The 72,089-nt window shown below is 47.0% G+C and overlaps 1 long non-coding RNA gene and 2 gene segments (V, D, J or C); 1 reads left to right on the top strand and 2 right to left on the bottom strand.

The window, feature by feature from the left end:
* Positions 1 to 13,110: 13,110 nt before the first annotated feature.
* LOC123581102 lies at positions 13,111 to 13,643 on the bottom strand. The segment is given in 2 exon segments: positions 13,111 to 13,407; positions 13,532 to 13,643. Coding segments are annotated over 2 exon segments (396 nt in total).
* An 8,522-nt stretch (positions 13,644 to 22,165) lies between these two features.
* Positions 22,166 to 23,265, bottom strand: LOC123581417. The segment is given in 2 exon segments: positions 22,166 to 22,560; positions 23,106 to 23,265. Coding segments are annotated over 2 exon segments (540 nt in total).
* A 36,722-nt stretch (positions 23,266 to 59,987) lies between these two features.
* LOC123579728 lies at positions 59,988 to 63,027 on the top strand. Its single transcript, XR_006702921.1, has 3 exons — positions 59,988 to 61,740; positions 62,649 to 62,783; positions 62,946 to 63,027. It is a non-coding gene; the product is annotated as an uncharacterized LOC123579728 (long non-coding RNA).
* The last annotated feature ends 9,062 nt before the right edge of the window (positions 63,028 to 72,089 follow it).

The following is a 72,089-nucleotide window of genomic DNA, read 5'->3' on the forward strand; positions in this document are numbered from 1 at the left end:
GGATTCCTTTAACTATCTCAACACTCGGAGTGAGTTTGGCTTTCTCTACAGTCTGACATCAAAGTAGAACATCCAGATCACAAGTTGCTATGAATCATGCGGAGTAAGATGACTGTGGCATTGCTGAAGTCTGGTCTTCCTGCTCTCACTGCGTTTCCTCCCAGTGCTTTGCATAATCTCTGTCCATCTCAATCATGCATTCATCAATATTCCAAAGTCCCATGATCTGTGGGCTCCTGGTTACTTGATTTCTATATACATTTTCCACACACTATGAAAACTATCAGAATTGACACATCAGACTGAGTTGCACTTGTCATGATATTCATTATCTTAGAATAGGCGATCATCCCCAACACACTTTATTTCTTAAAAAAAAAAAAGAAGGGAGTCCTGCCATTTGTGACAACATGAATTGACCTTGAGGACATTACGCTAAGTGAAATAAATCAGGCAGAGAAAGACAAATAGTGTGTGTTCTCACTTATGAGTGGATTCTAAAACAAAGAAAGAAACAAAAACAAAAATAAACTTAAAAAAAAAAAGAGAGAGAGATCAGATTTGTGGTTGTTAGAGGCAGGGATTAGGGGGTAAGAGAATTAGATGAAGGTGGTCAAGAGATCCAAACTTCCGGTCATAAAGATCTCCGATTCGTATTGGTTGTTTCATGTCATAATCTGTTATCCTAAAATGTAACATATAAAATATAAAATGTAAAATATTTTTAGATTATCTCTTGCTGGGGGAATGGCTAGGAAATGTTCCTGTACTATTTGTAGACAGAAAGTTCGATAGTCCTAAATCTAAAAAAGAACGTCTGTCTCTCGCAGACTAACCATGTGTCCTGTGGCCCGGACAACAAAACCAACCAGCGGCCAACACCAGTCCCTTCACAGCACCTGGAAACGATAAGAACATGTGCAGGTTGAAAGAACAAGGAACATGAAATCCAGCTGAGCATCAGCCTCTGGGAATCTCTAATCCTGACCAACGTCGCTGAACAATGAAAGCAGTGTCTCTGCTTTCAGTGCTGTTGGTTTCAGGTCCCTAAGGCTGGAAGCCGGTGTGGGCTGTGTGACGTGGGGAGACGGTCTCGTTGGTGTCTGAGTCTGATATCCTGCAGTCACCCTTTAGAGGATGGAGTGATACTGTGATACTCATACACATTGTGTGCGCTGTGTCCTCTAGCCTTTGTCACGCCAAGCAGCCAAGCCCACGCTGCTCTGGATGAGATTAGAGACACGGAGACCTGTTCGCTTCCTGGATCCAAGGGAATTTTCCTCTTTCTGCTTAAAGGGGAGAGTTTGGCCTTGAGTGAGGTCAAGCCCCCCCCGCCCCCAGCAGGGGAGCTCCCCCAGCGGCAGATGGTCTGGAGTGGATTGCTGAGCCCCGAGTCACCTGTGACCCAAGCTGATCACTTTGGACAGATAATTGCACATTGTTACCCACCAAAGGTAAAATCCGTGAGAAGGCATGCTGGGTACAGGGAGCTCTGGGAAGGCTCCATGAATGTGTTTATGCTCAGAGTGCTCACGTTCTCTCAAAACACTGGAAGCAACGTATATCTACGTGCCTGATTTTTCTGGATCATCAAGACTTTATTATCCATCTGCCTTATAGGAGTCTATTGTTTTGGGAAAAAAAACGGTAAGAATTCTTTAGAAATACACCACTGATCCATAAGGATAAGGGGAAAAATCGTGTGCTGGAGATGACAGCTTTTGGTCTGTAAGTGTGAAACTCTCTGCTGATCCCAGCTCACCCAGAGACTAACTGAACAGAGTAAGACAATAATCTGCCCACTTGTTTCCCTGAACTATCACCACGGGGCGGGGCAGCTGCCTGACCCAGAGAGGGGAGGTTTGTGGGCAGAGCTATGGGAGGAGTTTGTAGAGTTTGCAGGCTCTAATGAACTCTGGCATCCTCGGCCTCCGCTCTGTAAGGGTGTGAAATCTGTCCCTGACCTGCTTCCAGTGAACCTGTCGGGGACCCAAGAGGCCCGGTTGGAAACCCTATAGATCAGGCACCCTGGAGACTGGCCTGGCTTCTGCAGGAACCAACTTAAACAGGTATATTGGTTACCGTGCAGGAGGCTCTGACTGGCCCTGCAGGAGATTGAGGCCGGCTGTCCAGGGGTGACCGGCAGGGACAGAGGGGTCTGTGTCATCACGACATCCCCACTAGACCCTAAAGTAAGAAGAGAGAAATGCAAGGTTATGTACAAACGTTATGAGTCATTTTTAGAGCTTTTCTTTTGTTACTTATTACAGGCTAAACCATTTTTAAAGTTTTGATTAAAACCCCTAAAATATCCGATCTCAAAAAGAACCCAAGATTTGCAGCATACAAAGAGGCCTCTTCAAAGGAGAGTGTAAGTCACCTTTGCCATCCCTCTCCTTCTGTGTTACAGTCTTCATCAGAACACAGGTCCTTGTTCCTTCTGGAATTTTCCTCAGGCTCATGAATGTAAACATCACATGACCCATCCTAGGGAGCAAGATGTATGCATCTAACATGTCGATAAATCCACCTGATATGCACCTCTGTCCCCAGAATTCACCGTCCCAACCCCTATTCCTTTGTCATCGGCCCTCTGTCCTTGCCAGCAATCCAGAGCATCAGCTGCCCCAGGAACTGAGCAGGGAATGTCCTTTTGAGAAACGGAACTGATGAGTCCTGATAAGTGAAAGCAAAATGAGAGCTGACCTTTTATCTCAGACTTGCAAGGGAAGCGCCTTCCTAGAGAAGAGCGTGCACATCCCCTGTGGGTGCAGCAGTGTGGAGAGAACCAGAAGGGGTTGGGAGGCTCTCCTGTGAGCCAAGTAAGATAAAATGTCTCCGTAGTTCGAGGAAAATCAATAGAGATAAACTCTGTGGTGCCTCAGGGGTAAAGGCACACAGTTCAGTGTCCCCTTCTATTTTCTCAACCAGTTTTCTGGTCTTTCAGAACTTTCTTAGTCATATTTATATTTTAACGGGGTTGAGTTTCCACAAATATTTAGTGATTTTTGCTTTTTTCTTTATGTTTGTTTGAAAGGCTCTGGGTTTGTCCTTTTTCATTTTGATTGAGATGAAACATGTACAGGAAAAAAGGGCAAAAATTTTCAGGGCACAAATGACTAAGGTTTACATGTAGGTCACCAACTGGATGAAAATACTGAAGATTTCAAGTCCTCCAGAAACCTCATTCATGCACTTTCCCAGCCAGTAACTACTCCCAACATGGTAGCTATCATTCTGACTCTCTCACGGTAGTCTGGGTTTTCCTGCCCTTGAATTTTCCTATCAACTGAAGTAAGCATTCTTCTGTTTCTAGCTCATTTCTAGTCTCTTTGCTTTCAAAGAGTTTTTTTTTTTTTTTTTCAGACCTTGGTTCTTTTTTAAAGCTGCTGTACAATAAAGGTTTTTGTAAGAGAAATTATATTCACATTAAATGACAAATGATTCTGAGGTGGCCATTTGCCACACAATGGAGTGGATGATATGTTGTTTTTCTTTTCCAATAAATAACGAGGAGCAATTGGACGCGGAAATACGATTAAATGGACAGTAGAAATAAAAACCTTGTCCCACCTTACATCTGGCAAAACTATGAGCTCCTGGAGCATTATCATCTACACGTGAGAGCTAAAATAATGAAGCTTCTAGAACAAAGCACAGGAGGATATCTTTAGGCTCTAAAGGTAAGGCAAATATTTATTAAATGGAGCACACACACACACATGCAAAATTAAGGGAGAAAAAGACTGATAAATTAGACCTCATCAAGATTGGAAACTTATTTTCAAATATATCATTAAGAGAGTTAACAGACATTCTTAAAAATGGGGGAAGGTTTCCCAGTGCATATTTTTGGTAAAAGATCCATTTTCAGGATATGTAACAAAATATATGTATTTATATATATTTATATATGTATAAATATATTTATATATAAAAAAATATATATATATATAGTGTTTTGAACAGATATTTCCCCAAATATCCAAATAACTAATGAAAAACATATGAAAAGTTACTCAACATCATTAATCATCAAGCAAATGTACGTTTTAACCACAATACCACCTAAAGATCTACCAATATGATTATAGTAAAAAGTATGACTACACCAAGTATTGCAAAGATTACAGCAACTGGGACTTTCATTCACAGCTGCTGGAGCATAGATAGCAACTGGCAGCCGAACTCACGCAATGCCCTGCTTGCAATTCTGAGGAATGTACCCAAGGGAAGTGAGTGCGTGAGTTCACAAAAGACGTTTCAAAAATGTTCCTAAAATCTTTATCAACGACAGTCTCAAATCTAGAAGGACACATACATTTAAAGCAAATCGTGATGCGTTCACATGCTAGAGAACTTTTCCACAGCAAAAGGGGACAGATTATGGCCATACCAACCACAAAAGCGAAGTTCAAAAACATGTTGCCAAAGAAAGCCAGCTGCCAAAAAGCGCACAGTGCGTGATTTCATTTATGTGAAGTTTAAGACCAGAGGAAAGAGAACAGTGGTGGCGGCTGGGGGTCGGGCGGGCGTGGCGGGGATGGAGTCTGGAAATGATGGAAGGAGCACGAGGAGGTCTTTGGGATGCTGGAAACACGGGTCTCTGGACTGGGTAGCAGTTAGAGGAGGATATGCACATGTTTATCTTTATCCGGATGTATACTTTGAATTCACCTGATATACAGTTAGTTCACTTTACTGCACTTAATATTATCTACTTTTTATTTCTTTTAATGTTTTATTTATTTATTTATTTTGAGTGAGACAGAGCAAGCAGGGGAGGGGCAGACAGAGAGGGAGACATAGATCCCAAGCAGGCTCTGTGCTGCCAGCACAGAGCCCGACTCAAGGCTTAAATCCATGAACTGTGAGATCGTGACCTGAGCTGAAGTCAGACGCTTAACTGACGGAGGCAGCCAGATGCCCATAATATTATCTACTTTTTAAGTGAATGAATGAATTACTGAGTAGGACTTACGGAGTCTGAAAATTAGAATTTTTTCCCTTCTTCTTCCCTACAAGCACTGGTATTTCGAGCAACCTGAGCTCCGAGAACCTCTGATTTCTCATCTCTAGAGGATTATTGTGCAACTGATTACTCGAGAAGGGTAAGGCTTTAGTGCATCATTGAACGCATAGCAGATCTTCAAGCATTCAGCAAATGTCAATGGGCAGACTAGTTACTGTCGCTGTTTACTGTCAGTCGTATTCCTGCTTTATTACTGTTGTTATTGTTAAACGTATTAGGAGTATTGTCCTGGTTATGGGCTCCTTTTTCAGCCTAGTTCTCTGTCTCAAAGTAAAACAAAACAAAACCTCCCGGAGAGTTTCTCAGAGAAGAGATTCAAAGACCATGCTGTAGATAAATTCTTTTGCAAGCCTGACCCAGAAGCCTCCTTGATAAAATTCAATGAATTCATTGTTTTATGTTGGTCCAAAGGAAAACTCTGGAAGGACAAAGTCCCTTGCAGGCCATCACCCTTGAGCCCCACAAGCCCTTCCCCAGAGCACGCCCTGCCTCGACCAACAGACCACAGGGCACAGTGCAGCTGCTGGAACCCCGACCACCTGACAACCGTCCCCACAGGAGCAGCCCCAGCCCGGGAGGAGGGTTTATGCTCGGGGCTGCAGCACTGTGGGAGGAAGCGCATAACCCTGCTGGCAGTAATAAATGGCGGCGTCATCAGCCTCGACTGTGCTGATTTTTGAGGATGAATTCTGTGCCAGACTGAATCCCAGAGAAGCGGTCTGAGACTCCAGACTCTAGGTTATCGGCATCATAGATGATAAGCTTGGGAGGCTGGCCTGGTTTCTGCTGATACCAGCTTAAGTGATCACTAACGCTCTCGTTGGCCCTGCAGATGAGGGATACGCTGTCTCTCAGGGACACAGAGAGATGGGTGGGAGACTGGGTCAACTCAGCGGTCCCGCCGGCAGCTGGCAAGGAAACAAAACACAAAGTCACGGTTGTTTACGAGATCCCACTCCCTTTCCCCCCAGAAGGTTCTGGCGTCCTGGTCTCCTAAGCTGAGAACACCTGGGTCTCCGAGGGGAGGGGAGACCCCGGGTCAGAGATCCACGGAGCCCTGGGGAGACCCCCCAGTCAGGAGGAGAGAACGGCCACCATCTCGGGGATGTCCCCTGCGCCGCCCTCCTCACCTGGGAGGCAGGCCAGCAGAAGGCCGAGGAGCTGGGTCAGGACCCCCATGTTCAATCCAGGGCTCTGCCTCAGGTTCTTTTTTTGCCCCGAATCACTGAGCAGCCTATTTATGGGGATCCTGAAGAACAGAAATGTGGATTCTCTGGGGGAAACATGCAAATCAGTGAGGGGTTGGGCGGGTCTGGCTGCGGCCGCGAAACCAGGGCCCCTGTAGGGCCCAGTGCCAACTGGGGTTTCTCATGGGACGCAGGATTCACATCCAGTCCCAGAGGAGCTCCTCCAGCGTGTTTGTAAGAAGAAAGCATCTCCAATTTTTCTGGCCCCTATTTGTCCTCATGGTTCTAAATTTTGTAATTAGAATAGAGGCTACACCTTCTAAAATCAAGAAAATAAAAGAATTGGATGACCCTCTAAGTCTTAAATTTTTGTATGAAAATGTACTTTTTTTCCTATAGAATTCCATGAGTTCTCATTTTTTAGGGATGGGTATGAAATATCAGCTCTATCTTGGTATGCTACTTATAGAACAAATATTGGTGAGATACGGACAAGAGAGTATATGTTCGTAGATCTAATCCATGCAATGGCTCTTAAGGTACTATGCAGTAGAGAAGGCTCATACATTGTTGGATTCTATTTCCATGGTTTTATTCTTTATTTTAGAGGTTAATGTCTTTTGGTTAAAATTTTTCTCTATTTTTTTTTCTATTTTTTCCTATTTTCTCATTCTCATCAGTTTTTGCTCATCAAATTATCATGCCTTAGAGCACCTATGACTTCTCTTTTGCTCTGACGCAGTCCTAATGTGATCTTTAATATTTAATAGCACCCACTTTTTGCTCTTACAAATAAACCAGTTTGTATGAAAAGTTATATGATAGCCTTCTATTCTGATTCTTTTTATTCCTAGTTTACTAAGACATTTCTTAATTAAAAATTGGTAACGAGGGGCGCCTGGGTGGCTCAGTTGGTTAAGCGTCCGACTTTGGCTCAGGTCATGATCTCGCAGTTTGTGGGTTCAAGCCCCACGTCAGGCTCTGTGCTGACAGCTCAGATCCTGGAGCCTGCTTCAGATTCTGTCTCCCTCTCTTCTTTCCCTTCCATTGCTTGCGCTCTTTCTTTGTCTTTCAAAAATAAATAAAACGTTAAAAAAAATTTTTAATAAAAAAACTAAAAATTAGTAATGAATTGTTAAATTTCATCAAACATTTTATAACTATTATCAGTGTGATCAGACATGTGTATTTGTATATTTTTAAACATATATTTAATTTTCCATTTCATTGATCTCATTATTATTTCCTTTCTTCTTTGTATCTGTTATTCGTACGGTAGATTTTTTTTTTCCTAATGTCAGTCAGCTTTTCCGCCCATAGGCATGTATTGTAAATACGTTTTCTGTGTGGTTTGATACTGAAGCTTGATGATCAATTCTTTTGAGTGTATTTGCTCTGTTTACTAAAAGCTTTTTTTGATGTCTTGAGTGTCCATTATTATATTAGAGAACTCTCTTCTGGGATCATGTCATTTCTTTCCTTCCTTCTTTTTTGTGTGTTTTGCTTTGGTTTGATTTTTGGTAATATTTTCCCAATGCCAGACACATAGTGATCCATTGATAAATACTTGAGAATGAACAAATGAATTAATCAATTTTTTAATCTTATTCTGTATGAAAGCAGTGCGTGTGTGTGTGTGTGTGTGTGTGTGTGTGTGGTTATGGGAAATTTGCTTTTGTGAGAATTTAGTCAAATTTAGTACATTTTTCATTTGGAAGGAGTTAAATAGCCATTAAACACATAATTGTATCTGGAAAAAAATAAACATATATTTATAGTTATATCACCATATATATACAAGTATAATAGTCACATAACATAAATACATGTATATTTAAGTATGTGCTGCCTACAATGTAACTAATATATATATATATACACTTATATGTATATAGATACACATATATGCATATTTGCCATAAATAAGGTTTTTAACTTTTATTAAAAACTTAAGTTTTTAACTTTTTTTTTTTTTAATTTTTTTTCAACGTTTATTTATTTTTGGGACAGAGAGAGACAGAGCATGAACGGGGGAGGGGCAGAGAGAAAGGGAGACACAGAATCGGAAACAGGCTCCAGGCTCTGAGCCATCCGCCCAGAGCCCGACGCGGGGCTCGAACTCACTGACCGCAGGATCGTGACCTGGCTGAAGTCGGACGCTCAACCGACTGCGCCACCCAGGCGCCCCTTAAGTTTTTAACTTTTATTCAAATATTATTTTGTTTTAATTTCTTCCTAGTATCATTATGAATGGATTGCTAAACACTCACACTGAAGGTGCCAATTTTAAAAAATGCATCTACGCATAGGGGCACTTGTACCCCAATGTTTATAGCAGCACTCTCAACAATAGCCAAATTATGGAAAGAGCCTAAATGTCCATCAACTGATGAATGGATAAAGAAATTGTGGTTTATATACACAATGGAGTACTACGTGGCAATGAGAAAGAATGAAATATGGCCCTTTGTAGCAACGTGGATGGAACTGGAGAGTGTGATGCTAAGTGAAATAAGCCATACAGAGAAAGACAGATACCATATGTGTTCACTCTTATGTGGATCCTGAGAAACTTAACAGAAACCCATGGGGGAGGGGAAGGAAAAAAAAAAAAGAGGTTAGAGTGGAAGAGAGCCAAAGCATAAGAGACTCTTAAAAACTGAGAACAAACTGAGGGTTTATGGGGGGGTGGGAGGGAGGGGTGGGTGGGTGATGGGTATTGAGGAGGGCACCTTTTGGGATGAGCACTGGGTGTTGTATGGACACCAATTTGACAATAAATTTCATATATTGAAAAAAAATAAAAATAAAAATAAAAAATAAAAAATGCATCTACATAAATGTGCAGGTGTATAAATACTGTATTTGTCAGCTTTTGCACAATAACGATTGTTAACAAACCCCTCACAACCCAATGGCAGACAATACTAAGCATTAATTTTCATATTCACAAATGTTCGTATTAACAATGGTGTGGATGATCCAGGCAGGGCTCAGCTGGGTGGTTCTACTATATGTCACTGAGATGCTTTTCATCCTATGGAGAGCGCTTCATCTGGGACCAGGACAGGAAAGTAGTGACTACTCCGGGTAAAACATTCTAACGGCAAGCTTCAGGAGTGAACAAAATCTCCAAATCAAGCTGCACAAAGGAATTTAAGTCGATTTATCTCCAATACTGGTGCATAAAATTTATATTCTCTTGCCTTTGTAATTCCTCAAGTTTCTAACAACTTTAATCCATTAAGTTTTCAGAGTATTCCTCAAAAAAGTCAAAAGTAGAACCCTACTATCTAATAATTGCACTACCGGGTATTTACCCCCAAAACCCAAAAAACAGTAATTCAAAAGGATGCATGTACCTCTATGTTTACAGCAGCATTATTTACAATAGCCAACTTATGGAAGCAGTCCAAGTGTCTTTTGGCTGATAAATGGTTAAGGAAGATGTGATATATCTATGCACGAAGAAATATTATTAAGCCATAAAGAAGAACGAAGTCTTGGGGCGCCTGGGTGGCGCAGTCGGTTAGGCGTCCGACTTCAGCCAGGTCACGATCTCGCGGTTCGTGAGTTCAAGCCCCGCGTCAGGCTCTGTGCTGATGGCTCAGAGCCTGGAGCCTGCTTCCGATTCTGTGTCTCCCTCTCTCTCTGCCCCTCCCCCATTCATGCTCTGTCTCTCTCTGTCCCAAAAATAAATAAACGTTGAAAAAAAAATTAAAAAAAAAAAAAAAGAACGAAGTCTTGCCATTTGCAATGACATGAATGGAGATAAGAGAGTATAATGCTAAGTGAAATAAGTCAGTCGGAGGAAGACACATAGCATATGATCTCACTCCTATATGGAATTTAACATACAAAATAAATGAGTAGAGAAGAAAAAGAAAGAGAGAGCCAAATCAAGAAACAGACTCTTAACTATAGACAACAAACTCGTGGCCACCAGAGGGAAGGTGGGTAGGGGGATGGGCGAAATAGGTGATGGGGAGTAAGGAGTGCACTTGTGAGGAGCACTGGGTGATGGGTGCAACTGGTGAATCACCTTATGCTAACTATACTGGAAATAAAATTAAGTAAAAGCAAAGTGTTTGATCATGCCATTGATGTGTTTTAGGCTCTACCATCTTAAAAATGTTTTCAAGTCCAGTTTTCTGTTAATTGGAAAATAGAGCTGAGTGTGGTTTCAACATACAGCTGTAAGTAGAAATTGTCTTCAATGGCTTCAGTGGAAAAAAAAAATTCTTTAAGCTGAAGTAAACAGTCTCTAAAACAGCTTCTTACACCTTCTATAGATCACCTGGTAACTTGTTAAAATGCAGGTTTCCATCTCGAGGTCTCAGGTGACCTGCAATTTTGTATTTATAAGAAGTTCTCAGTGATACAGATGATGATGATGATGAAGGCTTCTGGGGAAATATTGAGGAGCAAGTTATTTTCATAATAAGGACAAAGAATGCTTCATTAATGTTTAGTGTTTTGTGTGTGTGTGTCAAAAACGTTTTCCATTTATTTGCCAAACGTTTGCTATATGTGTAATTTATATACATATATGTATATATATAATGAATGTAATTTCCTCATTTTCTGTTTACCATGTAACTCAATAAAGTTTCATGCTATGATCCCAGATGTACTGCTAATACCTGGGAGAACATTCAAGTGTATTCTGGGTCTATCCTCCAGCCGGAAGAGCTCTGACAGCTGGGAATTAGCGACCATCCTGGGCTGCCTGCTGTCAGCCACCCATCACTTCTGGAAACACATCTCCCCCTTTTTTTTTCTCCATCGCTCCATGTAGACGTAGGTGCTCAACGAGGCACCCTCACTGAGATTTGGAGTTCAGAAGAGGAGGATTTGATGCTATCTGTCAGCACCTACAGACAGAGTTGACAAGGTCAGGGCTGGAGAACCACCTGAGGAGGTGCTGCAGAGGCGAGAGCATCAGCACACCTACCCCGGGGCTTCCCAGACAGGCTTGAGGACCACACATATGGTTAAGCAGCCTGTACCTTCAGCCTTCAGTGGTGATGTGTTCTGGTTTCTCGGGGGTAGCACCAGGCACTCCCTCGAATCTCGTATTTGCTCTTCTGCCTACCCTACTCCCAGTCCATTAAAAACAACAACAACTGTAGTTAAACTCTAATTCCCTGTGTTACAACAATTCCTAACAAGAAACCTCAAGAGAAAATTTTGCAAGGGAACTCTCTGATAAAGAACTGTTACCAAAATATACAAAGAGCTCTTTAAATTCAACAATAAGAGGGGCGCCTGGGTGGCTCAGTTGGTTAAACGTCTGACTTCAGCTCAGGTCATGATCTCGCGGTCTATGAATTCGAGCCCCGCGTCGGGCTCTGTGCTGACAGCTCAGAGCCTGGAGCTTGTTTCAGATTCTGTGTCTCCCTCTCTCTCTGACCCTCCCCCATTCATGCTCTGTCTCTCTCTGTCTCAAAAATAAATAAACATTAAAAAAAATAATAAATAAATAAATAAATAAATAAATAAATAAATCAACAATAAGAAAACAAACAATGTGATTAAAACATGGGGCAAAGACCTTCATGGGTACCTCCCCAAACAAGGTATACAGATGACAAATAAGCATATGAGAAGATACTTCATATTTATCATGTCTGCAGAGAAATGCAAATTCAGGCAACGATGAGATGCACACCTCTTGGGATGGCCAAAATCAGGAACACCGACAACATCCAATGCTGACACCGACGTGAGCAGCAGGAAGCCTCATTCATTGGTGACAGGAATGCACAATGGCACAGCTCCTTTGGAAGACAGTCTGGCAGTTTCTCACAAAACGAAACCTCCTCTTACCATATCGTCCAGCAGCTGTGTTTCTCAGTATTCACTCAAAAGCATTGAAAATGATGTCCACACAAGACCTGCACGCAGATGTTTATACTCACCTTCTTCATAATTGCCAAAAACTGGGGGGGGGGGGGGGAGGCGGGTGGTGGGAACAAAACAGATGTCTTTCAGTAAATGAATGAATAAGCAAACCGTGGCACATCCAGACAATAGAATAATATTCAAAGCTAAAAAGAAATGAACTCACAAGCCATGAAAAGAGATGAAGGAATCTTAAATGCATATTACAAAGTGAAAGAAGCCCATCTGAAAAGATTACGTGCTATATGATTCCATCTATATGACATTCTGAAAAAGGTGAAGCTGTGAAGATGGTAGAAAGATCTGTGGTTGCCAGGGGCCAGGGTGGGGATGGCGGGATAATAGGTGGAGCATAGAGGAATCTGGGGGGCAAGGATACTATTTCATACGATGCGAAAATGGCAGCTAATGTTATGAATTTGTCCAAACCCACAGCGTGTACAACCCCAAGAGTAAATGCCAATGTAAACTATGGACTTTGGGTGATAATGATGTGTCCACGTAGGCTCATCGACGATAACAAATGCACTACTCTGGTGGGGGATGTTGACAGCAGGGGAGGCTGTGCATGTGCATGTGTGTGAGCAGGGAACATTCGGGAGATCTCTTTACTTTCTGCTAAATTTTGCTGTGAACACAGAATTTCTTTGCAACTTAAAGTCAATCAAAAAAATTCCTGCTTGGAAATTTGGAGTGGCTTCTCTTTTGCTGTGCGAACCCTGATGGATGCCATTGCCCACATCTCCGTCTGGATTACATCGGAAGAGACATTGTCGTGTCTGTGCCGCTGGACTGAGGAGGGGGAAGGGCAGTCAGGGGCCCGAGGCGCCTCCCTGCCCTTCTCCCAAGCCTCCCAGTGACCCCCCAGAGCGGGACTGCGTCTGACAAACTCTCTGAGCAGTTGCAGACACAGGAGGAGCGGCGGGGGCAGCCCGGCCTCTCACATCTGCGTCCCTGGTGGTTTATGGTCTGGTCTGTAACACTGTGCGAGGCTAATTGTTACTTTGCTGGCAGTAGTAAGTGGCAGCGTCTTCAGGCTCCAGGCTGCTGATGGTGAGGGTGAAATCTGTCCCAGACCCACTGCCGCTGAACCGCGAGGAGACCCCAGTTTGCAACGTGGATGCACGATAGATCAGAAGCTTAGGAACTTTCCCTGGTTTCTGCTGAAACCAGGCTAACCACGTGTTAACGTTCTGACTCGCCCGGCAGGTGATGGTGACTCTGTCTCCTGGAGATGCAGACAGCGAGGATGGAGACTGGGTCATCTGGATTTCACAGCTGCTCCTGAGATGGGGCACAGAGAAACAAAGACCCACATGACGAATCATGTCATAAGAGGACGCGGCTGGAGGGCCAGGCAGTACTGGGCGCGCTGGCTGAGTAATTTCCCGGTGTTCTCCTTCCTTACCTGGGAGCCAGAGCAGCAGGAGGCCCAGGAGCTGAGCGGGGGCCTTCATGTCCATGCTGTGTCCTGACCGGGACTGGGTCCTGCACAGGGTGTGACCGGCCCATTAATCAGCGTTCAGGGAAGTGGGCTGTGCCCTAGGAACATGCAAATGAGCGGGGGATAGAGCATAACTGGGCACAGCCACAGGGCTGGGTTATCTCAAAAATGGTACAGGTGCGGGGCGCCTGGGTGGCGCAGTCGGTTAAGCGTCCGACTTCAGCCAGGTCACAATCTCGCGGTCCGTGAGTTCGAGCCCCGCGTCAGGCTCTGGGCTGATGGCTCAGAGCCTGGAGCCTGTTTCCGATTCTGTGTTTCCCTCTCTCTCTGCCCCTCCCCCGTTCATGCTCTGTCTCTCTCTGTCCCGAAAATAAATAAACGTTGAAAAAAAAAAAAATGGTACAGGTGCAATAAAACCCCCAGTGTCCAGGTTCCACCAGAGCAGCATAAATTTGCCTCCAGAGCAGGTGTTTCTCCCTGGAGGGCCAAAGGGCGGAATCCGTCGGCTGTCCTGTGACTGTAGAGTCCTCTGTGTCTCCTTAAGACTCGTAACACATTTTTCTTACTGTCTCTCTAAGACTGCATCTGTCAGACATTACACAATCCCAGACACTCTAAGAACTTGTACAGGCCCCTTTTATTTGGTGCCTGCGGATGTTATTTAGGCCACAGAGATTCTTCTTTGCTCTAACGTCCTGATATTCTTGGCACAAGAAACTACCGTCCAGCCACGCGATGTGGGAGAAGAGGAATAAAGAAGTGTGGGTGTCATGGTGTGTAAGTGCCCAGCTATTGAGCATCTGCCGTTGCTGACGTGTCATCTCCAGCTAAGCCGTGGGTCCTCATCCATTCTGAGTGCTCTGTCCCACCAGGCAGCAGAAGTGAAAAGCTGCCTAAGTGTGAAAAAAAACTTCTACCAGGTGGGGCAGCCAGAAGTTGTTGCCTACGTAAGTGTATTTATTCTAGAAATTAAGAATTAACAGGATTCTGAGAAATTATCACGAGATAAATATTGTTGTAATCCTCTTTGCTCTGTCAGGGCTGGGCTTAGCTGCAGGACTGGTTTTTTACAATTGCAGCACCCCGGTGCGGTGTCCCCCAGGAGTCCCAGGCCAGACCAGGGCAGCACAAGTTTGTCTGCAGAGAACATGTCCATCCCTGAGGGCCAGGGGACAGAATCACTCTACTAACCTGTGACGAGAGTATTTGCTTTGTTGTCTTCGGGTTCTGTGACCCGCTTTTCCTGTTACCTGTCCATCTAAGACTTGGTCTGTTGAGTGGGACAAAAGCCCAGAAATCCAAAGAAATTCTATAAGGTCTTTACGTTTGGTGCTTACATATTTTTTTTAGGACAGAGAGTCCTCCTCTTTGCTCTGATTCCCTGATTTCCTTGGAGTGATAAATTATCAGCATAGAGAGAGAACCTAGGATGTCTACAGATTGTTCCGCTCAATATTCAAGAGTGTATTGATCAACACGTGCATGTCAAGAACCTGCTGAGGCTGGAGGAAAAACTGCCTGAAAGTGTTAAGGGGCGGTGGGTGGAGCCTGGGTGGCTCGGTAGGTTAAGCGTCTGACTCTTGATTTCAGCTCAGGTCATGGTGTCACAGTTCGTGGCTTCGAGCCCCGCGTCAGGCTCTGTGCTGACAGTGTGGAGACTGCTTGGGATTCTCTCTCCCCTCTCTCTCAACCCTCCACCAATTGTATTTTCTCTCTCACTCTCTCTCTCTCTGTCGACAACAAATAAATAAACATAAAAAGATATTACAGGGAAAATTTGTCAGAGCTCACACAGGGCCAGAAAGAGTTATTGTGCGCATCAGTAAGAGTAGGAAACCTCACGATCACAGGGCATCCGGTTGAGTACTCAGGAAGTACTGTCTTGGTAGTGGGGCAAATTACCCCTGGACAAAATGCTATTCCGGTCCCGCCGAACAAAGCTTAAAAGCGAGACCCAAGTCTGTCAGACAGATGCAAGCCACAAGATTTGATATTTCAGCAAAAAAGATCAGCAACCTTAGCATTAGAAATTGTCTAAGATGTACTATTATGAAAAAAAAATACTTGAAAAAAACATGAACAGAGAGAGCATCGGCGAACTGTGCAACACCTTCAAGCAGTCTGTTACATGAATAATTCGAGTCTTGAGAAGGTGAGGAAGGAAGTATAAGAACCATTTTGAAAAAGTATTGGCAAATCTTTTTTTTCAATTTTAAGAAATCATTATCAGGGCTGGTACAATTAAAAAATCCAGAATTAGCTTGAAACCATGTATTTGGTGTTTGAATACAGAAGTGCAAGGCAAATCCACCGAACTTCCTCCACGGTCCTGGTTGCGGAGAAGTTTCTAGAAGTTGAGTGGTCTGGGGAATGTCAAAAAAATTGCCTCCAAGATGAAAGCACACTTTCAGAGGTGCCTGACTGGCTCAGTTGGAAGAGCATGTGACTTGATCTCGGGGTCGTGAGTTCGAGCCCCGTGTTGGGTGTAGAGATTACTTAAAAAAAAATAAATAGACTTAAAAAATAAAACATATTTTCAGTAACTAAGAAACAGATTCCACGGCACGAAGTCCTCTTTAGATTTGAAGCCAATATATACTCATTTATTTAGGAAACTGTAAGGTTGCCTGTTTTGAGTGAGACCCAGAAGAGAAGGGCACTCTGCAGGTGAGGGCTTCGGGCAGAGGACTTTATGACCCAGCATTGCAGTGACGCTTCAAGTGCCTGTGGCAGACGGGGAGAGAGCCTTTGGAGGCTTCAGAGAGCCCCAACAGGAGAAGCACAGTATGGACCTCGAGGGTATTAGAATAGTGCTCTGATCTCTTCACAGATAACAATTCCCTTTTTGAGATAGGCTCCTGGCTTGCTGTTAAGCCCTGGTAGAGATGACACGTTGTATATAGATCCTGCAGTAGCCATGTGACCTGATGGTCCTTACGAATTGAGTGGTAACCTACCAACAAGCCGTAATGTATGCACGCAGTATCCTGTCATCAGGTAGAAGTGGGATATGCAGGCTAGGTAGGCCTTGAGGCAGTCCAGGGGGCTGGTGAGTTATTCAAGCTCCCATGGGACCTACACTTGCGGAATTGCTCCCCTTCTTTCATTCTAATCCTTACGTGGATTCTCTTTAGACAGGTGACCCTAGAAAATAATAATAATTCAGGCCCAGTATACACTGAATTTTTATGCAGTCCGGCTATACGCAAGATGTGCCTAAATTCAGATCAAACGTAGAGTTTTGTAGCCTTGCAGACTACTTTTTTTTTTTCAACGTTTATTTATTTTTTGGGGGACAGAGAGAGACAGAGCATGAGCGGGGGAGGGGCAGAGAGAGAGGGAGACACAGAATCGGAAACAGGCTCCAGGCTCTGAGCCATCAGCCCGAGCCCGACGCGGGGCTCCAACTCACGGACCGCGAGATCGTGACCTGGCTGAAGTTGGACGCCCAACCGACTGCGCCACCCAGGCGCCTCCCTTGCAGACTACTTTAAGAACAGTTGGGGGAGAGCATGCAGGAAGAGCTTCATCTAGTGGGCAGAACTCAGAGTTGGCTTCTCCAGTCCGCTTTACCTCTCGTAGAGGTGAACTGAAGCAGAGTCTTCGCTCACTCAGAGGCAGTGATTAAAAGTGTGGCCACATGGTCAGAAGATTGGCTAAAACAAGCCTGGGAGGTTGGTGACGAGAAGCTCCAAAGTAGAGTTTTACGAATGGATCTCTGGACCAGGCACTTGCTGTAAGAGTATTTGTGTCCTACGCAAGTGCTCGTGACAACACATGCCCTGCACGGGGAGCTCTCAGTTATCAGGCAGACGAGATGACCAACTCGGTGGGGGTCGGTTAGCCTGTTATGCAGACACCCCAGCGTTTATTCGTTGAGCTCGGACATTAAGTGGCCATGGGGGCAAGGATGGAGGTGATGCACGGGCTCAGCTACGTGGAATTCCCCTTACCAAGAATTAAATGGGTTTTTGGCTCCAGGTAATTGCCCAGCAAGACAAAGGAAGAGATCAGTACTGATTCCTGAACTCCCACAATGGCTTCAGGGCCTGGGGGGCGGGGGGGGGGGGTACTAGCTAGGCACTTGATGGCTCTATCGGCTTCTCTTTCCTTACTTTTTAAAGAAGGTGTATTTGTGGTAAATTCATTCTTCAAATGACTTAAGGTAAAAGTGATTGTGGCTAAACTGGAAAACAAATAAGCATCCCCTTCTGGGGAAGAAGGAGAACACGTCTGGAGTTTGCCTGGGATCGCTGCATCACATTAGGTAGATGCACAATGCCATTGGACTTTAATTGGAAACATAAACATGGGCAGACAAGTGTTTTGGATGTTGGAGTACAAAGAAGTGGGCCAGATTGCTTATATGTCTGCTTAGCATCACTGCTTTGCCCTTCTACATTCTCATGGACACCACTTTCCAGAATCCCTTTCTCCTTGGCCCCAGATTTTGTTTGGTTGGTAAAAGGTGCTTGTATAAGATCTAAAAATTGGAAGAGCGCAGGAAACCCTTACCCTCCTACCGGTGTTGTGGGCCAAAGTGTGTGCAGCCCACAGATGAGCTTCCTGTAATTCTTGAGGTTTATCATGGCTTCTGAGATCTCTCGGGACTCGTCTTCTTTGAGCTGCTGCTGAAATTATTCGTAGCAGATTTTCCGTGATTCCGGAATCGCTTGATTCGAGGAACTCTGGAAACGGCTTCCTTGACCTTTGCTCCTCAGACTCCCCAGTGAGTAACCCTACAACACCCGGGACTAAAACCAACCTACTTGGAAATCCTGTGTGTGCATTTTTTTCCCGGGAAAATCCCAACGCCATCTCTCTTTTGCTGTTCATATCATTAGTACAGATTTTGTATCTTTGAAATAAGTTCTCTTATTTAAAGTCTTATGATGCCCTTTAATTGCTTCCTTCATCCTGTCACTTTCCTCCTAATGATGGCAGGCATTCAAGGCACAAAGTGGTTTTTTCTTATTCTTTTTTTTTAATTTTTTTAATGTTTTTATTTTTGAGACAGAGAGAGGCAGAGCATGAGCAGGGGAGGGGCAGAGAGAGAGGGAGACACAGAATCCAAAGCAGGCTCCAGGCTCTGCGCTGTCAGCACAGAGCCCGACGCGGGGCTTGAACACACCGACTGTGAGATCATGACCTGAGCCGAAGCTGGACGCTTAACCGACTGAGCCACCCAGGCTCCCCTTTCTTATTCTAGTCCTACAGGAAAAAAAGGAGTCCTTGACTCCCATGCTTATCTGCTATTACTTGGAAATCCTTGTGCAAATTTATAACGTATAACATTCCTAATTTAAAAATATAGTCTGGGGGCGCCTGGGTGGCGCAGTCGGTTAAGCGTCCGACTTCAGCCAGGTCACGATCTCACGGTCCGTGGTTCGAGCCCCGCGTCGGGCTCTGGGTTGATGGCTCAGAGCCTGGAGCCTCTTTCCGATTCTGTGTCTCCCTCTCTCTCTGCACCTCCCCCATTCATGCTCTGTCTCTCTCTGTCCCAAAAATAAATAAACGTTGAAAAAAAAAATTAAAAAAAAATATATAGTCTGTATGTTTAATAAACGTAACACATGCTTTTGGTTTAATAGGAATGAACTGGTTCAAAAATTCACATAAAAGTTAACTGATGCATCTAAGGTACAATTTCTAATTACAAACTTAGCAAAATTGTGCATAAAATTGGATACGTAAATTATAAAATATCACAGTTCAAGTTGCTCTGAGAGGCTCTAAACATCCAAAATAATGTCGTCAGAATAGATGTACAAAGGGAAAAAAAACACACAAAAGAGGGAAAGAAATAAGGAAGGAAGGAGCCTACATGTCTACTATCTTACACAGTAATCACTCTTAAGGGTGTATATTATTATTTTATCAAGGAGAGAGTGAATCACCTCTACTATGAGCTCAGCCAACTTTTCTGCTCAGCAGCTCTTGACAAACAAAGCAGTCCCCTTGCCTAAGAGGAAATAGCTAGAACCACAAGGCCTCCCTGGGTGACAAGCTTGAGTGCATTAGGCTTATGTTCACAGATGCAAACTTGTGAAAGCAAGTTATACGTTTGACAAAATCTTCTCCGGTATCACAAAGGCTTCTGAGTTGCTGTTTACCCTCAGAATCCACAAATTTTACAGAAGCAGCCGAGGGTTCCAGAACATTGATCAATCACTTTGTAAACGAAAAACTTAGGAGCCTCTCCTCGTTTTTGTGGTTTGTTAAGCCAAAGTCACTGGTCTGCAGCTGATGGCAAGTTTTTCTTCCTGGAGTCGTGCACGCAGAGGCTGGAAACTTGGTCAGCGTGGTGTTCCCTCCAGCCCCGGAGAGTCAACATGACCCAAGTGTCTCCAGTGTTCCCCAGATTGAAACCACCATGTTCCCAGCGGAGTGAATCTGGCCCCTCCCGCTGCAGTGTGGGTGCTGTGCTGTCTGCTGTGGCCCCTCCAGGATTCTTCCACCCAGTGATTTCCCTTCCTGTGGCCACAGCCCTGTGCAGCTCTATCCCTCAGGAGACAGAGGCTAGATGCTCAGCCTTTGATTCTGGGCTAGCCTGTGACTTGCTCAGGCTTCAAGAGATCTTGCATAAATTCCTCCTCAGTTTCTTGGCCCCTGCAACTTCCCTGTGAACAGATCCTCATTGGGCTGCTAGAAGATTAGAAACCATGTAGAAAAGAGTCCAGCTGCCAAAGATGAAGCTATGCTCGAGCAGCCTACAGCCAGCCAACCCTCAACGGTCCACGAGCTGAAGGGCACCTGGGTGGCTCAGTCGGTTGGGTATCCGACTTCAGCTCAGGTCATGAACTTGCGGTTCATGGGTTCCAGCCCCGCATCGGCTCTGTGCTGACAGCTCGGAGCCTGGAGCCTGCATTGAATTCTGTGTCTCCCTCTCTCTCTGCTCTTCTCCCACTCCTGCTCTGTCTCTCTCTCTCTCTCAAAACTAAACATGTAAAAAAAAAAAACTTTTAAAAAATGAATTATGAGCTGAATGATGACTGAACATCTTCCAAAGCAGATGAAAAATGTCACCCCACAGATCCAAGAAGCTCAACAACCCGCAAATAGGATGAACACAAAGAAAATCGCACTTAGGCACATCCTCGTCGAACTGCTGAAAACTGGTCACAAGGAGAAAACCTTGAAAGAATCCAGGCAGGAAAAACAAAAAAAGTATTGGAGAGCAAGAAAAAGGACCGCACACTTCTTATCAGGAAAAGATGCGTAGCTGACCGTGGGACAGCATCTTCAAGCACTGAAGGAAAAATACGTTAATTTAGAATGCTACTTCTAGTAAATATATCCTTAAAGATAAAAGTAAAATAAAGCCATTTAAAGATGAAAACGAAACAGACAACGTGTCACCATCGGACCTGCATCACAGAAATGCAAAGGAAAGTTCTGGCAAAAGATAAATTTCACCAGATAGAAACACAAAAGAAATGATAGGTAAATATCAAAGACCTGTCTTTTGCTTTGCAGTTTCCTTAAAGACAATTGCCTATTGAAAGCAACACCACGAGGAATATACTGTGAGTTTCAAAACCTACGTAAAAGTAAAATGCATGACAAAATTAGCACGAAGATTGGCCTGGGGGTAGTGACAGTACAGGCTTGTAAGGCTCGCGTATGTCAAGTGGGAGAATATTAACTAAAAGTATGTTAGGATAGCTGTCAATGCAAATAGTAACCCGTGAAACAAGGTTTCTCAACGTGGGCACCGTTAACCTTGCAGACCCTGAACTTCTTTACTGTGGGGGGCTGTCCTGTGCATCCAGTGGCATAAAGAGATGCAGGATGTCCGAGGTGTCACAGTTGCTAGTGGATGGTGATAATAAAAGTAGCATTATTATTACTTTATACATTTCTATAGTCTGTTCAACGCTTTAGAGCCTGCACGGGGGAGCTGGAGGTCCTCTAACCACACCTCCCCTTGTGTGTGACTAAAAGGAGACCTGAGGCTCCCCACCTGACAACAGCACCAGCTGGCAGATACAGGGGAGAGCAGTTTGGGTCTTTCCGCCCAGGTGATCTGCCAGCTGCCTGCCACTGCCTGAGCGAGCCCCGGCAAGCCAGCAGAGAAACCACCCAGCCAACCCACGGAATCACGAGAGATACTGAATTGCCGTTCTTTTAAGCCGTTAAGCTTTGGGGTGCTCTGTTCTGAAATCGATAACAGAACAGTAATAAGCAAATCCATCGAAAGCTTTGTGCCGGATCACTGCTTGGCTCTGTCCCCTTCCACGTTTCCCTCTAAGAAGATCTGGCTTCAGGGGCACCTGGGTGGCTCAGTCGGTTAAGCGTCCGACTTCAACTCAGGTCACGATCTCGTGGTCTGTGAGTTCGAGCCCCGCATCGGGCTCTGGGCTGACGGCTCAGAGCCTGGAGCTGCTTCGGATTCTGTGTCTCCCTCTCTCCCTGACCCTCCCCCGTTCATGCTCTGTCTTTGTCTCAAAAATAAATAAACGTTAAAAAAATTTTTTTTTAAAAAGAAGATTTGGCTTCAGTGGGAGGTAGTAACTCTTCAACCCGCCCCCGCGTCACCAGGTCAGGAGACAGAGACTCTCAGGGTGTGGAATCTCAAATACAGGCACGTCACACCTCTCACGCCGTGGCCTCCTGCAGGAAGCAGGTGTCTTGGTTCGAGAACCGGCATCCATGACCCAGACAGGGGATTTGGGTGCGGGGACGTGTCGCCGTGGGAGGCCAGCTGAAGTGCTGCTGACAGTAATATATCCCGACGTCCTCAGCCTCCACTCCGTGGATGGTGAGGGAGAAGTCCGAGCCAGAGCCACTTCCCCGGAACCTGGAAGGGGTTCCGGCGGCCCGGGCAGACGCCCCAAAGATGAGCAGCCTGGGAGCCTCATTGGGTTTCTGTTGGTACCACGCCATGGAGGTACCTACCTCCGTGCTGCTTCTACAGGTGATGGAGACTAAGCTGTCCCGAGATGCTGCCAGGGTCTCTGGGGCCTGAGTCAGGACGTGCCACCCTCCGCTGCCTGCAACGACACCCCACCCGGGCACCGCAGTGTATTATTTCGCTCAAAGCCTTCGAGGAAACGTGGATGCTCAGAAGAGCCACGTCATGCTTAAACGTGGCACAAACCGGAAATCAAGTGCCCCTGGGCCTTCCCACCTTTGCCTGTGTCCAAGAATTCATGTTGTTGTCCATGCGTCCTGGGGCCCAGGACAAGTTATGAAAGGTGACCAACAGGGCAGAGCCTCACCCTGAGAGACTGATGGATGAGTCTCTCCTTTGTAGCCTAAATGGATCCCTGGTGAGCCTCCAAAGGCTGGTGGACCTGGGGTGGGAACATGGACAGGGTGCTCCCTGGTTTTCCGGGGTCCAAGGACAGCTTCAAAGCTGTTTGTGCCTCTGCCTCATTGTCAGCCTGGGGCTCTGTGCCTGGATTTCCTACTAACAGTTAAATAAAAACAATGCTACATATCCCACTATAATTGCCCCAACCCCCTTTTGAGCATATGGTCTCTGTGTCAAAGGCTAAAGGTCCAGCTCACGATGAGCAGTGGGAAACATGCTTACCCTGAAAGCCCATCACCAGGAGACAGAAGAGCTGGGTCTGGAAGCTCATCTTGGAGTGTCCCCTGAATCTGCTGTTTCTGGACCAAAAGGCAAGAGGGCTGGACAGGTAGATAATGGTCAGGGCTGCTCTGGAACAGGGGCCCATGTCCCAGGGTTAAATAAGCACAGGTCTCCTTGGAGGTGATTTGCATGTCTGATGGCCTAACAGAGCTCTTCTCTAGTGCCTCTCAAGGCGGGCAGGCTCACCCCACCTGCTGCTGGAGGAGGTGATGGAGGTGTCACTGATCCCACAGAAGCTAAGGCTATCTTCTAGTGGGTAGAAGACAGCTAAGGCTATCTTCTAGTGGGACCAGTGAGAATGGCCCATTCACAGAGCTCCTCTCCAGAGGCTGAGATGGAGGTCACCTCATTGGTGATTGGCCTCATTGGAGATGGCCAAATGCCTGCATGGAGCGAGCGATCGCTCGAGGATCTCTTGTTACAGAGATGGGGTCTTCTCTATTTTCTGCTCTAACTAGATGCCAAGTTAACCATTGACTGAGGCCAAGACCAGGCAGATAACACAAAATAGTGATGCCAAAGTGCTTTATCACAGAGAATATATACAACCACTACCAACAAAGGCTGGTAATTAAAATCGAAGTTAAGCTGGGGTGGAAGAAAATAGTGAATATAAGAAGCCAGCTGCCCACAGAGAGAATTTGGATACACATTGCTACACACAACGTAGCACTGTGTCCGGCCCATGTCTCAGGAGAAGGGATGGTGTCTTCTGCCCCCTGGAGACCACAGCTGTGGCCTTGGCCTTCTGTCTTGTGTGTTGGAAGCTGGAGAAGCCCCAGGGTCTCAGGACAGATCTTCTGCACTCTTCTGTAGCCTTCCAAGGCAAGGTCGTAACTCCAAGTTCCCTTGGATAGGACCCAGAGAGGACAATGGGGATGAAGTTTTGGGAGTACCTTCTGGGAGGTCGGGAAGCTCTTTTCAGTGTCCTTCTAGCTACCTCCATGGAGCACGCCTGTGTGGTTCAATCTGGTTCCCTTCTTTTTCTCTGTCTATCTGGTTGTCTGTTTGTCATCAGTGTCTCTAAGGGAGACCCTGTCAACTACTGTAATGGGTCAACAGAACACAGGGAAATGAGGTAGTAGCAGGTCCCCAGGGGCAGGACACAGACCTGTGATAACCCTGCGTGTTTTGCTTTTAGAACCTACCAGTGTTCAGAGAAACTGAGTTCTGGGAAACCAAGAGGGCTGAACAACCCCACTACTGGCATTACGATTCCCCCAGGAATTTAAGGAGGCATTTAGGTGTAGATTATTGTCTTTTCACTGGAAGTAAAGTTTTTTATTGGCTCTACAAAAGAATCTTTCATGACCAAGGAAGAATCCACATGTCAAGAAGGGTTGAAATGCAAACAAGGAGGCTGATGTGGTCAGAGAGAAAGTGAGTCTATGTATGGTCACCGGATGCCTCCCTGATTTCTAGACGGCAGTCCCGTGTAGGTGCCACAGCCACAGAGTGGAGAGAGACAGCATCAAGCTGCAGACAGAGAGATTGTGCAGCTTCCTCTGCTACAGATCTGCTAGTGGGTAGCAGGAAAGCAGCTCCAGACCCAGCGCTGCTGATCTGGGCTGGTGGGACCAGGGTGTGGGTGTTGTATTGTGTGTGACAGAAGCGAGCTCACTGCTCTAAGAGATTCAGTCCTGCCAGCAAGTGGGACAGCCTCTGAAGGAAAAGGGGTGGAGGGTGAGGGCTGGATTTGCACCAAGTGTCCCTGGCCTGATGAAATCTCTTCAATAATCATCCTCTTCTCCATGGGAGATGTCCTGTCCGCTGGAAACTGATTCGTAGCCATCTAAACTTAGAAACTCCTCAACATCCCATAGTTGGGCAAAGTCTAAAATACTAGGCATATAGAAAGGAGCTCAGAGTGACCTTTGCAGAGCACCACAGTTCTTGGGGGAGAAAGGTAGGGCTTCCCTCACCCCTGGCCCTGGGGGCAAGGAGAGAAGTGTCCTGTGCTGCCCTAGGGAATGAAGAAGGAACCATCAGCAGTGAGTGCTGCCTCACCCTCTACCTGGAGAAGGTAGTACTCTCCCCCACCTCGTCCCCCTAAAAATCCCTTTTCCTCTTTGAAATCTCTCCTCTCTGCGCAGTTTTCCCAGCTCCCCTAGCCAGTGCCCCTCTTCCCTCCATACCCTTATTTTATCTTTGTTATAACCACAGCACATCTCAGTTAAGCTGTAATACGTATGTATTCATGAGTATGTAATTATTTATGTATCTAGGGGTCCACTTCCCCTAATAGGCAATGACTTCCTTGAAGGTAGGAACTAAAGATTTCAATATTTGTATGTCTAGGGCTGAGGAACAATAGCCCTGTTCTGTGAAAAGAAGTCCCCACCAGCAGGCACAGCCCAGAAGCTCCTGTCTTTCTCCAATGTTACTCTTCTCCAGTCATGGGGCAGGAGTAAAGGTGAGGGAGATAGTTGGGTAGAAGGGATTCTTCCGACCCCCAGGGACTTGCCCACAGGCTACACTCTCATGGTGATGTGGTCCCAGGGTGTCAGCTGACTTAGAGATGATGTCTTACCAGGTGCCTTGGGTTCTTGGCTGGGCACTTGAGAGGCTGAGTCACACAGAGCCTCCCTGGGCCAGTGTTGGCCTGATTCATCACTGCAATATGACAGCAAGACATTTTCATGAATCCCTATTACCTGTCCTAGAGGGGAGACATGTATGAATTTGGTAGGAATGTGGATCATCCTAACTAATAGTCTTCAGCAGTAGCTGAGGTCAGGTGAGGGGCAGGTAGGCAAGAATGTGATTTTTGTGTCACAAATCAGAGCAACAATAGGGTATTATGTTCCTAATTGAGGGATTTCTCCCATCTCCTGAACCAAGACATGTCCAGAAAAATGATTCTTTAAAAAAAATTTTTTTTTAACGTTTATTTATTTTTGATATAGAGAGAGACAGAGCATGAACGGGGGAGTGTCAGAGAGAGAGAGACACACAGAATCCGAAACAGGCTTCAGGCTCTGAGCCATTAGCACAGAGCCCGACGCGGGGCTCGAACTCACGGACCGTGAGATCATGACCTGAGCCGAAGTAGGACGCTCAACCAACTGAGCCACCCAGGCGCCCCCAGAAAAATGATTCTTAACCCAGACTTTGTAAAACATTTCAAAGTGCCCCATGAACTTAAGAAAAATATCACCAAATTATAGTCATTTCCACACTTCGGGAAAGTTAGGTATGCCACTCAGCCAATAAATGAAAAGGATAAGAAAAGGCAGCAAAAGTAGATCATATCTGAGAGTGGCCACCCACATCCTCCATGAGAGCTGAGGACCATCGCCCCTACGTAGCATCAGAGATCCAAAGAATAAAAGCCCAGGACTTTATACATAGAGACAGCTTCTTCCCCGATGGTTAAGGGCTATCTCTGGCCATGTCTTTTTTCTGCAACATAATAGATGACAAAACCGGTCATTAAACAAATTCTGAGAAAGACCTTCCTTCGTGTACCCCTCCGAGCCTGGACACAGTTGGCATTGGATACACCTAGAGAAATGCATTATGAACCTGAGAGAGAGAAAGAGAGACAGAAGGAAGGAGAGAGAGAGAGAGAGAGAGAGAGAGGTGTGCATATTCATAGAGAGTTGGTACCACAATAGTACAGAAGGCTGTCATGGTCCCTAAAGGTATCAGATCCTAATCCTGCCATCCATAAATGTTCCTGACATGAAAAAGGGTCTTTGTGGTTAAATTAAGGATCTTGAGATGGGGAGATTATCTTGAATTAAAGTAGGGGCAATCACAAGTGTCCTTATGAGAAAGGCAGAGGGGGTTGAACACAGACAGCAGAGAAGGCCAAGTGAAGAAGGAGGTGGGGATTGGAGTACCAGCAGCCAGAAGAACCTGGAAGAGGTAAAGCATGGATTCTCCCCTGTAGCCTCTGTCTTCAGCGTGACCTTGCTACACCCTGATCTTGGCCCAGATTTCTGGCCTCCAGAACTGTGAAAGAATAAATTTCTGGGGGGTGCCTGGGTGGCTCAGTAGATTAAGCGTCCAACTTCAGCGTAGGTCATGATCTCACGGTCCGTAAGTTTCAGCCCTTCGCCGGGCTCTGTGCTGACAACTCAGAGCCTGGAGCCTGCTTCAGATTCTGTCTCTCTCTCTCTCTCTCTCTCTGCTCCTCCCCTGTTCATGTTCTGTCTCCTTCAAAAATAAATAGGCATTAAAAAAATTTTTTTAAAGAATAAATTTGTTATTTTAATTCACCACCAAGTTATTTAGATAACTTGCTACCATAGCCATAAGAAATGAATACAAATGGGGGTCAGCGAAGTTCCACACCATTCTTTGTAGCCTACGTGGCTGACTTTCTAATGCTGTACCTAAATGGATCGGTGAACATTTTTTTGGTGGAGTGTGATGTTAGCAAGATGGTGGACTAGGCAGTCCCACCCTTTGTCCTCCTACCTTGACAATGGTTTAGTGGCTACTCCTGTACAAAAGTAGCTCTGAGAGGGTTCCGTGCTGCAATTAAGAAACTGCAGCAAACTAATGGAGCACAAACACCGAGGATGGCTGCATACAAAGTGTGGGAGGCATCTCACCTATGTCACCCCATCCCCCCAGACCGCCACAGTGCAGCACCAAGAAGAATCCCTCTGAGTTCTACTTCCCCCCCTGGAGGAAAAGGAGAACAGGATGCTAGCAGCCTTCCCCAGGGGTGGGAGCCACCAGCCTTCATAGCTGAGGACCCCACAACCTTCCTCAACATGGATCCCATCTGATGAAGCTGCCCAGTGCCTGCACCACTGTGCACCCCCCACCCCCAACCCAGCCCCGCCCTCAGCCCCAGCCCTCTGGGAGTGAAATGAAACAGAATAAGCAGAAATATGACTCACATGAAAACATAAATCTCACCGGTAAAGGTAAATATATAGGCAAAAACATAACACAACACTGCGATGGTGGTATGTGAAACACTTTTAACCCGCATATAAAAGTTAACCTTGGGGGGCTTGCGTGGCTCCGTCAGTTAAGCGTCCGACTCTGGATCTTGGCTCAGGTCATGATCTCATAGTTCAGCACCAAGCCTGCTTGGGATACTCTCTTCCCTTCTCTCTCTACCCCTCCCCCGCTCAAGCACACACTTGCACACACTCTCTCTCTAAATAAATACATAAATAAACTTTAAAAAGGTTAACCTTAAAAAGAGTTATGTTAAAAACTAAAAAGTTCTATTAGTTTAACCTTAATATTACAAAAAAAGTAAACTCTGAGTAAAAGAACAAAATATGGGGGTAGTAGAAGTGAACATTTTTATATGTGATTGTAGTTATCATCAATGTAAAGGAGATGGTTATAACTGAAAGTGTGTTATACAAGCCTTGATATTATCACAAAGGGAAAAACATATAATACGTACACAAAAGATAAAGAGAAAAGAATCAAAGAGAATCACCATAAAAATTTAAATAACAAAGGAAGACATACAAGGCACAAATCAGGGGCACCTGGGTGGCTCAGTCAGTTAAGCGTCCAACTTCAGCTCAGGTCATGATCTCACAGTTCGTGGGTTCGAGACCCGCCTCAGGTTCCGTGCTGACAGCTCAGAGCCTAGAACCTACTTCAGATTCTGTGTCTCCCTCTCTCTGCCTCTCCCCTGCTCCCTCTCTCTCAAAAATAAACATTAAAAAATTTTTTTAAAAAAGGAACAAATCAACTCCAGAACTGACAGAACAATGAACAAGATGGCAATAACAAGTCCTCACCTATCAGTAATTACTACAAATGTAAATAGATTAAATTCTCTGAATCAAAAAGTATAGAGTAGCTGAATAGAATTAAAAAAGTGGATTCAGAGACATGCTGTCTACAAAGACTCACTTTACCTTTAAAGACACACACAGGGGCGCCTGGGTGGCGCAGTCGGTTGAGCGTCCGACTTCAGCCAGGTCACGATCTCGCGGTCCGTGAGTTCGAGCCCCGCGTCGGGCTCTGGGCTGATGGCTCAGAGCCTGGAGCCTGTTTCCGATTCTGTGTCTCCCTCTCTCTCTGCCCCTCCCCCGTTCATGCTCTGTCTCTCTCTGTCCCAAAAATAAATAAATGTTGAAAATAAATAAATAAATAAATAAATAAATAAATAAAGACACACACAGACTGAGAGTGAAGTGATGGGAAAAGATACTCTATACAATGAGTAACTAAAAGAAAATAGGGATGGCTATCCTTACACCAGACAAAATAGATCTTAAGTAAAAAAAAAACCCAAAACTGTCTCTAGAGGAAAAAGAAGGTAATTGTAATGATGAAAGATCAACTCAACAGTAAGATAACAATTACACATTTACACACACCCAACACCAGAGACATAAACATGAAAAGCAAATATTGACAGATCCGAAGGGAAAAACAGGCAGTGATACAATAACAGTAGAAACATCAACACCCCACTTTCAACAGTAGATAAAAACAGCCACAGAGAAAAATCAATAAACGGTTGATTTGAACAACAGTGTAGACCAAACGGACCTAACAGACATGGACAGAACTTTCTCTGAGATGCTCAGGATTCCTGTGCGGGCAGCACATTACAGAGGTGCAGGCCACGCTGCCAGGGGAGCAGGGGAGTGAGACAGGGAGAAGAAGGAGGATGGTGAACGGCCCATCAGCAGGCCAGCTATGGGTGAGGACGCCTGGATCTCAGCCCCCCATGGAGACAAGGGGATAAGGTCTCCAGGTGATTCCAGCTGAGAGGAGCTAGGGTATTGTATAGACCTCCTGTCAGTCACAACCGAGGGCTGTCCTAGAGGGTGCTCCTTCCAGGCGAGTGATGGGCCACGCGTGCGGGCAGAGCTGGTTCCCCAGCTGCAGAGAGAGCCGAGAGGCACAGAGAAGGCCCTTGGAAGTCAGCAGAGGTGCACTGAAGTGCAAGCCTGATGGTATCCACCGAGGGGGGGGGAAACGTCTTTCCAATCAGGAGTTTCACGTGTCCTACATCTCTCCGGAACATGGTCCTGGCCGCTGGCTGCAGGCAGCTTCCCTAGAAACCCAGGCCCAGCAGGCAGTAGGAGGTTTGTGCACAGGCTGCCCCACCCTGGTTGGGCAGAGTCAGTCGTGCAGGCAGGAATACTCCCCGAAGCCCCCGGGCTCCAGGGTGCTGAGGCTGAAGGCTTAGTCAGCTCCCTTTCTTGCTGCTACGCCAGGCGGGGACGGTGGGGGCCAACGTAGGGACGTGAGGTATAAGGGGTTCGAGTCTTTGTCCAAGTTTTATCCGGATCCAAAATACTTCTCCGTGCACATTGGCACTGGCTTGACAGGAAGTGGTGAACTCTCTCCTGGAGACACAGACAGGGAGGCTGGCTTCTGGGTCAAGACGGTGTCCACACTCGATGCTAAAAAGAGAGAAGTGGCATTTATGGTGCACGGCAGGGGCCACGCACGAAGTAGCAGCCACACTCACTTAGGAGAGAGGATTTCCTAACTGGCCTCCCCCCTGAACTGCCCTCCGGGAAACCAGGCTCCAGAGGAACTGCACCTGAGTCCCTAGAAACGTGCCGGCAGGGAGCATTCAGAGCCCAGGGAGTGGGTGAGGCCTCAGCCTTTACAGGACCCTTGACAATGAACAAAAGAAAAGAGGACCCTGCCTTGAGGGTCCAGCAGGAAGCAGCTCTCCATGATGTGTTTCTAGCGGGCCTGCATAGACCCACTCCGGATGCTGGACTCCTACAGCCGCAGAGGAGAACGTCTGTGGGTAGGTGGGAGGCCCTCAAGTTTACAGGCAGTCAGTAAATTTAGGAGAAACTTCTTTCTCCTAAACTTCAGGTGCTCATGTGCCCTCTGAATGGGGACTATGGTGTCTCCCCTGCGGGCTCCCTCCTACATGAGCCAGGACGAAGCCTGCTTCATCCGGTCAGGTCCATCCCGCCTCCCCTGGGGAACATGACAGCCCTTGCATTTGGGGCCTTGTGGAGGCATCGCTGAAGATGGGTGCCCACCTACGTGACAGGCTGTGATGGCCATGATAAGATACGTCATCCTAATGAGAACCCAACTCGGGTGCCTGTGGCTCTTTGATAAGAGGTCCCCACCTGCGGACTCCGAAGGCTGTGGGCCTACATCTGCTTCCCACGTGCACAGCCTCTCAGGGCACACTCTGGTCTCCTCCATGGGGGGAATTCAGCACCACCGTCGTCCTTCCCATCCCAGGAATCCCGCATTAACTGCCTGGAAGGTTGTCTTAATCAATGCTCAAAAGGCATCTTCTGATGGCAACCGGCTGGATGCCTCAGCGTCTCCCCTTTGAACAGACCCAAGAAAGAAGGGAAATTGGCAAGCATGGGCTGGGGTTGAGGAGACCCACCTAATCCCCTGACTTGGTCATTTGCAAATTTTCTTGACTGTTTCTTGACCACAATTCTATGTTAATGGCCCCTGGAGGAAGGAGGAATTAGGTAGAACGAAAGGCTGTTTCATGCTTAGCATATGAACAGAGACGTGGAGACAGAGAGAGTAGAACTGATAACCTCTTCCAAGTGCTTGGGTCTCTCTAGCCATGGGCACGGCGTGACTAAGATGCCATGGAGGGTATCGCTATTTATGGCTTCCTGTCTTTATGCCTCTGACTCCTTCAAACACATACACACAAATGTATGATGATGTCTGTCTTCTGCTAGATGGCAGGTTGAAGGCCTAGCCAGGCCCTTCCCCTTCCCCATCTTTTCAAGTTAGAGTAATTTTGGGAGAAAATGAAAGAAACTTTTGAGGTAAGTGAAGCAATAACAACAAGTCTGAGGTTGGGAATTATTAGAATTGACGTGTGCTGAACCTAAGCCAAGAGCCCAGAGGCCGGGGTGACAGTGGAGTGACTAGGACCTCCGAGCTGGGCATCTGTGGAGTCTGCTGTTCTCAGAGCTGCTCTTGGGTCCTCAGTGGCACCGGCCCCTCTGGAGCCCAAAGAGGGAGGTCAGCAAATGTCCCCACCCTTGAGTCTTTACTCAGCCCGACTCTGTTCTGGTTAGAAAGAAAGGGAACAGGGGCGCCTGGGTGGCTCAGTCGGTTAAGCATCCGACTTCAGCTCAGGTCATGATCTTGCGGTCCGTGAGTTCGAGCCCCGCGTCGGGCTCTGTGCTGACCGCTCAGAGCCTGGAGCCTGTTTCGGATTCTGTGTCTCCCTCTCTCGCTGACCCTCCCCCATTCATGCTCTGTCTCTCTCTGTCTCAAAAATAAATAAACGTTAAAAAAAAAAAAGAAAGAAAGGGAACATCTGTTAAATAAACAAGCAATTATATCACTTAAATGTTATGCGCAAACACTATGTATAAACTTTACATGTTAAATTAAATATATGTTCTATGTACATTATATTTATATGTAATATTTATCTGTAACGTAAATAAAAATAATGTGTGTATTTATATACAAACAGAAATGACTTTGACTACTGGTATAATGCACGATTTTAAACTTTGATAAATAAATGGTCATAAACATTTAAAACCAACCATGAGTTCTCAGCCCTATGGGTCCCATAGGACAGAGCAGGAGCGTCCTGAACGCAGGACCCCATGTTCCTGACCTGCTGGGCTCAGCAGCGCCTTGCCCATTGCTGAGGACTCTGAATGACCTGAGGGGTGTCTGGGGACCTCGGAAGCCGCAGGTGCTGGGTCAGACTCATGCAGCGTCTCAAGGTCTGGGCCTTGAGAAGACAGACATTTTCTCTCCAGAGTCCAGCCAGTGGCAGTGGCTCCCCCTGGGGCTCCTGTCAGTAGCAACAGCACAGGTGGCCTCAGGGACATGTGTGCTCACAGACAAACCTCTCCATGGCCTGGTCACAGCCTCGTGTCTGACTCCCTGCCAGGCGTGATCTCCCTGCCCAGCTCTCACTGCCACCCACGGCCTCCAGGACGCGGGTCTCAGTGGGCGGGTCTGTCCCCATGTGCAAGATCCTGAGTGTTTATAGTTTACTTTCTGGTTTCCGAGAACCAGCACTTACCAACAGAGGATTCTGAGGTGGAGTCAGAACTGCAGGTTAACAAGGGCCCGGATGTGTGAGGGAACAAGGCTGTCGTCTGTAGGCGTGAATGGCCTGTGCGGGAAGCAAGGGGACCTGGGGTGGGTGAATCCAGAGCAGGAGCTGCACACACACCCTGCACTTCCACTCGGTGACCAAGAGGAGACACACTGGAGGTGCCCGGATGAGGAGCCTGGGAGCCAGGGGCAGGAAGAGGAGGGGGGATGCCATGTCAGAGCTGTCGGCCCTACCCCTGTGGCCGACAAGGTCCCAGACCTTCAGCAGCCCCAGGGCAGGAGTGACAGCCGGGTGAGGTTTGTGCCCCCGAGAGGCGACAGGAGGACAGGACCTGTGTTCCTGCAAGCATCTCGGTCATTGATGATGCGAGTGACTTCTGTCCACACCCGCTGCCCCTGACCAGACAGGCATCGCGTCCAGGGGGCAGAGTGAGTGAGCAGGAGCCCCGGAGCCCTTCCTGGTTTCTGCTGATTTCAGGCTACGGCAGTGTTCATATGCTGGCTGGCCCTGCGGGGAACGGTGACCCTCTCTCCTGGGACACAGGATAGAGTATCCCCACTGGCATCGAGGGGGAAGCCAACACGGACATCGCCAAACATTAATAGCAAGCAGGTAACTCATTCAGTTGGATATATTTCTGATCAGAAAACAAAACAGGCTAACAGCTTCATCTTCAGGGAAATGTCTGACTTTAATGCAAACAACTGAGGATGAAACCTGAGTCCTCCTTCCTCACCAGTCAGAACAGCAGGAGGAAAAGGGGCGAAGTTCCCCATGTCCCTGAAGTGTCCCCTGAGGCCTCTCCAGCCCAGACAGGGTGAGAAGGGGATATTAGTCGGTTCAGGCCGTCATGCTAAAATCCCAGAGGCTGGGAGGCTTCTACAACAGAAATTTATTTCCTCCGAATCCAAGAGGTTAGAAAGCCCAAGATCAAGATCCAGTAAGATTCACTTTCTGGTGACGGCCCTCTCCCTGGTTATCAAAATGCCACCTTCTCAACATGGTCTCACATGGCCTGCCTTGGAGCTTGCGTGTAGGAGGAAAGTCAACTCTACAGTATCTCTTCTTTTTTTTTTTTTTTTTTAATTTTTTTTTTTTTCAACGTTTATTTATTTTTGGGACAGAGAGAGACACAGCATGAACGGGGGAGGGGCAGAGAGAGAGGGAGACACAGAATCGGAAACAGGCTCCAGGCTCTGAGCCATCAGCCCAGAGCCCGACGCGGGGCTCGAACTCACGGACCGCGAGATCGTGACCTGGCTGAAGTCGGACGCTCAACCGACTGCGCCACCCAGGCGCCCCAGTATCTCTTCTTATAAGGACACTGATCCCATCAGCACAGGGACCCACCGTATGACCTCATTTAACCTTAATTATAGGCCTTATCTCTGAAAACAGCCACACTGGGAGCTAACGCTTCAACATATACATTTGGGGGGCTCACGATTCAGTCCACAGGAGATGGGCGGGACCCGGCTTCCAGTGACCCAGCAGAACACTGAGTGGGATTTTCCCCACAAGTCAGCACACAGGCGTCTCTTTCCGGGTGTTCCCTGTCACACCCAGAGAATCCGTTCAAGCCCTAGGTGCTTCCCTGTTGATAATGGGCCACTATCACCTTATCACTGTCCCAGTATTTTTAAGATCTGGGTGCTCTCTCTGGTTTACTGTGGGGTTTGTCTGCCATCTCCTGGCGATTTTGTGATACAGCAACTTACAGGAGTTGGGAGGTCGAGTCCCAGCGAATCTGGACCGTGAGACTTTTCACCCATTTTCATGAAGCTCACATTAGGACATCCATCACTAGGCCTGAGTCTGTAGGGGGCACAGAATGATTCCTCTCCTCTCAATAAACCAGGTACCCAGTAACCAGGTCACCAGCTAACAGGTAACCAGGAGTTGAGAAAAGATATTGGTTATAAGACAGTTAAGGGCTGGGTTCTGTGATCCATACAAGATGCCAAAGATGTGGTTTTGGAGGGCCGCCTGGGTGACCCAGTCGGTTGAGCGTCTGACTTCGGCTCAGGTCATGATCTCACAGTTCGTGAGTTCGAGCCCCACGTCAGGCTCTGTGCTGACAGCTCAGAGCCCGGAGCCTGCTCCCGATTCTGTGTCTCCCTCTCTCTCTGCTCCTCCCCTGCTCACACGCTGTCTCTCTCTCTCAAAAATAAAGATTTAAAAAATTAAACAAAAAAGAAAGACATAGTTTTGGAAAAGAGAGGTGGGCGAAGGGGGACCCTGCAGCCATAATGGCAAGGGGAGGGATGCAGAGGGCTCCTGGTCTGGCTCTGTCACCCCAACCTTGTTCCTCCCATCAGATACCCTGCCTGAGCAGCTCTGAGAACCACAAGACGTGCACCAGCGAGGGAACATCTGGACCAACAGCTGGTGAGGCTTGCGCTCTAGCTGTAACACCATGAGAGACCACGTGTCATCTTATTTAGACCATGACTGGCCAATAGCACTGTCTGTGATGGTGAAACTGTGTATTTGTGCTGTCCAGTAGGGTAGCCATTGGCCACATGTGGCTACTGAGCACTTGAAACGCACCTTGTACCAGTAACTGGGTTTTAATTTTAACGAATTCCAATTTAAGTCTATATAGCCGTATTTAGCTAATGTTTTCCCTACGAACAGTGTCGTTTTCGACCGTAATAACCAGCACTATCATCAGGACAACAGCTGATCATTGTCGATCACGGAGCCTGTCCCGCGGCCGCCGCACCAAGATGCGGGGCGGGGTACGGTTGTGATCAAGGTGGACAAAGCACGTGGTGGGTCTTTGGAATCTTCCTGCTTCCAGGCAGATGACAGAGCCCCTCTTTTTCGTGGAGACACTAAGAGGGAAGTTGTCCGCAGTGTCACCACTAGAATACGGGATGGACACAATACACAAATTGTATCCTGGTATTGATGATGTCCCACCTCATGGTCTTCCCAGCAAAGTCATGCTCGTGATCAAAGGGGGCTGGGAGGGCCTCACTCACTGAGTAGTGAGCTCAATCTCCGTCCCGTAGAATGTGTGCACCTTCACACGCACCCCCCATCCCGTTCCCTTTCTCAGCTTGGGCCAGATCATGGGACCAGAGGGCCAGGGCCTTGTGTCCACAACCTGGGCTGCACCTGCCCGACATGGACCCCGCCCACGGGCTGTGACCAAGCCCGGCTAAGGGCTTGAGTAGCAGAGGGTGCACTTTGGGGAACATGCAAAGCAACGAGGGGTGTAGCTCTGGGCATCCACCTTCTGAACAGAGGACACATCCCATCTTATGGGTGTCACCCGGGCCAAGGGGCTTGGTGAAAAATGTAATAAATTTTACCTTTCCAGTGGGAAAAACCTCAGAAGTCTTCTCATTCTTACAGGACTGGATGGGTTTATACTAGAGACGAAAAAAAAAAAATGTTCTTTTTAAATAAACACTTAATGGTTTGTTAGGAATCTCCTGAGGAGATAATGATTTTAAACACTATCACCCCCCTCTGATAGCTTCAAGATGCTGAGCAGGCAGAAAGGAAGAGAAAGTCATTGTTGATCCTTGGATATGATTCCTGTGCTCCCTAGGGACTAAGAGGACTTACAAGAGAAAGTTTTTGAAATTTTCCCTTTTCCCTGACCCCTTTCTTGCTTCCACTCCCCAAATATCTTCTTTCCCTGATGTATGTCTAAACTTCACGTCAGATTTAAAAGGTTTTGAATACAAAGGCTCATTGACCCCTGCCAAGAAAAAATTTTCAAAATAAAACTGGTGGCTTGGACCCCAAAACCTCCTGTGCCTCTCTAGTTTGGGTAACAGAACCAGCTAAAAACCCCCAAACTCTGCACACTGCGACCCCTGGAATGAGAAGGCTTCTGTCCCTGACCCGGCTTCCAGAAGTTTCCACGGCAGTCATGGAGATGCATTTTGTGAGTCTTCCTGTGTGACATTCCTGTCGAATGCCATAAGTGGGCTGACTGAGACTGTCAAATAAGACATTCTCCTAACATTCTCATAAGAAGTCACTGGGGTTCTCCCTATCTACCTCTGCTTCCTCCTCCTGTATCTTTTACAGGTATTACCTTCTAATGAACCTCTTACGCTCTCAACTCCATACTACCACCTGTCTCCTGGGGGATCCAAATGGATATGGTTGACACCAGGAAGGATCTGAGAAGGCAGGCAGTAAAGATAGGGTTTGGGGACGGGATCACTCAGTACCCAGAAGGATCAGGATCTCCACCCATGGCCCTGGAATCTCAATTGCCAAAATTGCTGAAGGTCACTTGACAGAATGTAAATGTGGAGGAAATACGCTTGTGGATGCAATAGTTCAGGGACCTGGGAAGGAAGAGTAAGGCACTCGAGGGCAGTGACTCCAGCAGCTGGCTGTTCGGTGGCATTGGCCCCAACAGGGCCTGAGGACAGTTAAACAGTTGAAAAAGCAGGTGTGAAGGCCAGAGGACATCCTTAGCAGTGGAGAAGCGGGCCTTTTTTCCCATTGTGGGAAAGCAGGAAAGGCTGAAGACCAAACTGAGGACTTAAAAACCTGAAAAAGATCGAATGCTCAGCTGAGACAAGGCTGTCATGTCATGGTCAGAGCCCCGCTGGGAAAACTGGGGACCTTGGCACATGGATGGGGAAAACAGGTAGAGGATACACAATGTTGTACAGTGGAAACTAATAAAATATTGTACGTCAATTACACTTCAATTGAAAAAAAGAAAGTGGTCTATGCAACTCACTATTCCTTGGAAACACACCATGTTTTTTCAGTTTCCACTTAACGTGCAACCCCTGGATAATGGAATGAGAGCCCAGATGTGTGCTGCCCTTGCACTGAATTCTCTACAGGTCAAACGGTATTAGTTTTAAAAGTTTGTCTGTTTGTTTGTTTGTTTAGAGAACGAGGCGGGGAGGGGCCGAGAGGGGGGTGAAGATAGAGAATCCCAAGCAGGCTCAACGCTATCAGCGCAGAGCCCCACGAGGGGCTCAAACTCACGAACCATGAGATCGTGACCCGAGCTGAGGTCGGACACTTCACCGACTGAGCCACCCAGGCACCCCGAAACAATATTACTTTTATACTGCCCCTTCTAATGACTTTTATTACAGTATTAAAAATCCTCGCATCAGCATGTTACCTCTTAAAGATTTTGAGAAAATGGCACTTTTAGAAATATATCATGGAGAGTTACTGTGCCAATTGGCATCACAACAGTCTCCTGACTGTGCATCTGCCTGAAATCCCAATTGTTTATATTTTCTCTTAAATTCTACAAATTTCTAATGATATCCTAAAAACCGTCTAAGACCCAGCTCAATTGCTACCTCCTTCATTAGTCCTCCTTTGATTCCTCTGGGCATGTCTTCCTCCGAGGTCCCAAGGAACTGTGGTCTGACTACTGCCTTTGAGCCATATTTGCACAGTTGTTGTTTGCATACATGTTTTACCTTCTCTTCAGCACTGTGAACTTCTAGAAAGCAGGGATCAGAGATTCCACAGCTATAGTCCCCACTGTGGACAGGGACTTCGGTTTTGACTGCTGTCCTTATATCTGATCAAAGAAGAAAATGGAGTCATCCCACCCCACCCCCCCTCCCCCCCTCCCCCCCCGGGGGAAATGAATCACTATCCATGAAAGGATCGGTAAACAAAGGGTCAGTGAACAAATCACTGGTGTCTTCAAACTCTGAGGCGATAAACTTTGCATGGAAGGGTCAGAGGAATCCAGGAGCCGATGGGTGAGCCCCCCTTCAAGACTAAGGAGCCACCCTTTGGGGACAGCATGGAAACTTCAGGGCTGTGGTTGGGAGTGGCATACGTGAGGCGAAAAGGAACAAGAAAATGGCCGCAGGTTCCCGAACGGTTAGAATGAGAAGACAGTTTCCTCACAGCAGATGGAAGCAATGAGGGTGGACCTCGGGGAGGACTGTGCATGAGGAGCTGAGGCCTTAGGAACCCAGAGAGGAGCACAGATGGAAAATAGCAATGTGGGAATGAAGTCACCTCTGACCTACCCTCCTTCAGGGATGTCCCCTGGCCACTACTACTAGGACATAAGAGGACATAGCCCAGCAGCCCTCGGACACGAGGAATCGTGATCCACAGCGCCCTCTGCGGCGGGAGAGGGGATGGCAGCGATGTTGATGGTGATTCCCCGCTCGTCAGACCCCCCCCCCCCCCCACTCCCCACTGGCACCGGTCACACCTGCTCTTGGGGCATCTGAGTTGGGACCTCGTATGACCCGACGGCTGGACTTGCTGACAGTTTAAATTATCAGGCAGAGTAATTCCATTTGCATAGTAGTTCCCAGCAGTTAACAGTTATGTGAACTGATATATAACAGTAGAGAAAAACACGATTTTTCTAGGATGATAATTGCCTTTTTAAATGATGATAATTGCCTTTTTAAAACAAGTTAATATTCACATAATATCCCTTCTCTTTCCTGTTGGTTGGTCAAGCCAGACTATTCTAGTCATACTTTTAAATAAAGAATCAAATCTTGGGTTCCATTCTTGGGTTAATAGTACTTCCGGCTTCAATTTCTTTTTTTCCGATTTTTTTTCACTGTTACAATTAGATTTTTTTTGCAAGGGCTGACTGATTTGTTGATTTCCTAACTCTTTTAATTACTTGGTTAGGTGTTCCAAGGAGGACTTTTTTTTAAAGATCTGGATTAATGCTACATATTTTATACTCATCATTGCTTCCCCTGCATCCTGTATGGTCACTGGTTTTATCTCTGGTATATTCATCATCTCCAGATGGTTATTTAATGTCCCATTCTTTTTATTTGTGACTATGGAGTTATTGAGTATGCCTTTTCCTTGTTTGTCTGCAAGTTTCTTGTCCTGGAACTTGATGTTGCACTATATTCACATCCCTAACAAGCAAACCAGCATAACAAGCTGTCCCTGCCCCGCACCCCCCACCATCACCACCTTAGGGAAATCTCAGCGGGGACTCTCAGCAGGAGGCAAGGGGCTGTTCCTTGGCTCACCAGGATGAGATCTTTGAACTGTAATACAAGAAAGTGCTTTTTTATCCATCTTCTGCAGACAAAGCCCTCAGAAAACTCCATCAAAGTTCCTGAATTGTCTGCAGTTGTGAATTAAAAAGACTAGATCTCCTCCGGGGGCCTGTAAAGCACTCAGCCCTCAATACATATTAGAATCATGTTGCAGCCTTCTTCAAAAAGATCAGTGCTTTGATCCCACCAGAGACCCCAAGAATCAGATCTCTGGAGGCCCCCCCCCCACCCCCCGCTCTCAGGTTTGCTGTCACTTGCAACCAACGTGGCTTGGGAGCCACTGAGCCAGGCTATCCGAAGTTGGCTCAGGAGCTCTAACTGCTGGAGAACCGCCCCCCCCCCACCAACCCCCCGACACCTGGAACTGAGGGGGCAGGCAGAGGTGGCACCAGTGGCAGATTAGACTGGGAAAAGACAACCCCAAGAGACCCACTGGATGATGAGGAAGAGCAGTGCAAGGAGGATTTTAGCCAAGCGTCAGCATCCATCCGTCCTGCTGCTGGGTCTCTGCTTTATCGGACTACGTGCTACAGGTGACAAATTGACCAGGACAAATGGTTTTACACATCTGATTCTTTTGAAAAAGTTTTTCCGCCAAAGACAAAATAATTTTGTTGTCCTTTTCCTGTTTCTTTTCTCCAGGAGTTCTCACAACCTGAGGGCTATTTCTCCTTGACAAACTTTCGAGGCTGTCAATATGGTTGTTAAATTGCACTGCCGTCTGAATTATGGAAATGAAGTTATCTGCTTTCTGCTTGGTGTCTTTCCCTAATTCTGTAAGTCTGTTCCCTGTTCCCTTTATTCAGCTGTTAATGACTTCTAGTTTGTGTCTGAGGTTCTAATTGGATCACGTATTCGAGTACTGAGAAACTCTTCTTTAGAGCTTTTAGGTAGGAGAGGTGAGTGTAAATGCCCCTAGCTAGTTCCAGTTTGGGGGACAAAATGCCTCTCTCCCTGTGATCTCTTCCTTCCCCAGGCAAGTGGGTAGGTGGGAGCTGACTGGGGCAGTGAGGATATAGGAAGGAGGGTCCCGTAAGCCTCCTGTTGTGCGCCCCCACCTTTTCCCCCTATAAATCACACTACTTCTGCGTCTGAAGAGCTGTTGTGACACCTCTCTTCCTTTCTTGCTTGCTTGATTTCCCCCACCAATGTTTCATCCTTTCTTTTCCTCCCTCCCTGGTTTTTTTTGTTGTTGTTGTTGTTTGTTTGTTTGTTTCTTGCTCTATTCTACTTAGCTGGAAAACCCAAGCTATGCAATTCAGCTGCTGGTTTGGACCACGTTGAAATCTCTCATGTTAATATTTTTTTCTTTTCTTTTCTTTTTCTTCTTTCTTTCTTTCTTTTTTTAATCTCTGATCACGGTTCTGGATTCACAGATAACAGCAGGAGAAATTTAGGCATTTGCTTCCCAATTTGGCCAGTCCAAGAGCATTTCAGAGGGATTTCCAGGAATAAGGAATTTATCAGGAACGAAGGCTTGAGCACTTACTTCGTGATTGCCCCTACGTTGATGTTCTTGCCTTATCTCAGACCCTGCCCAGCCAGGCCCCAGTGCTCCCACCTCCATCAATCTGATGATTCTAGTTGCTGCAATTGAATGGACCTTGCTTCCTCTTCTCACAAACTCTGTATAATATGCCAGTATTACCCAATCCAACCCCTGGGCTCTCAGTCCGGTTTTAGCATCCACATCAGCAGCATATCCCAATTACTACTTACAATGAGGCATTAATTCTACTTACATAACAAGTGCCTATAAATGACCTGATCACATTGGGGGAGGGCAGTCCTTCCTCTTCTCCTTGTCACTGTGGATGGGTGTATCTTTCCCCAAGGAGTTACTCTATTTGGGCGTGGGGTTCAGATGGGGAAAAACAAAAAAGACAGCCAGTCATTCTCTTCCAGTATACATCCGGTCTGTTACCAAAGAGTAATCAAATCATCTATTATGTTTAATAACAAGTATCATTTACCATCCCTCAACCACATGAGGTTATATCCTCGGGTCTTCTCAAAATCTTCAAGCTCAGCCCATAGTTACCCAAACCTATCAACAGGACAAGGCAGATTCTAAACTCCACATTTTTCTGCCATCGTATGGGACCACTGTAGGGAACATGAGCTGGTTTGGGTCACACAAGCACCTTTTGCCCCCACTTTTGCCATAGCAGCACCTGATGGTTTTCTTCTAGTCAACTGTTCTCTCCTGACTCCCGGCCCTTTTCTTCGCGTGATGGTACTGAGTTCGTCCTCTGCTCCCAGGATGGGACTGTGACCCACACCGGATCCAGGAGGGCCTTTCACTCCCCTGGCCTTTGATTGGTTCTGGCATCCAGCCGCATTTGAAGTCATACCCTTGAACTCTCTGCCACCTGAACCTATAGATTCCCTCTTTGCTTTAGCAGCTCTGGGTGGGTTTGCTGTCACTTGCCACTGAAAAAGCACTGACGATTCATCGGAGCCTGGTGCCTGAGAGAACGTGTCCTACGAGGCCAGCTGCCAGGAGTGCCGGCCTCAGCTCTGGGAGCAGCTGCTCTGACTGGAAGCCTCCAGGGAGAGAAGAGGGATCCAGGAGACTGGGTGGGGTGGGATGTGTGAAGGCAAGTTGGGTCTACAAGTGGCCACCAGAGCGTGCCTCCAAACCCACCAAGGGCCCCCAATCCCCAGGCCTCTGCTCTGACTGCCTTCCAATCCGGCCCTGCTTGTGTTTCTTCTTCCTCCCTTGTAATAAATTCAGTCATGAAGCCCTGTGTGCCATGTTCCAAGTCTAGTCCAGACTCACCCGAGCTCGTTCTCATCAATCCCCAAGGCTCTGCCATCTGTTGTCTTCCCCCCTTTCCTTCTCTATTCATAGCCCATGAGAGTGATGGTCAGCCAATGGCCAAGTCAAAGGTCCTAGGACCCCATAGACCTCCCTCAAGCCCTTACCTTAACACCGAGGGCCCAGGTTCCCCAACACATCCCAGTTTTCAACTCCAGTGATGCATAAAATCACTAAAAAGGATCGGATGAAAAACCATCCCGGACCCATCCACAGCTCCACCAATTGAATTGCTCCTGGGCTGTACCCTGGCGTCAGCGGCTTGTAAAAATCCCCAGACGGCTCAAAGGTGCAGCTATACAACGTGGGTCTGTTTCCATGGGGAGGCTCTGAGCGTGGCCCTTTTTGTACCTGTTTGTTCAATTCAGTGGCAAGATCAGACACAAACACAAAGAATCTCACAAGGCATTGCAGATTATGTCACCCTTTTTCTAAAAACCTTCTAGTGGTCCCAGAGCACATGGAATAGTCTAGAAGGCTTTGTGACATTTGACCCCTGCCTGCCTCTCAACCATCATTTGGGAACACTACTCTCTCACACACTTGCCAGCCAGCCCCAATGGCTTCATCCTGCTCTGTCTGGGAACCTCCCTTCACATGTCTGACTCAGGCTCATCATTCAGTTCTTGGAATAAACGTCCCTTCTTCAGAGGGTCCGTCCCTGGCCTCCCCAGCTGAAGTAGGTCCCCCTCTCCCGTCACTCCATTGCATTGTCTTGTTTCATCGTACGGCACTTAGCGCATCAAAGTTAATTTGTTTTTCTCTGTATTTATTTATTGCCCATCTCCCCCCTAGACACAACACACAACCCAGAATATAAGCCCCAAGAAGACAATAGTTGTTTCTTTTCTTTTGCCTCGCTATCCCCAGCAGTTAGTGCCTGAGAGCACAAGGCAAGCTCAAGGAATACAAACGCAGTGGAAGGAAGCATTTCCCCCAGCGGGAGGCCCAGAGGAAGGAAGAGCAGCAGACATCAATTTCCACCACGCGGTGGCAGCACCTGCCCAGGCACCAGAAGGATCTACTCCCCCGCCCCCCCTCCCCCCCACTGAGACCTCGCAGTCTGGAGAAATTGTCAGCCATCAGGCACTTCTGGCTTTCCATCCTTCCATATCTGTCTAAAGATCCTACGGGCAGTGAAGACCAGCTGTCAAATCATTGGAAAGGAGTTGAGGACTTTAAACTGGCCTCACTTAGCCTCAATTGTTCTATCTGTATAATGGACACATTAATATTCACAAAATATGTGACATCATTTAAAACCTGGCTGCGAAATAATTTAAAAGGAGGGATTCCAAATGTTTCCGATACAAAGTGCTGGGAAGACTTTTAGAGGTGAGGATAGAGACCAGTGTTTGGGGAGGAAGGGAGCTAAGTTTGGAGATTTAGGATTTTCTAGTTTACTCCTATTTATGGAGCAACTCCTATATGCCTAACCGTGTTGCTAAGCATAATGGAGGATATAAAACAATCTTACACGTTCCTTGCCCCAAATAGGTTCCTTGCCACAAATAATTATTATCATTCGCTATTTTAAGTTCCTTTATTTTTTAATAAAATGTTCCCATGTGTTTGAAGAGACAAAATGAATATGTGAAACGTGAAGAGATAAAGTGTAAATTGGTCATTCACACAATTAAAACTGAAGATAGTAGCATGGAAGGAGAAAAGAGGACATAGCTTGGACAAAGATGACCCGAGTTTGAATCCTGCCTGGGTCTGTGCCAGTCACTTAATCTCAGAATATCTGATTTCAGTGCCCGGCACGGGGCCCCACACAGGACTGGTGCTCCATACATGCTTGTCGAACCAATGAGGGTATTTGTAAAGGGGGAGCGATAAAATAATGTTAGTCTCTGGACTAGTCTCAAGGACTAAACGAGATCATGCATTCAAACAGGCTTTGTAGTTCATAAAATGCCATGATATACTGTGAATTATTATTAAGCGCCAGTTGTATGGCCAAACAATAAGAGAGGCTAAGGTAGGGTTGGAGGGTCACTGAACACCATGGGTCCGGGGGAAGGCTTGTCAGGGGTGGGGGGTGGGGGACGGAGTTCCAAAGCATGGAAGTTCTCTTGTCACTGCCAGCAAATCTCCACCCAGGAGGTGCCCACCAGACAGCAGGGGCATATTTCGCCCTTGCTATGAGGGGTGATGTGGTCTTATTTGGGAACAGAGGCCAGAAACCCTTCCCTCGTGGCTAGGGCTTTCCGTACTGCTGACAGTTGTTGTCTACCAAATTGGATCTAATCATATTTCTGGCAGGACCCCTTCCGCCCCCACCTTACACATATTAGCATCCTCAGAAGAAAGGCTCTCCATCCATTCGGAATCTTATTATTGCCTCTATAATTATTATAGTTATGACTATGACAATCATTATAAAGAAAATCATCCAAATGCAGTACAGCAGAGGAAGGAGGGGACCCTATGGCTCTGAGTACAGTCACAAGACCACAAACATAGAGAAGCAGCAAAGGCTGTCCTCCCAGGCTCCCTCCGGGCTCCCCGGGAAGTGGGGTGTGAGCAGCAGGGGGGAGGGTAATTATACTATGGTCAGAGAAAGCCCTTTCTTCCTCCTCCCTGCCCAAGCTTTGTGCATCCTTATTTCCTCTCCGTCTCCTCTATGACTGCCTCCACTCAGGCCCTCACCGCCTCTTGCCTGGATTATCACAACACCCCCATCCCCTGCCTCCCAGACCCCAGGATCACCCAGTCTCTCTAGAACAACCCCAAAAGGGTCTTCCCAGAGAGGGCCACCATGTCACTCCCCTGTTCAAAATCAGCAGGAGCTTCTCGCTGCATGGAGAGTTTATGTGGACATCTTCATCACAACTGGAAAACCTCCAGAGACTGGCCACCACCTTACCCTACACAGCCCACAGACAGAAAGACAGACTCGCTGTGGCTGCGCGCGTGCCCCTAGGTCGTGCCTCATGCCCCCGCTTCTGTCTGCGCTCAGGTTAGTCTCTCAGCCGGTCTGGAATTACCTACCATCTTTCCATCTGACTCAAAGGCCAGCAAGGCCCTGGCTCTAACTCCCTCCTCCAAATATTCCCCAATGTCGGAACTCTTTGTTCTTCCTCCTTTCCAAAGTATTTCATTTGCATTCATGCTCTCCTGCCTCGGGTTTGGGCTACGAAGTTCACACTGTTAGCTCCCTCAACTCTACAATCCTTGAAGATCAGGGTCTGTACCTGAGTCCCTCCCACGTGAGTATTTAGCACCAGGAAACAGTCAGAGCTGCATAAATGCCTAGTGAATTGAAGGCGTATTCGTCACTTCCCTCTGATTTGTCCTCGCCTCTGCCCTGTGAGATGAACGTATCAGTAAGATGACCTTGGTACCGCTTATGGGTACAGGGAGGCCAAACACCTTAGCCTGCACCAGACCCCCAGGTGGTAGATCCACACAGAAGGCCAAGTTCAGTACAAAAGAAGCAAGGGTGGGCCCATCGAGGGTGGCCCACTCTGTGGTGGGGAAATGCCTGCAGTGACTCTGACTCAGAATAACGTTACACGGTGATGAAGAAATCCAGACCCTGTGTCCGAGTCCTGGTTTCATGATTTCTACCTGTACGACCCTGGGGAAGTTTCTTGACCTCTCTGAATCGGTTTCCTCGCTTAATAACCTCACGGAATTGCAGAGGATGAATTCGCACCAAGTATCTCTCGTCGAATCAAGCACATCCTGATACACAGATAGAGCTTTGCTGTTAGGAAATTTGCACTAAGAGCATTGGAAAACAACAGACTCAGATTTCTCTTTTGTGCCTGGGAATAGTAGTGGGGAGTCCAAAGTACCATCCCAGGAATGGGGAGGAGAGGGAGAGGCTGAAAAAACATCCCCTGATCATCTGAGCACATTCCCAAGATACCAGGCCACCCATCAGCACTTGTCCCGAGCAACAGGTCACTGTCACTTCCTCCCCCACGCCCTGGGAAAGTGCACAGGTTGAGTTCATTCCATGAGCCACCGTCTCCTGTTCTCAGGCCCAGTCATGACCCTCACTAGCTATTTGATACGCCAAGCATCACGTATCAGCCATGTTGCACGTGGGTCCAGGGGTGTCTGGAGGTGCCCAGGAGACAAGAACAGTTTGCTAAGAAAGTGTTAGAGTCAGTGCCTGGAGGAGATGCCTCCCCACTCCTCTGCAACCATGAAAGTATTAACTGAAGGTGAATGCAGTCATCCAAACAGAAGGCAGAAGACAGCGAGAATCAAAGAGAACCTTCTGGGGCAACTGGGAGTCCACAGAGACCTGTTTCGAGGCAGAGCTGCAGAGACTTAGGAGTTCAGGGTGGAAAGTTGGCCTGGCATATGTTTGATTTGCTGCCCCCTCACTTCCAGCTGTATGGCTTTGGGAACGCGATCTAAGCCTTCTGCAGTTCCTTTCCGTGTACTTGTAACGTGAAAGTAATGCCAGCGAGCTCCTGTGTGAGAATCGTGGCGACGATTAAATGAGGTGATGCTCAGAAAGTGCTTCCCGTGCTGCATCGCACGTGGCAGGGGCTCACTTGGTTAGGAGGGTCGGTGAGGATGGCAATTTGATCCCGACACAGACTCCGTGAATGTGTTTATTCCCGTTTCACAGTTGAATAAACTCGGGTTCCAGAAGTTAAGTGTCTTGCTCAGGGTCACCTGGTCGGTACTGGGCAGATCCTTGGATTCAAGTTTCACTTCTTTTGTGACGAGGATCCCAGCGAGTGATCCACACGTCCTGAGGAGGAGAAGCTGGGACCAGAACAGACATTCTTCTTGGGAAATCAGAGGGTAAGGGAGAGCCAAACCAAGAACCGGCTGAGCCTAACAGCTAGGTAAACATTAAAATGCTCCAAACCATTACGCAGAACTAGGTAGGGGCATGTCTGCCAAGATCTCGCTCCTCTGTTTGCCTGAAAGTGCCAACTTATGCAAGATTTAACTACTTTCCCCTGCTGGATTTGTACTCCTGGGGTCATTTAATTGATGGGAAGTCTTATTACATGGGAGCAGATGTGAGGTTTCTTCTAGAAGGAGCCCAAAGTCTGTGGGCTTCAGCAGCAAAGGCAGGGAGTCCCCAATCTTGCCCCCAGGACTATTTCAGGAGGGCTTGAGTTTCAGAAAAAGACCACCTCTCTGGGACCTCCATCTACAGGCCTTTGTTCTACCCCCAGTGAAGTCTGCTCATCAAGGCAGTATTTATTGACCCACTTACCCAAGGGCCAAAGGTCAGAAACCGCAGCTATGAGTTAGGACTAAGAGGAGGGGGTGACCCCTAAAGTAACAAATGCCCTTAAGCCCTGAACTGTGGCACTCGCCACGGTTATTGGTGATTGCAATGTCACTGGGAGCTTGCCTCTGACTTGTCTTTGCTCTGACCCCAGCACCTATATGATGGCATGCCAGGTGCTTCATAGATAGATACCTGTCAAATGAACAAATAGAAGTCACCATCACTAGAATTGAGCTTGGTCACACCCTCTGGCAGCCACCATCTCCTTTGGTCCCCGTGGCAGCTTGAGAGTTCCCCTCGGCACACGGCGTTCCCTATAGATACACACAAGGCTCATCTGGGGACATCTAGCTCATATGCAGCAGCACAGTGGCTTCTGAGCACAAATCCTGGGAGCCTTCCACGGTGCCAGGGGGTGAAGGGATGCGGGAGGATGGGGCGGAGAGCTGCCCGGTGCATTCTGGGGCCAGTGCCAGCCCTTTACTGCCTTCTCCCCCTGCAACGGCTTCGGGGAAACCAGAAGTTTGGGCCTGTGTGGCATCCTAGCCTCGGTTGCTCTGTCGCTCTCACTAGCTTCTCTGAGCGGAAGAACCAGGTGAGACACTGTCAAAGAGCTGTGGCTTTTTAGTGGGAAGACCCACAGTCTAAGAACAGCTCAGTTCCCTGCCAGCTGTGGGTCCCCGGCAGCGTCATGAGATACTTCCGTTCCTTGGTCTCCACGTCTGTCTCCTCGGGTATGGTGAGATGGGCTAAAAGCCAATGGGAAAGTGAAAGGACCTCGGAGCAGGGGGGTACCTGGCCCATGACAGGTGGCGGAAAAATTGTTGTGAAGGAGAAATGAGAAAACACACGCCAAGGCCTTATCACCAGCCCTGGGTTCAGCGAAACTTGCTTCTTACTCCTGACCAGCTTTAGTGCCGGGGATGACATCTGTCCAGCGTCCTCACCCCGGGAGTTCTCCCTCTCTGGCCACCACGCGTCCTCATCCCCTGCTCACCGACAACCACCCACTGCTTCCCCACCAGCCCCCTGGCTGCTCTGGGCCCCCCGTCGTCCAGTCCTGTGGCCTCGAGTCATGTCCGGCCTGGCCCCACCACCGACCTCACTGACCTGCGCGAGCCTCTGCCTCGCAGAGACATGCCAAGTCTGTCTGGCAAAACTCTGGATCATGCCAAAGGCCGCATTACGGCTTTTATGTCTCTCCTCAGCTGGGCAAAGTTTTAACCATCTCATGGCCATTTTGAGCACATTCCCCACCTGAGCTATCTAAAAACTCTTCTAGGGGCGCCTGGGTGGCGCAGTCGGTTAAGCGTCCGACTTCAGCCAGGTCACGATCTTGCGGTCCGTGAGTTCGAGCCCCGCGTCAGGCTCTGGGCTGATGGCTCAGAGCCTGGAGCCTGTTTCCGATTCTGTGTCTCCCTCTCTCTCTGCCCCTCCCCCGTTCATGTTCTGTCTCTCTCTGTCCCAAAAATAAATAAACGTTGAAAAAAAAAAAATTTTTTTAAAAAATAAAAAATAAAAACTCTTCTACCTTCTGGAGTGCCCTGGCCTTCCTTTTCGGCAGGTGACTTTGCCTCCCTTGTTCTGGCAAGTCAGGTGCCCTGGGATGAGCGCCTCTCTATGTGCCATCAGAGAGTCGTCATGGGCCACACGGCACAGCTTCAGGGCAATGGAAAGAGGGGACAAGAAAAAGGAAGGGTGAGGCAAGGAGGGGTGCCCGGGACTCTGGTCTGGTTCAGTCGCAAAGATTGATCCTGAAAAAAAAAAAAAAAAGAGATCAAAGGAGGCACAGGGCAGGTGAGAGTGAGAGGGCATATTCTGACTGTCAGAAATCAGGCATCCTCAGAGGTTGGGACCTCCAGAGTCCCGTGCTGTCCAGGACAGTTGGGTTGTGGGCCGAGAGCCTGGCCGGAAGCACGAATGTCTGCTGTCCCGGGGGCTGCTGACCACTGGCCTGGCTCATCTTCTGTGCACTCTGAGGGAGAGTGAGAAGCAGGCTCGCGGAACTGCTCATGGAGGGGGTGACCCGGAGGTCAGCAGAGGGAGTGGGGACCAGGAGAAGGTGTGGAGCACCCTCTCTGGGAAGTGGCTTCTCGTTGGGGGTCCCCAGTCGACTGCCTTTGAGACGAGGAAACAAGACCTTCTGCCCACAGGGCCTCAGTTTGAAATTTAGAAGCTGGCCCGGATCAGCAGGCTTCCAACTTGGAAGTGTCACTTAGAGAGCTTGTCAAAACGGCGACGGCGAGGGGCGCCTGGGTGGCGCAGTCGGTTAAGCGTCCGACTTCAGCCAGGTCACGATCTCGCGGTCCGTGAGTTCGAGCCCCGCGTCGGGCTCTGGGCTGATGGCTCAGAGCCTGGAGCCTGTTTCCGATTCTGTGTCTCCCTCTCTCTCTGCCCCTCCCCCGTTCATGCTCTGTCTCTCTCTGTCCCAAAAATAAATAAACGTTGAAAAAAAAAAAAAAAAAAAAACGGCGACGGCGAGTGCCCCCTACACACACACACACATAGGCACACACACGGAGTCTGGGATTCAGCAGGTCAAGGCTGGGGCCTGAGTCTGCATTTCTAACAGGTGCCCCCGGGGGGCTGATGCTGCTGAGCTGGGGGCCACCCTTTGGGAACCACTGGCATGCATCACGTCCACTAGCTCTTCCAATTCTGAGATTTTAGGATTTGGTTTCCAAGAAGGACATAAATGGTAAAAAAAAAAAAAAAAAAAAAAAAAAAAAAAAAAAGATAAAAAAATAACGGAGCCGCTCAGAAGAAGGAGGAGAAGTTGCCAAACCCTCGGCCTAGCCTTGACCAGGGGCCAGGGTCACGTTCTCGCCCGGGCCTCACAGGGATGGGGCAGTGGCCCAAGGGAGCTGCGCTCTCCTGCCGTCTGCTCTCAGGGTGTCTTTTCATTTGGTTTTCATTGGATTCTACATCTGACACCGTATTTCATGACACCAGCTGCTTGAGTCAGTAACGAAATACTTTATGTGAAAGCATTTTGAAAATAGGAAGTGGAAGGCGGGGGGTGGGGGTATTTTTAACGTATGTTCATATTTTCTGCTTTATCTCCTTCAAAACAGCACATGATGATTGCGATAAAAGAGTATAGTCGATGGGAGGGAGTTGAATGGGGCGGAATTGAACGGATCTGAATTAAATAAGAGTTGCATTATCCCTCCTCGTAGTAACCAAACTCTGAGTGAATGCCGGAGGGAAGCCTGAGATGAGGCTCCAGAGATGAGAGATTCGCTCTCCCCGAGGACGGCGAAGTAGACAGGTGACAGGAGTGCACAGTACAGGTGCAAGGGCCGCGGAGAGAGAGTATTTGTCTTCAGGGGACCTGAAGCCACGCGGACACATGATCTTCCACACTGGGGTTGGGGTGGGGGGGAGGGGGCTGAACTCCAGCCGGCCAAATGGAGCCTGTGGCCAGAACATTCAGAGTGAGAGCCCAGGTTCCCTGACCCCAGGCCAAGGTCTCCCCCATCATCTCTACGTGCCCCCATGTTCTCGGGGTTTCTTCCCTAAGAGTGGAGCAGAGCACCTTAGGTGTGGACGCCACCTGTCTTCATTTCGGTTTTCTGTCTCTACAGGTTCGGCTGCTCCCTCCAGCCATCCACCCCAACGCCCCTCCACGCACAGAAGCATAGCGATCACGGGGACTGAAAGGCTGACTGAACACGGTTTGCCCATGAGCAATACCGTCTCGGACCCTGGGACAACCAAGGAACCTGCCCGAGGCCCTGTGATGGCCAAGGCCTTGCTCTGGGCCCCTGAGCTATGCCTCTTCCCATGAGAGGAGGGGTCCGAGGGGCTGTGCTGGCAGGCTGACCGTGCTCTGATGCACACGCCCAAGCCTGCAGGGTGGCCCGGGTGCCTATTGTGGGAGGACAGTAATGGAGCCAGGAGGCCCTCACACCTGTGCGCCAAGTCCCTCGGGGTTCAGTCAGAGCTGGGGCTGGAAGGCGGGGCTGGCCTCGGACTCGCCTCTAAGACAATGTCAAGTGCCAGCTTCACAAAGAAATTATAACCTATGTGTGTTGGGAAAGAGCCTGAAAAGAGCAAAGCAACCCAGAGTCCTGGCAAAGTCTCAGGGCCAACCTCCGGCCAGAGGCGCCCAGCCAGGCGGGTCCATGGCCTGCAGAGTCCCGTGGCCGCTGAGGAGGCCCCTGCTCGGCTGGTGGAATTGTCCAGCAGCACTCAAGAGCCCTTCTCAGAGGGGCCAGCCGCGCTCTCCGCCACGGTTGTTTCAAGCCAAGATCCCAGGTACTCCTGAGAACACTCTTAAGTGGACTGCTGGCCAGGAAGGCGCCAGGCAGCCCAGGCCTCAGCAGCCCCACGACCTTCTCCTGACCTCTGCATAAGGACAAGTCAGACTGAAGCCCCAGGTTGAGCCCACTGGGCAGTGCGGTGTGAAAACACACCCGAGGCACCAAGGACCTATTTTCTGTGGGCGCCACTAGAACTTAAAGAAGCTGGGGCACTGAACTACTATTGATCAGATATAAGTATTAGATTTGAGCTAAAAAAAAAAAAAAAATCAGCCGAGGGGAGTCTGGGTGGCTCAGCTGGTCGAGCATCTGACTTCAGCCCAGGGTCATGATCTCACAGTTCATGAGTTCGAGCCGCGCGTCAGGCTCTGTGCTGACAGCTCGGAGCCTGGAGCCCGCTTTGGATTCTGTGTCTCTTTCTCTCTGCTCCTCCCCCCACTCGTGCTCTGTGTCTGTCTCTCAAAACTGAATGAACATTAAAAAAATTTTTTTTTTTAAGTCAGCCAAACAAGTGTCAATTGGGAGAGATCCCAACTAATCAAATCATTGAGACCTCAGAGTGGCAGCCTGCCATAAACTTACGTGAGCCGGTGGCTAAAACACAAACAAAAACAGAAAACTACTGCAATCTTAGATTGCATTAACAGAAGCATAGTATCCAAAATAAAAGAAGCAGGAATGGGTCAGGCCATATTTGGTGTATTGTGTTCTGTTCTAGGTAGCACATTTTTAAGACCGTAATTACAAATCAGAATATTCTCGAATCGGTACAATGGTAAGGCAAAGGAGCTTGGAAAGTAGGCTTGGAAGAAGTTTTAAGGAAATGCCTGTTTGGCCAGAAGGAGGCAGGAATCCAGATGTAAGAGCTACCTTCCAATGACTTGAGGGGTCGTATGTGAGAATTCTCAGTCCAACCCGGGGAGTCCACGGGCGTGCTGAGAAACGCTCCATACCTGTAGAGATGGACTGAATCTATCTGCGAAACTGTGTGTTCCTCCGTATCAAGGCCTTTAAAAATCCTCACTCTGTGGACTTGGCCCAAGACTTCTATGGTTGGGAATTTATCTCAAAGAAGGCATCGGAAGGCGGCAAGGATTTTCCTCCAGTGTTTTTTACTGCTGTGTTATTTACAATATCGAAAAGTTAGAGACAACCTAAGCGTTCAATAGTAAGGACATGGGTACACACGTTGTGGTACCTCCATGCTACAGAAAATCTGGCAACCATTAAAAATATGTCTTCGAAGACTATTTAGTGATCTGAGAAATGTTCACAATGTCAGTGAAAGGATGGATCCGGGTGCGATATCTATAGTCAACAGGATTGTTACTTTGCAAAATACTTGCATGCCCACACGTGCACAAATAGGAAGAAATGCAGCCAAAATGCTGAGTGTTTGTCACTGCATGTTATATTTACCAGTGATTCATTTTGTGTTCACTTTTGCATGTTTTTCAGATTTTCTGCAATGCTTAAGCATCATCTTTATGATCAGAAAACAAATACTAAAAATATTCGAAGAGCAGTCGTATGCGGAATAGGGGACAGGCTCCGGGACGAACCTGCTCGGTGACAGCTTCCCAGTGAGGCGGGGGTCCTCGGCCGCTGAGTGTCTGGCTTGCCTCGGGTGGGAGGTTGAACAAGTGGGCGGCTCCATGCGAGAATCGATAGCGCGAAGGGGAAGTAACATTTCCCGAAGACCTGGGCTAGGTCAGTCCGTGTGCTCCAAATCTGAGACTTGGAGTTGAGATAACTCCTGTAATGACCGAAGATTGGTAAGAGTTGGAGCTGGGATCTGACTTCAGGATTCTCTGCCTCTTCACCCCATGTTTGAAAGAGGCTTCTCCCTCTGCAGGAGTCAGGTCCAATTTGGGCACCTGTTCAACTGCCCTGACTGTGTTACTTCTTGGGATCAAGAAACAAGTAGGAAACCTCACAATCTGTTATGGAGACTTGACTCCTGACAGATTTCTGAAGACTTAGGGTGGAGACCTCTCCAGGATGGGAAGTGCTCAGGGAATGGCGAGAACACAGCTGTGTTTCTCAGATTCCAGTGTTCCCCTCATCACCAAACATCTCAGGGGGGCCACTTATCACATGGATCGAAAATCCTACTGATAGACTCCTTTTCTAAGTCTGTGGAACAGAGTCCCTTTCTCTCCCGGAAGCATGATGTTACCCTCAGGGGCGAATGAGCCATCTAAGTATAAAATATCCTATGTTCTCCCCTCACCTCTGCTGCCTTGCTCATCTGCAGCCATTTTGCTAGGGTGTCAAAGAATGTCTAACCCAGCTCCCTTTCACAGAGGGCAATTCTGAGTCTGCCCGGAGGCTGACAGGCCCGCAGCAAACTGCAGGACAGGTGCCCAAGAGGTCCAGACACCAAACCCAGAACGGTCATATGCCCGCCTCCCACCAATAAGACTCTGGACTTAAAGAAAGTTATTTAAGTGAATGAGTTGTTATTTTCCTGAAGGGTCTTCAGTGGGTCCCAGAAAAAAAAAAAAAAGCCACAAATGTAATCGTTCTTTAGAACTTTCTGAGCACTGATGCATTCCTGATTTATCAGGCATTACCTTCCCTGCACCGGCTACACACATGCACACACACACACACACACACACACACACACATCTTCCTCATAAGGGCTCTGCATGTCAACTAATTTAAGCAGTTCCTGACTCTAGCCAACAGCGCATGGAAAACGGGGATTCTTTTCAGGAAAGTCTTGCCCGAATGTGATAGACGAATGCTCTCAGGGCCCAGGCCCCACTGGGAGCACCCCTAAGAGAGGTAGAAGTACAGTCTCCCTTTGCAGACACCAGTCCACCAAGAGATTCAGCTCTGAGGGTCAATGTCATTGCATAGACTAACAAGAAATAAGATAGTTTTTCTATCTCGGAACTGGGGGTGGGGGGTGGGCAGGGAAGGTGGACAGAACAGCACATTTCTTGTTTTCTGATTTCTGGGAATTTAAAAGTAGTCTTTAGTTTTCTTTCTTTCTTTTTTTAATTTTTAAAAATTTATTTATTTATTTTGAGAGAGACAGAGACAGCACAAGTGGGGGAGGGGCAGAGAGAGAGGAGGAGAGAGAATGAAACCCAAGGAGGCTCCGCACCGTCAGCACAGAGCCCGATGCGACAATCAGACCCACGAAACCATGAGATCATGTCCTGAGCCGAAACCAAGAGTCAGACGCTTAACCGACGGAGCCACCCAGGTGCCCCATAGTTTTCTCAAAGTAAGTTGCATTTCCAAATCCTCCTACTGCTGAAACATCTTCTAAGAAAAGGCAGTCTTTGACCATCAATACATATTTAGGAGAGTCAGAAATGCTAAGTTGGACCATTTCCTCTGGCAGGAGGATACGTTATTACCAACCTCCAGCACATCATCTCCAGAAGATGGAAACATTCCCCCTAGAACAGCCACACAGCCCACTTTGGGGCTCCAACTGGATGGCCTTGGGCAGTTCACCTGACACCTCTGGAGGTCTCACCAAGATACCTCCCAGTTTTAAATTGTGCAATTCAGGGGCGCCTGGGTGGCTCAGTCGGTTAAGCGTCCGACTTCGGCTCAGGTCATGATCTCTCGGTCCGTGAGTTCGAGCCCCGCGTCGGGCTCTGTGTTGACAGCTCAGAGCCTGGAGCCTGTTTCGGATTCTGTGTCTCCCTCTCTCTGACCCTCCCCTGTTCATGCTCTGTCTCTCCCTGTCTCAAAAATAAATTAAAAAAAAAACATTAAAAAAATTTAAAAAAATAATAAATCGTGCAATTCAACTCGACTATGAATTGATCTAGACCAGGGGTTGGCAAACTACAGTTTTCCTGGTCAAATTCACCTTCCTGCCTGTCTTTGCAAATAAAGTTTTATTAGAACACAACCATGCCCATTTGTATGTTCAATCCATGACTACTTTCGAACGACAATGGCAAAGTTGAGTAACTGCAACAGAGTTGTCCGCAAAACCAAAAAATATTTGTTACCTGCTTTTTTACAGAAAGAGTTTGCCAACTCCTGGTCTTGAGCATTAGAAACTGAGGTTGAGTGAGACAATGAGCAACCAGGTATTCTGTAGGGAGCTCACAGCAAACCATCCATAGGCCAGGAATCTATTTATATTTTCAGTCTTTGCCACCTACTGGGATCACCCAGCAGGCGGCAAACTTATGGAACGTGTTAAATAGAACTTTCTTGTCGTTGTCCTCATGCTGCTGCCTCTAAGTTTCGGTGAGTGGCCCTTGGCAGGCAGACACACCTGGCCCCTCCCTTTCCGTCCCTCTGCCACCCCATAGACTCCCACCACATCTCTCTACTCACCCTTCCTCTTTCCAGACTTGACTCTTGGGTTTATTTTTTAAAGTCTGTCCTTAAACAGAAGCCTCTCCCTCCCCTCGAGTGTTTTAATTGCTCTTCTCTGGCCCACGTCCAGGTTCATTATGTTTCATGGGAAGCCTATGGCCAGAACTACCCACTTTCAGGAGCAAACTGTGGTTTCAAACAAAGAGGGAAGTTTTGGCTCTAAGGCTTGGGGTTAGAAGGCCAAGCTTTGTGGACGACATGGGCTGGAACCCTGCCTCTTGAATTTTCTCATTATGAGGCCTTAGTCAGTAACAGCCAGGCCACCTCCAAAACCTCTAAGGTGGTTGTGTGAGCTGGTGACACATGGGGCTCGGTGCAGAGGCTCACAAAAGCACACTCAGGACCTGCAGTTGGCTGTTGATGCTCTTTGTGGGGGCTTCTGTCTTTAGAGAAGTCACTTTTATATTTGGGTGTGTGGATAGATAAACAGGTAGGTAGGCAGGTAGATAGATAGACACATAAATAGACACATAGATACAGTTGACATTGCAACTGACTTCTCTGAAGATAAGTCTCTCTCTCTCTATATATATATACATATATATGGATACATATATATGTATATAGAAGCATACATATACATATATATAAATACACAAAATCTTAAATATATACACATGTATGTAATATTTATGTAGTTGTGTTAGGTGTGTGTATACCCACACACAGTGTGTGTGTGTGTGTGTGTGTGTGTGTGTATACACACACATATATATAGTGTATAAATATATACTATATACTGCCTTATATATACACATGTATTTATTTATAAATATTTGCAATAGACTTAAGACTAACAAAAGATATCTTGTGTCCCAGCTGAGCACTAGGCTCCTTGTAGGGACTCAGCCTCACCCATCTTTCCGCACACGCAGGAGCCAGTGTGGCATGTGACATACAGACTGCCTGGGTGAAGAAACCCGGAGGGCCACCGTGCGGCTCAGAAAAATGAATTCCAGGAGAACCTAAATCTCTAGATGAGGAGCTCCAACTGCTCGAGAAACACTTGTGAATTCACGTTCTAGGCTGAACGGCTTTCAGAGCCCTTGTTTGAAAAGTTATTTAGCAAACATTTGTTGAACATTTCAAATGAGCCAGCTCCCTTCAAACAGGGCATGTCCTTTGCATCCCTAAGTATTGGTTTACAACTCATTAGCCATTTGACAGGGCAGCTGGGAGGGCAGGGGTCGAAGAGCAATGTAACCCTGGAGTGTCCCACGCCACTGTCACCTGGAGGTCCCGCATCCCTGCGACATTAAGGAAAGCCCGTGAGAACACGTTTCCATTCACAAGCACCTACGGCAGCCTCCAATGTTTAGCAGATACAGAATATCCAATTCCTTCCGGGCTCCTACCTGGGTGCCCAGCATCCCGTGAGTGTCGCTGAACCGCTTCCCCCCTCCCCCAGAAGTACCTGGGATGGCCCTTGCGGGCAGCTCAACCGTCCCTCCGCTGCTAGGGCCACGACGACAGGTATTGGCCAACAGAGGCTCTTGTCCCACATGTCACAGTCCAGCACGTCAAGTACAGACAGCCCAAAGGCCATCATCTGGGGGCTGAGGGGAGCCCGGGGTGCCCCCCGCCCCTCCCTCCACCTGGATTTGCCCCGGGTAACTCCTGAGTGTTTCAAAAAGCAAAAAAGTTTCCAGAGGCCTCCGCTTGCGGCTCCCATTACCCTGAGCAGACCCCTATCTCTAATAGAGATCACGCATTAATGACAGAGACAAGTCCTCAGGAAGATTAAAGGCCTTGTATAATTAAAAAGATAAGAGCAGGCCTGGGAGAAGGAAATTGGGATTCAATTAACACGAGCGCCCTCCCCCCGCCGCTCCCCCGCTATCAAATGTTCCTCTCACAAGTGGCCTCTCGACTCACCGACTCACCGAGAGCCAGAGGCTGAAGGGCTCTTATTTATGGCCTGCTCGAGTTGGGCCCGGGGCCTTCCTCAGCCGGGGAGTCTGTTTACTTAGAGCTCAAGAGGGGAGGGGAAGAGCAACACAAATCCTGCAGGAGGAGGCAACAAGGTGCTTTTGACTCCTTTTCTTTTCTCGTCTCAGCTCCTCTGATCTTCTTGACAGGGGAAGAAAAATACTCAATAGAAGGTCTATTTCCTTCCTCCTTCAGCCTGAGGCTGACACAACAGGCTAAGGGTCACTGCTGAGAAAGCTCTGTTGGGGTTATTTGTGTTGGAAAACCAAAGCCACTTCCCCCTTTCCGTCTTTCTCAGGTTTCCATGGAGGCAGAGGGAAGATAAGGTTGGAGGAGCAGCTGCTCCAAGGGCCTGTGGGATGGGACATGTGGGGTGCGCCCGCCTCAGGGAGCCTCACTCCCGATGATCTTCTGAAGGACCCGGAAGGGGGCGCAGAGTTCACTCGGGTCCGGGGTCCGAGCTGGAGCTGGTAGGGTGGGGACAGCCTGTGGGCGTCAACAAAGAGCAGAGGGGACCCCAGGCCTGTGGGAGTTAGTCCCAAGGGGCCTCTACTCATCATTCCTACTTCACGGCTCACTAGCGGCAAAGGCAGATCTAGGCCCCAGCACCTTCTGGAAACGGAACATGGCGGTCTATTTGGATGGATGGACTACGCTTTTGAAAGACTCTGTTTCCGTTGAAGGATGGTGAAGCCCACGCTGTTGCAGCTTCTGTCTCTCTCATTTCCCAGGGGTACCTGGAACCCTAGTCAGAATTCTCCCCACTAGAAATCAGCTCCCAGTCAACTTTTGGGACTTCGAGGTGTGCAACCAGGCCAATGGAGTCCATGAGGCTAAGGAGGATGGTCTTCAGGAAACTAACACAGGGCACCTGGGACCAGGAACCCACAAAACAGCACAACAGCGGGAAGGAGTGGAGAAATTTGCAGATAAAGCATAATAATCAAGGTATTAGATCATGTCCCATGCCCAGTTAATCATCTTGGAAGCTCTTTTCAAAGTTGTACATTAACCTCACTTAATATGCCCCAGACACCCGAGGCTCAAGACGTTTAAACCCAAACTCCACATTTTAACCTCCCAGTATCTTATCCTCCTGTGTTGCTTATTCTAGCAAATGCTTCTGTTAGGACTTTCTGAGCCTTAGTTTTTCAATCGACAAAACAGAAGGAACCCTGCCAGCTCTGTCTCCCTCAGAGTTGACAGAATCGAATAGAGAGCTCAGAAACAGACACATTTTGCAAAATATAAAATACGAGGCAGTTCGTCAAAGCCGCAGACCTTGGTCCTCCTCTCCCTCACTGCCCATGTCAGTCACGTCCTCGCCGGCTCTCAAAGCAAGGGCTCCATCTCGCACAAAATGAGGTTGCAGTGACACTAAGTGAACTGCGATGGCCGGCCCCTGTAAGTGACAGACCCCTGCAACTCCTCATGAAGAGCCCCAGAAACGTCCCTCGGATGCAACACACAGCCATTTTCATAGAACCCCAGGGAGACTGAAACTGAACTGTTAGTATGGAACAAGGAGTTGACAACGATGGCAGGGATTTTAAGCCAGATGGGAAAGGAGAGGAGCTGCCTAGGAGGCTTGCCAAAGAGCTATTTGGAGCAAGCAGTGATGTGGTTCTAGAGCAAAGACCTTAAAGGTAATCAGCTACACCCCTCATTTCCCAGAGGAACCATTTCAACTGAGAGAGGGTGTGGTCATCAGCCTTCAAGATGGTGTCCTAGAATTCCTGCCCTTGTGTTGTCTCTCTCCCAGACTGACCAGGGCTGACCTGTGCAACCAACAGAATGTTGAGGAAATCACAATTTGTGACTGCTGAGCCTAGATCATAAAGCACATTGTGACTGCTACCTTGGATCACTCGCTCTGCGGAAAGCTAGCTTCCATGTCACAAGGACACTCAAGTGGTCCTATGGAGAGGCCCTCATGGTGAAAAATGGCAGCCTCCTGCCAACAGCCAACAAGGAACTGAGGTCTCCTGCCCATAGCCATGTGGATGAGCCATCTTGGAAGAGGACACTCCAGCCCCGGTAACCCCTTCGGATGATGCAGCCCCAGCCAATGTGTTGAGAGACTATGACTCAGAGCCTCCCAGCTACACCACTCCCACATTCCTGACCTGCAAACACAGTGAGATAATAAATGTTTGCTATTTGAATTCACCGAGCGTGGGGTTTATTTGCTATACAGCAAGAGACAACTCACACAGAGGGTGTATATCACCAAGTTATGTTCTGTATTCTCACAATGTGCCCACAATCATTATCTCATTTCATTCTGATACTTACTTGACTTCTCTGGCTCAAAGGTAGGGAAGCTGCAGGTGGGAGAGGTTAAGTAGCCTTTCCAAGTTCACACGATGCATGATGGCAGAAACAGATGAAGCAGCCAAGGATTCTAACTTCTGATATTTTCTCTGCGCACGCCGTCCAGCTGCTGAACTCACATTATGTGGATATCTGCACCATTAGCCATTTTTCTAGGACCTGCTTTGTTTTGCAAGGATTCCCTAGTGAATGTTCTAGGACGCAGATGGAGGCAGCATCACCGGTGGATGGAGAGGTTACCTCAACTTTAGCACGACCTGCGAAGCTAGACGGAGTATTCCTGGCCACCATTCAACAAGCCTCAACTGAGCGCCTGCCATATGACAAGTGTCAAAAAAGCCACATCTACAGGATGCATTTCCTAGAGGCACAGTTCAATAGAGAGCCAGGGGGTGAAAAAAAAAGAGAAAAGAAAAATAAGAAAGCTATAACATTTGAGCTTGAAATGTCACAGGGAGCCAAGGAAGTTGTCTGATGGATTGCCCTGTCATCTCCAAGCCAAAAGAAAAAAAAAATTTCAGATCCATCAATTTGTTCCTGCCCTTTTAATCCAAACAATATTTTACAGCATCAGAACGCAAAGAAATTATTTTCTTAGACATTCAACAATGCGTGTGGATTGCTGAGCACTTCACCAGAAAGCAGCAAGTGAGAACTACAAGATGTTCAAATGTCTACGCATCGTATTGATCCACATTACACGTAAAAATACACTATAATATACATGGTAGCCTATTTTGTGCCACATGTTCATTTATTTGTTCATTCACTCATTCGTGGGGACCCCACGTTCTACGTGCCCTAGACAACGAGTATGAAAGGACACCTGTATACATGTGTTCCAGCTGCCCAGGTCTAGGACCACCCCTACCCACGCTGGGCATGCTCCTTCCTCTGGACCACCCCTACCCACGCTGGGCATGCCCCTTCCTCTGGACCACCCCTACCCACGCTGGGCATGCCCCTTCCTCTGGCTTGCTTCCTGGTCAGTAGACCTATTCTCGAGCATCCTTTCTTTGGTCCATAATCTAGGATTCCACCACCTGCTCCTTGGATCAAATGTTTGGCTCTTGCACTCAGATCCTGTTGGGATATGTCTTTATTTGCAAAGTAGGCTGAAAAATTCCCTCTCCTACCACAAAAAGATGATTGGCAGCATGCAATATATGTGCAGAAGTTTAGAGAAGGACAAACCCCACAGGTTGGCTTCATAGCAAAGGCTTACAAGAGAGGCACGATTTGATGGGGCCATTTGCCAATTCTCAAACAAGGCCTTCCTCCTCTCACCCTCAGGCCTTTACTCACATTTCTGCCTCATCCAAGCAATCTTTCCTGGTCCCCCCAGCCACATTTCTCTTTCTCTGCCCCGTCATACTTGGTTCCTCTATCTCAGCGATCTGCTTCATGTTTGAATTACCCGTGTGTGCCTTTACGTCTCCCTCTACATTGTGAGTCATCATTAGGCATGATTGTGTCTATAACCCTATACAATATCTAGCACAGGGAATAATGAATCTTTATTACAATGACTGCCATTATCTACTCTCATTTAACAGATGATGGAATGAAGGCACAGAAAAATGAAATGGCTTGCTCAGGGTCATACAACTAAAAAGAGGCAGAACTGGGATTTGAACCCATGTCATCTGACTGCAGAGCCTGTGTTCTTAATGCCTTCACAAGACTGGAAGGTATTTCTTTCTAATGATTCCATACCTGCTGATCTATAATTTCTATCTAATTCTGTTTTCTAGAGGGATCTAAGTCAATAGACGGAAGCTCTATTTTTACATCCCTTAAAATACATTAAGACAGCGCTGATTATGTTTCCTCTGACTATTCTCGTCCTGCAGGTTAAATATCTCTATTCTCTCAAGAGTTCTGTAAGATTGGCTGTTTCTAACTCCCTCACCATCGTGGTCTACCTCTGCTGAATATCCTTGAGTTTGTGATAATTCTCATAGAAGATGAAACAAACTGAGGGTTGATGGGGGGGGTGGGAGGGAGGGGAGGGTGGGTGATGGGTACTGAGGAGGGCACCTTCTGGGATGAGCACTGGGTGTTGTATAGAAACCAATGTGACGATAAATTTCATTTAAAAAAAAAAAAAAAGAAGGTGAAAGCTGAAAGTAAACACAAGACTTCAGTTCAACCAGTCTGCAGTAAAGGGAAGTGATGGGTCCCTGGTGGAGGTGGGGCATATGGCAGACTAGGCCTGGAGAAAAGCGTCTCAGAGGGAGACGAGAGTGATACTGCGTCAGAGAAGGAGACAGAAAACAGGGAGTTGGTAAAGGGTTAGGGAGGCACGTTCCGGGAGAAGTCCGACGTGCCATGAAAACTAAGGGAAGAGGAAGATGAAAGAAGCAAGAGGGTGGCTCACGATGTGAGACTGTGAGTTAAGGAGAATGGGAACTGAGAAGATCGACAGATCTGGGGACGTGCATGTGAGAGCAGGTGGGAAGAAACGCAGGAGCCATGGAGGAGCAGGCAGTGAGCCAGCAGGGTGATCGTTTTGCTGTCCCTTCCGTGTTGCAAAAGGAAAGGGAGGGGGACGGTGGCTATCAGAAGGTGGAGGCAGGCAGCAGGGTCAAGTTAAAGGTTGTTGCTACGCCAAGAGCATCGGGACAGGGGAGGGTTTCCATAGAGAGGAAAGGGTGAATGGGAAGAACAAGATTGAAGTTGTTGGAGACAGTGTAAGGGGGAGAGAACCACCATGATGGAAGGTACAGAAGCAGCTCGGCGGTAGAGACAGAAGCATCGAAGGTCTGAAGGTCCAGAGGAGGGAGCTGATTATAACCTTCACTTTAGTGCTTTATGGCATGCCAGTGTCTTCCCCGTTCATTATTTCATTACATTGTCTACCAATCCTGGGAGGGAGGTGTTACTACTATTTCTAGTTTACGTGTAGGACGACCGAGGTTCAGGTAAGGTAAATGGCTTTCCCAAGGCTGAAAAAGGCATACGATTTTCTGACTTCTAGACTTTTTTTCCTGACCTTTTTGCCCGCAGCCTCTTGTGCTGTGCACCAAGGAATTCAGCAAGGTGTGAACCAAGGCCGTGCCCTACAAGGGAAGCAAGAGAAGTGGGTTTCTGGCATCATCAGACATCAAGAGAAACGGCCTAAGCTTACACTGGTCTAACGGAGCCCAGCTCCAACAATCTCTTGTATTCTGGGAAATAATAATCCATGCATTATTTTCACTAAGCTTAGTTGAGTGCCGCTGTGTTAAAGAACCAGGAGGTGAGTTAGGACTGGAGTTTTGTGTGGCCAGAGAAAGAGTAGAAGGTACAAGATGTACAAGATGAACCAGGACAGTGGCCATGCGTGGCAGAATGAACAACCAAAGAGTGAAATGCCTGCACAGAAACCCATAGCGATAAAAGGGGATCGATCCATGGAAGCAGATAGCCTGAGAAGTTCCCCAGAGTGCTGAACCCAGAATTATACACATGTGCAAGCCTGATGGCGAAAGTAGCTACAGAAACTGAGAGACTCTAGGGTTAAATGAATGTTTTGGGTGAAGTCAAAACATTGACTTTGGGTCTGGGACCGCCCCCTCCCCCCCGCAAGAAGGCTGCAAGAGAAAGCATTTTGACTTGGAGAAAGGACGTGATCAGCCAACGGAGCAATGAAACTGTCCATGAGAAATCAAGTTGGGAGGCTACTGGAACATGATTCTGGAAGCCAAGACCAGAATCCTGGCAATAAAGATGGGAAAAGATGTTATGAAAGGAAACGTGGATAAGATGTGATTATTGAGTAAAAGAGAATGAAGAAGAAGGGGGAGGTCAAGGATGACTCTTGATCATCATTAAAATGGCAGCAACATTGTTGGATAAAGAAAAATGTGAAGGGTCACAGTTTATGAGGAGAAGGGAGCATAAAAGAGCACAGGGGTATAAAATCCTTTGATAGGTATCTGGAGGTGCAGACTAAAACTCCCGACAATGGTCGAGCCTAAGCGATGAAGATTTGGACGTCATCAACAAGGAAGAGGCATGTGACTCCTTGAGAATGGGTTATAAGGGAAAGAAGAAGAGAGGTGTTATGGTCTGAGTTTTAGGTCACACCGAGGAGAGGGTGACAAGCCAGAGAACTATTTCCTAGAGTGTCAGGAAGAAGCATTTCAATTAAAAACAGGGCAATAATAAGAGATACCAGAGAAAAGGGCTGAAGGCATTAAAACTTAGAGGTGATACAGAGGCCCTAGGTGTTCTTGGGACCAGTGCCTGGGATTGGGGACAGGGAGAGTCATATTTTTGTGTGCAAAGAGTGACCTAGGTCTAGACGTGGAACAGAGGTCCAGAAAAGGAAAGACTGTGAATTTTCCTAGAGGGAAATACTTTTCCTTAGGAAGGAGAATTATAAAGGTTTAGAAATTCCTTAAATTTGATACTAAAGATTCATTAACAGCAACTAACAAAAGCCTCAGGAACTTGGAATTCTTTAAGGCAATGGCCAAACTCTCTTTGCTCCCAGAATGCTGCTCTCAAGGTGTTGCCAGGGTAAAACCAAATGCCTGGAGGCCCAGGCTACATCTTTGAGGTTGCTAAAAACTGGCCTCCATCTCGTGGTGCCACCTTGGCCTCTGAGCAGGTATGTAAATAGCTTCACCATTGTCCCCGAATCAATATACCCCTGGAGGACCTTGGCTGTAGCTACAACTTTATAGCAAATGCATGACAGGAAACCCATGAGAGTATATTTCCATCTGTGTACAAAGAATCCTTAAAGCTGCTTGCATTTTTGTGAGCTGAGAGAGCTTTGGCAGAAGAATGTCCACCCCTAGTTCTGCTAGACATCTGAGCCCAGTCAGTGACAACATTCTCTGAACCCCAACTGAACTGTGTGATCTGACCTACAAGTGTATATATGAGGACGATGGGACAAGATATTTGAAACTGTCCCAGCACATACAGGTAGAGTCCCATTTGTGTGTTAATAAGAGAGTTCCAGTTAGCCAACACGGGTTTGAGTCTTAGCAACCTCACTTACTCACTATGTGAACTTGAGCCTGTTTCAGACGTTCAGAACCAACTTCCAATCTCAGACCACCTCATGGTGTTACAGCTGTAAGATGAGCCAATCTACTAAAATGGACCATATGATATAGAAACACTTATCAATTATAAGATGCTATATTTTATTATTATGATTATTATTATTATAGTGCCAAGAAATGGCCAGGAAGCCTTTCTTTAAGTTAGACTCGAGAGCCTGGAGTTTAAACATTTGACAATGATTTTCCCTGCCTGAAATTTTTCCTCATCTGCCATTCTGAACTCAGTAATACATAGCAAGTCTCCATTTGCCAGTTATCCTCAATCATTTTTCACAGAGAAACTTCACAGCCCCGTGCCCTCTAAAATAAATTTGGAACTAAGTCAGTAGGTTTGGAGAAGAGAGTTTGGTGAGCTGAAACTAATAATTCATTCTGGGGCCTGTGTCTCATGTTCTCGTGAAGTAATTCCAAACCTTGACTCCCTTTTGGACTGGAGCTATCAGAAAACATCCATGTGGCCTTAGTCTGGGAGTGCTACAAAACACATCCTCTGGGCTCACTTCAAATGCCAGGCACTTTCCCATCCTTTCAAATACAAAATGTAATCCAGGGGCGCCTGGGTGGCGCAGTCGGTTAAGCGTCCAACTTCAGCCAGGTCACGATCTCGCGGTCCGGGAGTTCGAGCCCCGCGTCAGGCTCTGGGCTGATGGCTCAGAGCCTGGAGCCTGTTTCCGATTCTGTGTCTCCCTCTCTCTCTGCCCCTCCCCCGTTCATGCTCTGTCTCTCTCTGTCCCAAAAATAAATAAACGTTGAAAAAAAAAATTTAAAAAAAAAACAACAAAAAACAAAATGTAATCCAACCCTCAACGCAGCTTCTGGGTTGAAACGACTCGTCCTACTTAATAGATGAAGACACTGAGGACAGAAAAAAGTTCAGAATGTGCCCAAAGTCATACAAATAAGTGTCAGAGACAACATTTTAACCCCTTTCTTCATCTCCTACATTCTTTTCATTATACAACTACTATAAATTAAAAAAAAAAAAAAACACAACAGTCTCTGTGAACTAAGTGAATTATTTGGGCCTCCTTCTCATGGTATTTTGACTCAAGAGTTTCACTGAATCCTCTGGTCCATCAGCCTGAATATGACAAATTATCCCATGGAATGGACTGTGGAATTCAGAGGCAGATCCACATGTGTATGGACACCACTTAATATAGAACACAGCCAGCATTACAGATCAACCAGGGAATAATAGAGTATTCAACAAATCTTGCTGGGACAACTGGTCAACCATAAAGGAAAACTAAATTGAAATTCTACTTCACCGCATACACAAAATCAATAGAAAATGGCTTAATAATTTAAATGTGAAGAACAAACTGTAAAACTTTAGAAGAAAGTGTGGGGGAATATCTTTATGACCTCAGGATAAAAAATACTTTTATTTTAAAGCACAACATAAAAAATAAAGCTCATAAAGACAAGATTGTTAATTTTGACTGTGTTGAAATTGAGAACAAGGGTTCATCGAAATACACTATAAAGAAAATGAAAGAGACAAGTCACAAACTGCGAGAAAATATTTGCAACACATAATCAACAATAGATTTTCAGAACAGAATTTCTGAAAATCAGTACAAAAAAGACAATTTAACAGAAACAGTCCAAAGAAATCATGAGTAGTCACTCACCAGAAAGGAAAGCACAACCTGCCAATAAACATACAAAATTCATTCACCATCACAGGCAATCAGGAATATTAAAATTAAAACCACAATGGGAAACAATTTCACACCCCAATATTTGAAAGTCTGATAATACCAAGTATTGGTGAAGCCGTGGATACTCTCATTGCCGGTGGGAGTGTAATTAACACAGGACATTGAAAACCATTCAGCATCATCTAGTACATTTGAAGATAGGCATACCCTATGACCCTGAATTTATACTCCTAAGTCTGTAACACACACGCACACACACACACACACACACACACACACACACACACACACAGAGCACTTTACCTGTGCAGCAAGAGACATTGAAAAGAATGTCCATAGCAGAATAGCTATCATAGAAAAATATACTGGAAACAAATCAACAAAGCAAATGTTCATTAACAGGAAAATGGATAAATAACTTTTGGTATATTCCTACACTAAAATAGCATATAGCTATGGAAAGAAAGTATAGATGCAAACGTCAACACACAGGGCAAACATATTCTTGAACACAACGAGAAAAAGGTAAACTGCTCTAGAATATACATATTTTGTGACACCATTTACTATAAAATTCAAAAATGTGAAATAATGAACAATCTATTGTTTGGAACATATAGCTTTGAGGCCAACTGTAAAGAAAAGTGAAAAATATAATGAATCTAGAACTTGGGATTGTGGCTGCTTGTGGTCTTTATACTACTCTTCATTCTATCAGTCTTTACACCTTACATATGTCATCTAGGCTGTGTTGTGAGTATGAATTTGGTAGAGGACCCAGACAAGGAAAATTAATATTTGTAACTTAGAGTATGCAGTCTTCTAGCACGTTGGGCACACCCCAATCCAATACTAGCTCTAAGCTCCTCTTCTTGAAGTCCGTGTAGCCAGTGCCTGGCACAACAGCTAGAGCCCTACGGACGCATAAGAATAACTTAACGAGGGAATTAATATGGGAGGGCTGATTGAAGGGACGGGTGGCTGGACAGATGGATGCGGAATGAGGTGGACAGCTCAAAGCCTAAATAAGATGAAGGTATTCCATAGAGACTCTGGGGCAACTTAGGGAGAGAAGCAGGAGGCTAAGACGAGATCTGCAACCAGAATCTTATTTCTCTTATCTCCTGAGTGCACTTAATCAGATAAAATCAGGATCCCCTAATTTAACATAAGCCTAAATGAACCTCTGCTTTATTGAAAGAAAAGAGGACTATGAGTCTACTACTGCTCAAGCCTCCTGCCACTGGTCAGCTTGGAGAATCACCTCTTCTTTCTTGACCCTCCTATGCCTTGCCCTGACCCTTGCTCCCCAATCCAAGCTGATTCAATCTCCCGATGCATTTTGATTGTGAACGCTGTTTTCTGATTTTCAGGCTTGATGCCCTCTGGGCCCTCAGGGTGATAAGTTTGATGAAGGGAAATGTGTTTTATTCATCTGTTAATCCTGCACCTATTACAACAGTTGGTAGATCACACATGCTGGACAGAACTTCTTTTGAGATAGACGCTGGGACGCAGACTATTAAAAGCAGTGAATCTACAGTCAAGAACTTCAAAACTCAAGTATTAATAGACTGACAGAGTAGGGATCTCAAAATCAGAAAAAAGGGCCCAAATACAAAGTAGACTCTAGGCTGATTGTGGCTAAGATGTAAAAAAGCAATTGAAACCAAGCCCTGAAGTCTTGCTGAGTCCCCTGCTAAGCCAAGCAAGTCTGATGCACATAAGATACCTTGCAGACCACATACAGCCCAGGGGAGAAATTGGCTCCATAAAGTTTAGACTGGGATATCTTTGGAAGATTAAATAAAAGTTAGGTTTGTGGAAATACGACATTCGAGAGGAAAAAAAAAATTTTTTTTTTTTTTTGGTCTTTATCCTCGGAAAACACGTCAGTGTTTGGAAGAGATGGGCAGCTGACAAGGCCAGGAAGAGGTGCAGAAATGCAAGCAGGTGAATGAGGAGGGTAGAGAGGTCATCCACAGAGACGTGTGAACCTTGGATGGAATTAATCATGCCTCTAATCACTCAGGGTCCTGTCTGAATTGATCCTATATTAATTGCGGTGCAGTTACCAAACTCAGTTGAAATTCTTCTAGCACATACTGCGGGAAACTCCCCTTCTAAAGATCTATTCAAGTTGCTTTACTTTGCTTATACATCAAATACTCCTTTGCAGACAAATGTAAAAGGAGAACTTGAGGAAGAGACCAGGTTAGAACTCACAGCAGGTTCTGATGATGTCTTTCCTTCTTCCTTTTTGGAATAGCCCCAGATCTTGGCTAGGTTAGCCTAATTTGTGAAAGCTCGTGTTTTTCAACTCCTGGATGAAATGCCTCACAAAAGCAGCAACAGTCAAGCATTTATGACCTATTGACCACTCACTGCAGGCTGACACTATCTTAATCCTCGAACCTCTGTTATGTTTGTAATAATCATGATAGTACCCTCATGTGAGGATTATCACCCCATTTTCTATATGAGAAAACTGAATTTTGAGAGATAAAGTAGGTTATACTGAGTGATAGAGAAGAGGTTAATCTCCAGAGCCATCTGATTTAATCTCCTACTAGATGCTATTCATAAAGACATTTCTAAGGAACGCCGTGTTCTTTACAAGGATCTCTACCTACTTTGAGGGCAAAAAACAACTGCCATTAGACCATGGGAAGCATGTGAGCCAAACTTAGCACAAAGATGGGCATCGTGCCACTCAATATGTCTGCTGATTGAGTTTTATTTGGAGTCCACATAGAGCATCATGGCTTTGAGAATGTCAACCAGTGAAGACATCCGACTTCTTCACTTTCCTCTTCTTTCTCTTCCACTTTTCCTTTCATTCCTTCCCACCTGCCTTCCACTAAATGAACATTTACAAGCACTACTATCTACAAGCTATGTGCTAAGAGCGGAGACACAGAGATAAAGGAGACATAGACCCAGACTCAGGGACCTTGGTGTCTAGACATGGGAACACCATGGCAGCGCAGTGCAAGAAAGGCCACTCAAACTCAAGTTAGAGTAGACAGTCAAATCCAGTCCCTTCTCTGTGTTCACCATTAGACCACAGGGCAGTGTTTCCAAATGGGACAGAATTCTCAGGCCAATTCTCAACTGGCCGGTGAGGACAGTTCTGCAGAGGAAGCAAACCACACATTACATAGAGGAAGGACAGTGAGACCACACAAAGGAAGGACCATCTAACCAGGGGTAGAAACAGAGGGGTAGGGAGAGAGGCAGACAAGTTCCAGGAAAAGGGGAGGGGGTTGGAGGCCCCAGGAAGCAACGTAGTGATCAACAAAATGCCTCCCTGACCAGTCACCACCCACTCCCACACTCGGCCCCTTGCCTTTCAAGGAACACTTTGACTTCTCTCTGTCCTTAATCTTGTAAATAAGAATGGAAAATGTAAATTGCGTCTGTGCTGGAGAGCAGGACAGAGACAGAGCCTGCCTGTCGAGTGGAGGGGAAGATCCATTCCAATATTTATTTATTATTATTATTTCGAGGAGAGGGGGAAAAAAAAGCCAGAAATATTTCCAAAATGTCAACACTATTAAGGAAATCTGAACACCTTAATCCATTTAAATGTCAGCTAGAACCAAGCGCGGGTTTTCGGGAGGGGAGAATGAGGAAGTAAGGAGGGGCAGAGGGAATGAATGCCAGATTCCACATAATCTATCAAAGTTTCTTTCTTTTCTTAATATATTAAATATTAAATGCTTCTTTGCATCTGAGTGAGAGAGGAGAGAGAGAGGGACCAGGGTGGAACTCATAAATGCCTAGATAATTGGTTTTGAGGGTTTTTTTTTCTTCTTTCTTTCTTTCTTCTTGGCGGATTCTCAATTTCCCTATAAAAGAGAAAATTCATTTCCAGCCGCTAATGTAATGTCAGCGTGCTGTTTACTAAGCATGGATGATGTATAGGGGGACACTACTTTCAGAGGACTACTTAATGATGCATAGAATTAAATCCTGAGCTCCTCAGCTGAGCCTCCTCCCTCCCTCCTGGTTCCCAGGCTCCCAGTGCATCTTGGGAGGAGCCGGGTTGGCATAACCTGCCTCCGTGGTTGCTACAATTCTGGGGTCTCTGCTGAGGAAGCTTGAAAAGAGCCCCTTACCCTCGGCGGACACATTTGCCCCTGGTGGAGCCTGGGATGAGCTCCTGGGCAGTAAGAAGCTGACAGAGGAGGGGGGAGATGGCTGCCCAGTGCTGAGGGGACAGGCGTAGGGTGTTCATGAGGGAGCACGAGGTGTGGGTTGTGGG

This window comes from Leopardus geoffroyi, chromosome A3 (genome assembly GCF_018350155.1).
Source record: "Leopardus geoffroyi isolate Oge1 chromosome A3, O.geoffroyi_Oge1_pat1.0, whole genome shotgun sequence".
In the NCBI taxonomy this organism is placed as follows: domain Eukaryota; kingdom Metazoa; phylum Chordata; class Mammalia; order Carnivora; family Felidae; genus Leopardus; species Leopardus geoffroyi.